This window comes from Balaenoptera acutorostrata, chromosome 1 (assembly GCF_949987535.1).
Source record: "Balaenoptera acutorostrata chromosome 1, mBalAcu1.1, whole genome shotgun sequence".
Taxonomy (NCBI): Eukaryota; Metazoa; Chordata; class Mammalia; order Artiodactyla; family Balaenopteridae; genus Balaenoptera; species Balaenoptera acutorostrata.
Genome location: NC_080064.1, coordinates 18,377,866 through 18,436,168, shown reverse-complemented (window position 1 = coordinate 18,436,168; position 58,303 = coordinate 18,377,866). Strand labels below are relative to the sequence as shown.

Genomic DNA, 58,303 nt, shown 5'->3' with positions numbered 1-58,303 from the left:
TGAAAATGCCGCAGTCGCTGCTGGGTGATGTAGTGCGTGGGTGGAGCTCAAAGTTCCAGCGCGGCCGCTGAGTCTCCCCTGGGGAGTGGGCGGCTGCTGCTTTCCTCTCAGGCCCAGGATGTCAAATGAGAGCTAATCCCAGCTGAACTCAACACAGGCCAGCGCCTAAATTAGGCTCGACGTCGCAGTTAAGGTCCGACTCAAGATAAGCTTCTAGGGACGTGAGGAGAAGCAAGGCAACCTCCCTGGCTTAATCCGGCTGTGGTCTCCAAGAGAGGAGAGCGGAAGATACTCCGCCCTGGCTAGGAGGACGCGCTTTTTTCTTCACCCTTTTGTCCTTTTCCCTCCGTGGCTTTTGGCCTCTGACTGGCCTTTGTACGCCCGAATGGAACTCCAACTCCCGACAGGCCACGGGGGCGGGCGCAGGCGTGATAAAGGTGCTCGGCCGTGCTACAAGAGGCGGGCCTCGTATTCGCTTCGCTCGCTGATTGGCTGAGGCAGCTGCCGGAAAGGGCCCAGCCTCGACATGGAAGAGCAGAGGCGTTCTGTGGGCTGGGCTGAGAGCCTCCTCCCTGAGACAGCCTCGGCTTGACCCCCGGCCCGGGAGGGACCGAGCCAGGGGGCTGTCTTAGTAATTCCGGGAGCCTCCACCCCTTGGTGGCGGAGACACGGAGGGCGGGTCGCGCTCGAGGGTCAGGGAGGAGAGTGACCCGGCCCGGATTCAGGGCCCTCCCCAGTCGCCTGGCGGCCAGAACTCCAGCCCCGGGGAGTGGGCAGGGCCTGTTTCTGTGCCTCACGCCCTGCTTTTCGCCTCCTTTAGCGCTGTCTGCTAGCTGCTTTTCCTGCTCTCTCTCTCTCCTGGGAGGCGAATCCTTGAGCCCGAGATGGCAGCCACCCTGCTCATGGCTGGGTCCCAGGTAAGCCGGGGGTGGCTTCTCGGACCCTGCCTGTGCTTACCCACCTCGTCCCTGCGTTTCTTTGCTCCGCGAATCTCTGTGGGAAATTCCCTGACATTAGTAATTCGCTTGCTTCGGTATTCTGCCTCCAGAGACCCAGTATCAGGACAGTATAGACACAAACAAGCATTTATTGAACACCTGCTGTTTGCCTTTAAATACTGGGGAGACAAAAGATGCATGAGGCATGCCCTCCCTGCCTGCTCACAATCAGTAGGAAGACAGATGCATCCGGTTAACCATGAAACTACATGATAAGAGCACTATTTTCTGTAGGAGCAACATGCTGTGGGAACCAAGAAGTGGGAGTATTAATTCTCTCTGAGGTGTGGGAGGGAGGGAGGGAGGAGTGGAGCAGAGCAGCGAGATGGGGCGCATTGAAGAACAGTCGGTGCTGGAACAGGGCCTTAAGGAACAGTAGGATTTCACTACCCTGAGAAAGATATTCCAAGAAAATAGGAACATTGTGGGTAAAGGTATGGAATGATGTAGGTGCTAGTTGTATTTTGAGAAAACTACTACTAGAGGGTAAGGTTCGGAGTAGGGCAGGGATATCTGGCCATGGGACCAAAGCAATCAGCTCATAAATTGCTGTCTCCTTTACCACATCTCTTTGTTGCTTGTTTATTTCTCGCTTGGACTCTGCATATCAGACCTAATACCTTTTGCCTCCTCAACAATTCTAGCCATGTCTCTAATTTCGAGAAGAAAAACTGGTACTAACCTCCTAGATACCAAGTATTGAGGAAGCAATGTGTGATTTCAGGCACCTGTGACATTTGAAGATATGGCCATGTATCTCACCCGGGAAGAATGGAGACCTCTGGACCCTACACAAAGGGACCTTTACAGGGATGTTATGCAGGAGAATTATGGCAATGTTGTCTCATTAGGTAAGGATTCTCTGTCTTTCTCCACCCCACGTTTTTGAGACTGTCAAAAATGCCTTAGCTCTTTCAACACAACCTAGTTAGTTGATTCTTAAAGCACTTAATTGGATTTTGGCTTGAGTTGAGTCCTCAGGCAGATCTTTGAATGCGGGAATATCAAGGTCATATGGTCTAAAATGAAAGATCATTCCTGCACATTTTAGAAACACTCAGATTTCTTGCGCCCTGAGTCATTTGCCATTCTCCAGCCTGTCTGTACAGCTCACTGACCAAACAGGTCTGACATAATGGTGCTTGCCAGGATATAAATGCCCCTGTAAATGGTGCTTTTACTAGAAGATAAAGGGGTTCTGACCCAGGTTCATGGGAAGGCAAAAGCCACCTTTTTGTGTTTGCTTTGGCTTCAGAGCTGTAGCTTTGCCTCAGGTCCTTTATTTATCCAGAGCAGGTACTTGTCTAGAGACGTTTCAGAGTTGATCATAGATTTTGAGTGTGTCAGATGATGTTGTTGCAGAAGAATCCTGAACTAAATGAGATCACAGATTCTATTAGAGAGGGAAGCTAATTTTTTTGGTGGTCTGCAAACCTGTCTTTTCTCTTAGATATCCTTTGGTCTGGGTGTAACTAGAATAAACAGTGTATTCTTGAGCTGAAAGTCTTTTGACTCACTTTGTCACCTGTTAGGACTTGACAGAAGTTAGCAATCATGTATGGTTGACTAGGTCATCTGCCATTCATTAGGATTATTCCTTTTTATGAAATCTTTATTCCTATAGCTTTTAACAAACAAAAGGCAAACTGTGAAGGGTTTCCTTTTTAAATTGGGCTCTCTCTGATGTCCCAACTTTCTTGGATCCTTCCTTTCAAAATGCAACCAGAAGTGAAGTTATCTACCCAGATCTATTGTAGTCAGTAACCCAAATATTCCACTCAATCCAACAAAAGCAAGAAATGAGAATCTTAAAGAAATGTGAATTTATATGTCAGTGGTCCAGCCCAAGGAGCACATTTTAGAAGGATGGAAGCATGGAAACACACACACAAAAATGTTTCTTGCCCATATAAGTTTGGGAGTGGGTTAAATAATGTTTACAAGACTTCTTTACCTCAAGACTCTTCAGAACCTTTAATGTGAGTGATATCAGGCATTTTGAATTTCTAAGAAGATGATGTTGTACGCACCACTTACCAAACTGATTTATCCCTGGACCCTTTTCTCCCAGCATACCTAGTAATCTCTTTCTGAAGAGTGTACCAAGAAGCACAACTTGGAAAAAGCAGTGTCTGGTAGAAGGTTTCTTGTAGACAGTGACTTTGCATATTTTGATTTTCATTTAAAGTCTTTACCTAGTCAATGCCAAGAATATTCTGAGCCAGGCATCTTTTTTGCCTTCTCCAACCTTCCCACCTCTATTTTCATTAAAAGGCCACTGAGGGAATTCCTTGGCGGTCCCGTGGTTAGGACTCCTTAATTTCACTGCGCTGGGCCTGGGTTTGATCCCTGGTGGAGCTCCCCACAAGCCACATAGCGCGGCCAAAAAAAAAAAAGCCACTGAAAAGTAGCAAGTAACATTTGGCAGTCATTTTTCCTGTCAACCGAGACTTGATACAGATTGATAAAAATGTGTTTTTCTCCATGCTAACCCAGTAGGTTCTTAGTAAATATTATATAACGGTAATGAAGAAGGCTTGACAAGTTAAGAACATACACCTACACACACATTCATTCACATATAAAATATCTAGGCTCTTGGCTTTTAGAAATTCTAATTTAGAGTCTTTTATGTTTTCTGTTTATGGTTTTCTTCTTTTGAAACACCAGGAACACATACAATATTCATAAGGAACCATTAACTGTAGTGATACAGAGCATGAACTTTTATCAGACAGAACTGGATTTGAATCTTAGCTTTCCCATTTACTACTGTATGACCTTTTGCGAGTCACTTCTGTGGGCCTTGAATCTCTCATTCATAAAGTAGAAATCATCATAATGCCTGGCTCTCAGGGTGGCTGAGGTAATTCACATAAAGAACTTAGCACGGGCTTCCCTGGTGGTGCAGTGGTTGAGAATCTGCCTGCCAATGCAGGGGACACGGGTTCGAGCCCTGGTCTGGGAAGATCCCACATGCCGTGGAGCAACTAGGCCCGTGAGCCACAACTACTGAGCCTGCGCGTCTGGAGCCTGTGCTCCGCAACAAGAGAGGCCACAATAGTGAGAGGCCCGCGCACCGCGATGAAGAGTGGCCCCCGCTTGCCGCAACTAGAGAAAGCCCTCGCACAGAAAGAAAGACCCAACACAGCCAAAAATAAATATAAAATATATATATATATATAAGTCCTTTAAAAAAAAAAAAAAAAAGAACTTAGCACAGTGCCCAGCACACAGTAGATAATTTTTGTGTGTGTTTACCAGTATTATTCTTCACCTTTTATTACAGATTTTGAAATCAGGAGTGAAAACGAGGTGAATCCAAAACAAGAGATTAGTGAAGATGTGGAATTTGGGACTGCATCTGAAAGACCTGTTGGGAATACTGAAGACAGTCCTGAAAGCGAAGAGGCCTTTGAAAACAGGGATAGATCAGAAAGACAATGGGGAGATCTAACAGCAGAAGAGTGGGTAAGCTATCCTCTCCAACAAGTCACCGATCTGCTTGTCCACAAAGAAGTCCATACAAGCATCCGATATCATATATGTTCTCATTGTGGAAAGGCCTTTAGTCAGATCTCAGACCTTAATCGACATCAGAAAACCCACACCGGTGACAGACCCTATAAGTGTTATGAATGTGGAAAGGGCTTCAGTCGGAGTTCCCACCTTATTCAGCATCAAAGAACACACACTGGAGAGAGGCCCTATGACTGTAATGAGTGTGGGAAAAGTTTTGGAAGAAGCTCTCACCTCATTCAGCATCAGACAATCCACACTGGAGAAAAGCCCCACAAATGTAACGAGTGTGGAAAAAGTTTCTGCCGGCTCTCTCACCTAATCCAGCACCAAAGGACCCACAGTGGGGAAAAACCCTATGAGTGTGAGGAGTGTGGGAAAAGCTTCAGCCGGAGCTCTCACCTAGCTCAGCACCAGAGGACCCACACAGGTGAGAAGCCTTACGAATGTAATGAATGTGGGCGAGGCTTCAGTGAGAGATCTGATCTGATCAAACACTATCGTGTCCACACTGGGGAAAGGCCCTACAAGTGTGATGAGTGTGGGAAGAATTTCAGTCAGAACTCCGACCTTGTGCGCCATCGCAGAGCCCACACGGGGGAAAAGCCGTACCACTGTAATGAATGTGGGGAGAATTTCAGCCGCATCTCACACTTGGTTCAGCACCAGAGAACCCATACTGGGGAAAAGCCATATGAATGTAACGCCTGTGGGAAAAGCTTCAGCCGGAGCTCTCATCTTATCACACACCAGAAAATTCACACTGGAGAAAAGCCCTATGAGTGCAACGAATGTTGGCGAAGCTTTGGTGAAAGGTCAGACCTAATTAAACACCAGAGAACCCACACAGGAGAGAAACCCTATGAGTGTGTGCAGTGTGGAAAAGGTTTCACCCAGAGCTCCAACCTCATCACACATCAAAGAGTTCATACGGGAGAGAAGCCTTATGAATGTACCGAATGTGAGAAGAGTTTCAGCCGGAGCTCAGCTCTCATTAAACATAAGAGAGTTCACACTGACTAAGTCCTGAAATTATGACTGAGAAATGAGTCATTTGAAGGTACAATTTTATTTGATATCAAAGAGCTCTCTCAAGACTGAGCTGCTTTTACTGTACTGAATTTCCTTGTTGTGGGCCACAGTTTAAAACATCGAAGAAGACAAGCCACTTGAAATTCTGATCCATGGCTTTGGGAATGGTATTCCTTCCTCCAAAATAGTGATTTTTATTCACCCAGTATTACTGAATTATTTCATCAAAATCAGCCCCACAAGTAACTGAAAATCTGAAGACCAGGTGCTAAATGCTGGTAAATGCTCAGGCCTGGAAATGGAGTAAATCTTTAAACGTAATTTCTCCCGTCCTTGGCCCAAAGAACTATGCTAGGGGAAATATTGACCTGTGATAGGGTTGTCACAGCTGCTTTGGTAAAAGACAACCAGAGACTTTGCCTGAATTGCCACACCTATTCACTCACCATAGTAGCTGGGCACACACATCTTCCCTTCAAAGGGCTTTCTCCTTGAGTTGCTCATGCATTTGTATCTTTCTGTCTTCCTAAGAGCAGGATTCTGCATGATGAAGGCAATGATCATAACTTTTTGCCTCATTGTTTATAATTAACTTTTTTAAAGCTTTCATGATTGTGAAAGCTAACTGAAGATACAGATTGAAAGGAAAAATCAGACACGAGTTTGGGGACCAAGGACTCATCAACAGTGGTGACTTTAGCAAGAGATGCCCACTGTTATTGCCATTAATCAGAATTTATTAATTTTCTTTGGGGATCACTGTAGGGAATATTGTAGGGAAAATATCTTCAAGGAAAGATAGGACCATAAGTGATGGTGGAGTGTAAGGAACAAGTGGAATTGACCATTTCAGGGAACGAAACAGAGTCCCTTCCCAAGGAACACAGGTCATTTCTCTGTTCTTTCCCCTCTACCCTTTAAGATCAATTCTCCCTATACTGCTAACTCTAGGATTTGATAAGGGCCACATCCCAGTGTTTATCTTAGCTTGCATAAGGGCATGTGTATGTACATGTAAAACGTGTATTCCTGTTGTTTTTCCAATAGCAGAAACTGAATTCACACTGAATTAGCATGTTCTTGGGTGATATTGATCATGTGACAGAACTACAGACATAACTCCAATGTGAGAAATGTCCTTTTTTTCATTCTTTATGAAAAAAAATTGAAACACTAGTGCTCTAATGTGTACTCTCCTGTAAGATCTGTCTTTGTACAGAACCAAGCACTTGTTTATATGTATCAGTCAGTTGGAGATTATTACCAGACAAATAGGTTGATTGTCCTGTTCTCAGACTGAATTATCTTCTCTTTGGCCTAGTCACAGGGAATTAATAAAACTAGATAGGAATGTATTTCCATTCTCCCAGCCTACAGATTTAAGTGGTTAATATAAGAGTTGACCCAATTTAAGCCCAGTAGTGTCAGTTCTCCTTATCTCAGCCCAAATAGGAATTAAGAAATATCCCAAATGTTGATGCTTATCCAAGCATTTGGGGGTGGGTGTGGGAGGGAACTGATGCCCAGGAGATGGGACTAGAGTGAGGAATATATATTTTTTGAGCCTGCCCCATGTTTTTTCTACTGTATTGTGAGTGTTGTAACATTTGAAAAACTTTTGCCATAGCTCTTTGGGACTTGGCGTTAAAGGAGCCAGTGGTCTCCCTTGGGTAGTGTACTATAGTGATTTATTATGATCCACAACCATGTGGGTCTGCATCCCTTGCAAATGACACAACCTCAGAAGTAACAATGAAAAAACACTCCACCAAGTAGGTGTCTTTATGTTGTCACTCTTATTTAAATACAAACTCGGGCAGGGAGCATGTTTTTTGTTCTATACAATATCTAGCTGACTTTGGGTATTCATATTTTAATTGTTGAATGACTTACATGTTCTTGATGACTAAACTCAAATGTCTTTTTCCCGTATCAGTGTTGCTGGTGGTTTTAATGAATATCAAAGTTCTCCTGTTGTTTCTGTGAGCCACTAGGGGCATCAGCTTCAGAGTGGCTGTAGAAGAAGACAGCATCTCCATGACCTAACTATTTCACCCCCTTTTCCTTCCCTACTCCCCTGCCCCACCCCCAAGCTGTTCCTTCTGCTGCTTTTGGTTTCTGAGTGCCCCAGCCATCTCTCCAGACATGTACACTTCAGTTGGGAAGTTAAAAGGGCAAGGGCCGGACCAGCTCTGTCTCCTCTCTTCCTGCCAATTGTTGCCCATTTGCTGTGTTGAACTCTGTGTAAAGTTATGCCTCGGTCTCTCTTTGCTAAAGCTTTCTGCATGCCTTCTGCTTCCAAGTCTCTGGCTGCTTCTGCACACACCCTGAACACATTGTGCCTGTTTTCTATGGTTGTGGAGAGTGAGTGAACACGTAAGTATGTACAGCAGTTTTCCTTATGGTATTGGTCACAGTTTTCTTGTGTCTATCTATATCTGTATTATTCTAACAATATCCTGTAATTAAAAGTATAATTTTTAAAATCAAAAAGCTGAGAATTATTTTAGTAATCCAGCACCAATTCATAAAACGGCTTTTCATCAGGTTTATTAAAATTGGGCACAATTGTTTTTATATTGATGCATTTGTACAGATGTTCTTGTGGGAATTTGGGAATACTGTGTCTTCACATATTGGTGAGCCCTCTGGATATTACCATATTTTGACAAGTGCAAAAACCTGGACAGTTCCCTATGAAGATTAGGCTGGTGGCAAAGCAACATGGAAATATTTGATATGGGTAACTCATTAGCTTTGGCGAAGGGAAACAGAAGCAAAAAAAAAAAAAAAAATCCTAACGGAAAAATGAGAGGAAGCCATATTGCTTTAAGGAGATATTTTTGAGTATCTGTTAAGGACACTAAAACAATTTCTATTAAATTAGTATTAGGATCCTAGAACAGAGATACATCTTAGAAGCAAAGGCTCTATATTCATGACATGATTGTGCAGTCTGCCTAAGGCAGTGATTATGTTCTACTAGGGTGTGGCCATTATTTTCAAATTACTTACACGTAATTTTATCTTAACGAAACATTTTTTTTTAAATGGAAGGCCAGTCTAGGCAGAGGTAGGAAGTGGAAGTGCTTTAAATCGGGGAAAAATACAAATACAAAAGAAAAGTTTTAATTAGCCCTATGGCCAAGACTGGAAAAAGAAAGATTTTATCAAACCTTTTTTTTTTTTTTGGCTGCACCTCATGGCTTGCGGGATCTTAGTTCCCCGACCAGGGATCGAACCCGTGTCCTTGGCAGTGAAAGCGTGGAGTCCTAACCACTGGACCTCCAGGGAGTTCCTGTAAACATTTTTTAAAACTCCTTTTCTCCTTTCTACATGTTCAGCATTTTTTATTACTGGGTAGGAAAATTTAAGGAAAATGCTGGAGAAATTCACCTGGAACCTTTCCTTCAGGGCATTTAACATGTTAATGTTTCGCCATTATTATAGTAGAGGCAGATTTCCTTCTTTGAATTTTCTGTAGGAGGCTAGCCCTTTGTTATGGCTGTGCTTCCAGCCCATTAGGACCCCACTGAGTCTACTGAAATGATAATTTGTTAAATGGTTCCCTAGCGTTTCAAAGGTTAGTGTTCCTGCTGAAAAAGGATTTCCTATGCCTTGGGAGAAATGCACCTCTTTGAAGCATTGGTTAGATACCTAACTCTGTAATGGAGTAGCCGACTGGGACCTGCTTATCTATAGGAGACTTCAAGATGAAAAGTTGTTAGTGTGGGACTTCCCTGGTGGTCCGGTGGTTAAGACTTTGCCTTCCAATGCAGGGGGTGTGGGCCCGAGCCCTGGTCGGGGAACTAAGATCCCACATGCCTCGCGGCCAAAACACCAAAACATAAAACAGGAGCAATATTGTAACAAATTCAATAAAGATTTTAAAAAACGGTCCACATCAGAAAAAAAAATCTTAAAAAAAAATTGTAAAGCAGTTATACTCCAATAAAGATGTAAAAAAAAAAAAAAAAGAATAGATGGAAGATAAGGAATCAGAAGCAGCCGGTTGAAATTACTTCAGACTTTTTGTGAAGATGAGAGAGAAGTCTGTATGCAAAGAAGTAAGGAATAAGTCCTGGAAATAAAGCAATGGAAAAGGTTTTCGTTTAAGGACAGAGAACACTGTGATACGTGAATAGGCAAAGGGGAGAAAATTAGTGGAGAGAAAAGGACTGGAGAAAATAAAAAGTTGTTAGTGAAAAACAATTGAGTAAAATGAATAGAAGAAAATTACCCTGTAATGACCTAAAACAGTTTCATGGTGAATCCCATTGTATTATCTGTTTTCCTAAATGCTTCATATTCCAAGTTTGTATCATTTTCAGCTTCTTCAAAGGTGCTTTTTTCCCCTCTGGCAGAGACTGAGGCTGATAACATCAAAATCTCACTTTGAATTTCACACCAGCCCCTGCGGCTGCCCTGTAGATGTCTCCACTTGGAAATTACCCAGGCAGACCCCAAACTGAATTTACCACTTTGTTCTATCACCATCCCCCCTCACCTGCTTCTCATGTATTTCCTAACTCAGTCATGGCCTAGTCATCCAAGCTAGAAACTTGCATATCATACTTGAAAGCTTCTCCTTTAGCCACCTTCCCAAAATCAATGATGAAAATTAGTTGAATAATTAGTCTTATGACATACCACCTCCTAAATAGTTCTCAAATCTGTCTACCTGCTCTCTGTACTGCCACCACTTATCATGTGACCTTGGGCAAGTTACTTAGCTTCTCTGTTCCTTGGATTGCCCATCTGTAAAATGGGGGTAATTATATCCATCTCACAGAGTTGCAAAGATTAAATTAAATAATGGGGCTCAAAATATTAGCTGCAGTTATTCAGACCATCAGCAAGCCACATCCTGCTTACTGAAACAACCTCTTAATGAGTCTCATCTATTTTCAACCCCCTTCCATCTGTTCTCCCTTGCTGCAGCTAGAATGATCTTTCTGAAGGGCAAATCCCTTCAGGCCACTCTTGTGTGCAAAACTTTCTCATGCTTTCCATTGCCAGCAGCATACAGTGTGATGTAGGTCATCAAGATCTGGCCTCTGCTGCCCTCATCAGCTTCAGTTCTCTGCACTTTCCCTGTACTTGAAACGCTCTTCAAGCTGCACCTCTTTCTCTCCACTCTTCTGGTCAACTCCTCCTCATCCTTCAGGTCTCATACCTAACTTGTTCTAGGGAACCTTTCCCGATCCCATGAGACTGGATCAGGTGTTCCTGTTCAGTGTTGCCTGGGATTATCCCACTGAAAGCACTTTATTCATTTTGTAATTGCCTGTTCACTTTTTCATCTCCTCCATTAGACTTTGATATCCTTGAAGAAATCACTGTGTCTTGCTCATCATTGTATCTTCAGCCCCTAGCAAAATATTTGACTTAGAGTAGGCAGGCAACAAATATTTCTTGGATAAATGAGAGGAGAATATGTATAAACTTCATTCCCTTCATCAGGACTGGTGACTTCATTTCTGATTTGTCACTGCACAAGCTATTCGTAAAAGAAATTCTGTAGAGGGCTTCCCTGGTGGCGCAGTGGTTGAGAATCTGCCTGCTAATGCAGGGGACACGGGTTCGAGCCCTGGTCTGGGAAGATCCCACATGCCGCGGAGCGGCTGGGCCCGTGAGCCACAATTGCTGAGCCTGCGCGTCTGGAGCCTGTGCCCCGCGACGGGAGGGGCCGCGATAGAGAAAGGCCCGCGCACCGCGATGAAGAGCGGTCCCCGCACCGCGATGAGGAGTGGCCCCCGCTTGCCGCAACTGGAGAAAGCCCTCGCACGAACCGAAGACCCAACACAGCCAAAAATAAATAAATAAATAAATAAAATCAAGTAAAAACTTTAAAAAAAAAAAAAAAAAAAAAAAAAAAGAAATTCTGTAGAAACGGTAGATATTCTCTCATTGCATATCTGGTGAGGCCTAATGCAAGAGGAAAAAGGCACCTAAAGGCAATGTGGCCCAACTAAGACACCTCCTCCCAAGGTAAAGCTGGGATAAAGTCACCGGCCCCTCATGCTCCAGTACTTGAATCATTGTCATCTTTGGAGGGTTATCTAGGATTAGACATCATGGCAACTTTGGTGACATGTTACAAGGCAAGCTCTCAATACAGGAAGCTTGGGCAGGATTCTAAGCTCCCAGCTGCAGTTTTGGCTGTTGGTCAACCTCTGAATTCTCCAAGCTGAGCACATAAGCCAATAGTTGTTAATATTTTCAGGAGGATTCAGATTCCTTTGAGAATCTAATGAAAGTTTTGGATCTTTTGTTTGAGAGTTCTTTATTTTGCTTACAAGTCCTTTATCAGATATGATTTGCAAATATTTTTCGTAGTCTTTGGCTTTCCATTCCCTTAACAGTGCCTTTCAAAGAACCAAAGTTTTGGGACTTCCCTGGTGGCACAGTGGTTAAGAATACGCCTGCCAATGCAGGGGACATGGGTTCGAGCCCTGGTCCAGGAAGATCCCACATGCTGTGGAGCAACTAAGCCCGTGCACCACAACTACGGAGCCTGCGCTCTAGAGCCCGTGAGCCACAACTACTGAGCCCACGTGCCACAACTACTGAAGCCCGTGCACCTAGAGCCTATGCTCTGCAACAAGAGAAGCCACCGCGATGAGAAGCCTGCGCACCACAACGAAGAGTAGCCCCCACTCCCCACAACTAGAGGAAGCCCATGTGCAGCAACGAAGACCCAACACAGCCAAAGATAAATAAATAAATATATTTATATTAAAAAAAACCCCAAAGAACCAAAGTTTTAAATTTTGATGAAGTCCTGTTTTCTTTTCTTTTTTTTTTTTTAAAAGGAATTCCTTTATTTTTATTTTTTATTTATTTACTTATTTATTTTTGGCTGCGTTGGGTCTTCGTTTCTGTGCGAGGGCTTTCTCTAGTTGCGGCGAGTGGGGGCCACTCTTCATTGCGGTGCGCGGGCCTCTCACTACCGCGGCCTCTCTTGTTGCGGAGCACAGGCTGCAGACGCGCAGGCTCAGTAGCTGTGGCTCACGGGCTTAGTTGCTCCGCCGCATGTGGGATTTTCCCAGAGCAGGACTCGAACCCGTGTCCCCTGCATTGGCAGGCAGATTCTCAACCACTGCGCCACCAGGGAAGCCCGAAGTCCTGTTTTCTAATAGGATTTTTACCCAAGATTTCCTTTTCTAAATCTCCATATTGATAGTTCTTGAGTTACAAGACTTCAATCTTTGGTTTTTAGGCAAGGGAGGGAAGAAGAATGCTTTCTAGACTTCACCCTCATTTGGTTATGTCCACTCTATTGGAGTTCGGATTTTAGCCCAGGTAGTACTGCCATTATACCAGAGCAACAGGGCCATCTCCCTGAGCCTTGCACTTTAAAGTTGCACCTTTACCCACTAGGCCAAGGGGATGTGCCCATCTAGAGCTCATACACCTCCCTCCCCTTCTAGATCACAAACCTCAACTATCTAGGACCTTGGAATCCTTTGCCCAGACAGTCCACTTCAAGCCTCTTCCCCAAGTTTGTTCTCTTGAGGGCAAACCAATCTCCATGTGTGTACCCATAGCCCTTGGTTTGGGAGGATGGACAGAGATTGGACCTGCAGCCACACGTGGACCTGAGGGCCCTCCTGGAATAGGACGAAGCCAGAACAGGAAAAGAAGGGGGCAAGCTTTCATCTGTATTTTTTTTTTTTGGCCGTGCTGCATGTGGGATGTTAGTTTCCAGACCAGGGATCAAACCTGCACCCCTGCATTGGAAGCGTGGAGTCTTAAACACTGTACCACCAGGGAAGTCCCTTATTTGTACTCTTGCTCAATTCCTAGTCCTAGCCTCCAGGCATACTATCAACTGTTTTTACCAGTGACTTATAAGGAGTCAGAACCTATGATATCCAGATTCCTGAAGTGAGTAATTTGTTGGATGGATGAGTATGCTATGGATGGAACCAAAACACACAAAGAGGAGGAATCTGGGGTGGGTATAAAGGATAGAAGTTAATTAAGTCATTTAACAAAAATTTGTTGAGCACCAACAATGTACCTGGCATAGAAATGAATGAGGCAAAGACTCTGCCCTTGTTGAACTTGTATTCTGTGGGGGAGGTGGACAATCAACAAAGGTATACATAACATCAGGTGGTAACAAGTACAATAAAGAAAAATAGAGTAAGGGAAGGGGAGTGAAGGGGGACTGCTATTTTAGACAGGATGGTCAAGACTCTCTAAAGGGGTGACATTAGAGCAGAGTTCTGAAGGAGCTGTCAGGATATCTAGAGGAAAGTGTTCTAAGTACTTAATTTACCAAAGAGCAAATGTAAGGTGCTAGGCAGCGGTTGGCATACTGGAGGAACCAGACTGGGGTGGGTGGAGGTCAGGGAGGAAGGGGGCAAATGGTGGGAGATAAAAACTGTCTTTAGAGACTTGTTGAGGAGTTTGAAGCACCTGTTACATCCAAACACATGTTCATATGCCCAGCAGGTAGTTGAAAATATGAGTCCAGAGCTCAGGACCCCAAATGGGCTTGTGGATAAAGAAATAGGAATAGTGAGTATGGAAATGAGCAGTGAAAACCATGCAAGTGAATGGGGTGGCCCTGATTGAGTGTGAGAACAACATCAAGGATGGAATCCTGGGAGCACCAATAGGTAATGATGGGCAGAGGAGAGGAGTATTACAGAACCCAGAGAAAAATCAGGAGAGGAGGGTCAGAGGGCAAAGGACGTGTGATATATTTCAAGATGTCCAAATGTAGCAGATGTCTAGTGAGATACTGTATTTGAAACTCTTTGTAAATGGAAAAACTCCATGCAAGCATAGGTATTATATTATTGTTAGTATTAATGATAATCAGAGAGCACTTTCCCCCTTCCTCTAATGGTTATTTTAACTTAAAAGTAATGAAAATTTAGTTATACACACGTAGTCTATAATCAATTCTTACTATTTTATTGCACTTTCAAAACAAAACAAACATAAGTAAGTTATACTGAGGGAGCAGGACTCACAATCCCTGTTAAATCTGATTTGTGTAACAGTATAACATGTATATTGGTATATGGGTAATAATCGTAGAATTCTACTGGATTTTGGTTAAAAGCTTACAGTAACACTTCCTAAGGTTTGTCACACATAACTCTTCTGTCTGCCTATAGGGAAGCCTTAAAATAATTAAAACTCAATGGACCAAATATTATGTTCAACAGTCTCCTAGAATTTGATTTCTGGAATTTAGGTGGCAGCTGCTGCCACCGCCTGTGCCAGTCTCTTTAACGGCTGCAGAGTTCAGTGTTAGTGGGTAGATGCACCAAGGTGCTGATGGTGAGTCTCCAGGGAATCCTGCTGTTGCTAAGCGGGAAAATGTGATGTTAAATTCTTCCAAAGACCAAGTGTTCATCACTGTTAAATTGGACTTAACAAACCTAATTGAACTTGAAAGTTGATTCTTTTTTGTTGTTGTTGCCACACCACGTGTTATGCGGGATCTTAGTTCCCCAACCAGGGGTCAAAGCCCTGCCCTCTGCAGTGGAAGCGCGGAGTCCTAATCACTGGACCATCAGGGAATTCCTGATTCTTGTTTTCTTTCTTTCTATTTTTTTAAAATTAAATTTATTTATTTATTTTTGGCTGCGTTGGGTCTCCGTTGCTGCGCGTGGGCTTTCTCTAGTTGCCGTGAGCGGGGGCTACTCTTCGTTCTGGTGGGCGGGCTTCTTATTTCGGTGGCTTCTCATTGTGGAGCATGGGCTCTAGGCTTGCAGGCTTCAGTAGTTGTGGCACATGGGCTCTAGAGCACAGGCTCAGTAGTTGTGGCTCACGGGCTTAGTTGCTCCGCAGCATGTGGGATCTTCCTGTACTAGGGCTCGAACCCCTGTCCCCTGCATTGGCAGGTGGATTCTTAACCACTGCACCACCAGGGAAGTCCAATTCTTGTTTTCCTGAGTTTGATTGAGGAAATGGAAGGTTGGAAAGGAGAGCTCATTTTGCTAACTTTCTTTTCACTTCCCCCCCCCCACTTTTTCTATATTCCCTCAACAGAACCCAAGGAGAGCAGAGAACTCATTTTTAAAAAAAGGACAAAAATAATTTCAAATTCAGAGACTACCAACTTCAGGTTTGAAAATATGAAGGCTTAAAAAGACAAAGGTTTAACTTTATTGGGTTTCATTCATCTCTTCTGGCTGTGTACCATAATGATTATGAGACTGGAATTTGGAGTTACATCAGAGTCTGAGTCTCAACTCTGACCTGGGAATTAGTTTCTTCATCTGCAAAAGGGAGATGATACCTTTTGGTACTTGCCTCATATATTGTGAGCATTAAATGAGATAGCATGGCAAATGCTTTAAAACGTTAACTAGTATTATGAAGTCTATGTAGGTATAATCTCCATGGGATGTTTTCTTTTCTAACAAAGCTACCCAAACGGTTGTTGCTCAATGTTGAGACCTTGTGAGGCCACAGTTTTGTTCTTAGATACTGTCATTTCTCAGAACATGTTCAAACTGCATTGCAAAGCCAATTTGCAAAGCACATAAGGAAAATGTTCTCATTATCTTATATCACAGTTTGCTTTGGGCTCTAAATAGTATTTTCTAACTTATTCATCAGATTGACAATGATGGCTTTTTGACTGGTAAAAATGTCTACCTCTACAAATGAAGAATCTGCCAATACTAAGACTTTAATTGAAAAGGAGTTTGATGAAGTAGCTCAAAACTCGGTTTGAGTCTTTGTTCACCTGTGTGGCTTTGAGCAAATGTTTTAACCTCCCTGAGCCTTGTTTCTTCAATAAAATGGGATAATATTACTAGCCTTTAAGATTTCATGAGAGGATCAGCAACAGCATCTGTAAAACACTGGAACATAGTAAGAGCTCCATAAATGGCAGTGATTATTGTTTAAAACGTTGTGTCACTAAGATGAAGAAACACTCTTTCCATTTTAAAACAGCTTGATGAATTTGAGAATTAGAAGGGAACTCATTGGGCCAGCTAGGATAATCTTCAAAAGAAAAAATGCAAAAATGATGATAAAGCAGGCACGCAAAAATGATGATAAAGCGGGCCTTGGGGTAAGTTGACTACAAGCTATTGCAAGCCACCCATATGGCAATTTATTTTTTAAAAGAAGCATAATCCTAGGAGGTAAAAATGAGAGACAGTGTTCAGCTCTGGCCAGTCTTGATTGGAGCACTACCATTTTGGAAAATGGTAAATAAAGACATTTATTATTTATTTATTTATTTTATTTTTGGCTGCGTTGGGTCTTAGTTGCAGCACGCGGGATCTTCGCTGAGGCATGCAGGATCTTTCCTTGCAGTGCGGGCTTCTCTCTAGTTGTGGCGTGTGGGTTTTCTCTTCTCTAGTTGTGGCGCGTGGGTTCCAGAGCACGTGGACTCTGTAGTTTACCGCATGCAGGCTCTAGTTGAGGCGTGTGAGCTCAGTAGTTGTGGCGTGTGGGCTTAATTGGCCCGCAGCATGTGGAATCTTAGTTCCCTGACCAGGGATCGAACCCGCGTCCCCTGCATTGTAAGGCAGATCCTTTACCACTGGACCACCAGGGAAGTCCCTCTATATTATTTCTTTTTTCCTTTCCCTTGTGTGTGACTTCGAACTGTGTCTGGGATGGCTTAACCTTGTTAGTAGCAAGTGAAGGCATTTTGAAGAGGCTGAATTGATGTAATCTTGTTTGGAGTCTGAGGAATAGACTGTTTCTTTTAGAATCATGAAAGGGACAAGCAAGATGAAGATTAATCTAAGGATCCAATAAAAAGGTTTGGTAATTTTAAACATTCTTTGTTAGTTCAGGTTGTAAGTGGTAAAAGTCAAAGCTTCAGTTTGAATATTCTGGTGCCCTGTAATTGTTTTAAGAAGCAAAAGCATATTGTTCATTGACATACCAGTCAGACCACAGATTTGGTCTGTCACAGGGCAAGGCTGTGGACTCTCGCTGTGCTGTGTTACCTCATCTTAAAAGGTTAGAGATAGCTACCCACCACCAGTCCCTCCCATCAGGAAACCTGCACAAGCCTCTTAGATAGCCTCATCCACCAGAGGGCAGACAGCAGAAGCAAGAAGAACTACAATCCTGCAGCCTGTGGAACAAAAACCACATTCACAGAAAGATAGACAAGATGAAAAGGCAGAGGGCTATATACCAGATGAAGGAACAAGATAAAACCCCAGAAAAACAACTAAATGAAGTGGAGATAGGCAACCTTCCAGAAAAAGAATTCAGAATAATGATAGTGAAAATAATCCAGGACCTCGGAAAAACAATGGAGGCAAAGACCGAGAAGATGCAAGAAATGTTTAACAGAGACCTAGAAGAATTAAAGAACAAACAAACAGAGATGAACAATACAATAACTGAAATGAAAACTACACTAGAAGGAATCAATAGCAGAATAACTGAGGCAGAAGAACGGATAAGTGACCTGGAAGACAGAATGGTGGAATTCACTGCTGCAGAACAGAATAAAGAAAAAAAAAAAGAAAAGAAATGAAGACAGCCTAAGAGACCTCTGGGACAACATTAAACGCAACAACATTCACATTATACAGGTCCCAGAAGGAGAAGAGAGAGAGAAAGGACCCGAGAAAATATCTGAAGAGATTATAGTCAAAAACTTCCCTAACATGGGGAAGGAAATAGCCACCCACGTCCAGGAAGCGCAGCGAGTCCCATACAGGATAAACCCAAGGAGAAACACACCGAGACACACAGTAATCAAATTGGCAAAAACTAAAGACAAAGAAAAATTATTGAAAGCAGCAAGGGAAAAACGATAAATAACATACAAGGGAACTCCCATAAGGTTAACAGCTGATTTCTCAGCAGAAACTCTACAAGCCAGAAGGGAGTGGCATGACATATTTAAAGTGATGAAAGGGAAGAACCTACAACCAAGATTACTCTACCTGGCAAGGATCTCATTCAGATTCGATGGAGAAATCAAAAGCTTTACAGACAAGCAAACGCTAAGAGAATTCAGCACCACCAAACCAGGTCTACAACAAATGCTAAAGGAACTTCTCTAAGTGGGAAACACAAGAGAAGAAAAGGACCTTCAAAAACAAACCCAAAACAATTAAGAAAATGGTCATAGGGACATACATATCGATAATTACCTTAAACGTGAATGGATTAAATGCTCCAACCAAAGGACACAGGCTTGCTGAATGGATACAAAAACAAGACCCATATATATGCTGTCTACAAGAGACCCGCTTCAGACCTAGGGACACATACAGACTGAAAGTGAGGGGATGGAAAGAGATATTCCATGCGAATGGAAATCAAAAGAAAGCTGGAGTAGCAATACTCATATCAGATAAAATAGACTTTAAAATAAAGAATGTTACAAGAGACAAGGAAGGACACTACATAATGATCAAGGGATTAATCCAAGAAGAAGATATAACAATTATAAATATATATGCACCCAACATAGGAGCACCTCAATACATAAGGCAACTGCTAACAGCTGTAAAAGAGGAAATCGACAGTAACACAATAATAGTGGGGGACTTTAACACCTCACTTACACCAATGGACAGATCATCCAAAATGAAAATAAATAAGGAAACAGAAGCTTTAAATGACACAATAGACCAGATAGATTTAATTGATATTTATAGGACATTCCATCCAAAATCAGCAGATTACACTTTCTTCTCAAGTGCGCATGGAACATTCTCCAGGATAGATCACATCTTGGGTCACAAATCAAGCCTCAGTAAATTTAAGAAAATTGAAATCATATCAAGCATCTTTTCTGACCACAACGCTATGAGATTAGAAATGAATTACACGGGGAAAAAACGTAAAAAACACAAACACATGGAGGCTAAACACTACGCTACCAAATAACCAAGAGATCACTGAAGAAATCAAAGAGGAAATCAAAAAATACCTAGCGACAAATGACAATGAAAACTATAAGACACTGATGAAAGAAATTAAAGATGATAAAAGCAGATGGAGAGATATACCATGTTCTTGGATTGGAAGAATCAATATTGTGAAAATGACTATACTACCCAAAGCAATCTACAGATTTAATGCAATCCCTATCAAATTACCAATGGCATTTTTTACGGAACTAGAACAAAAAATCTTAAAATTTGTATGGAGACACAAAAGACCCCGAATAGCCAAAGCAGTCTTGAGGGAAAAAAACGCAGCTGGAGGAATCAGACTCCCTGACTTCAGACTATACTACAAAGCTATAGTAATCAAGACAGTATGGTACTGGCACAAAAAACAGAAATATAGGTCAACGGAACAGGATAGAAAGCCCAGGGATAAACCCACGCACCTATGGTCAACTAGTCTATGACAAAGGAGGCAAAGATATACAATGGAGAAAAGACAGTCTCTTCAATAAGTGGTGCTGGGAAAACTGGACAGCTACATGTAAAAGAATGAAATTAGAACACTCCCTAACACCATACACAAAAATAAACTCAAAATGGATTCTAGACCTAAATGTAAGACCGGACACTATAAAACTCTTAGAGGAAAACATAGGAAGAACACTCTTTGACATAAATCACAGCAAGATCTTTTTTGATCCACCTCCTAGAGTAGTGGAAATAAAAACAAAAATAAACAAATGGGACCTAATGAAACTTAAAAGCTTTTGCACAGCAAAGGAAACCATAAACAAGACCAAAAGACAACCCTCAGGATGGGAGAAAATATTTGCAAACGAATCAACGGACAAAGGATTAATCTCCAAAATATATAAACAGCTCATGCAGCTTGATATTAAAAAAACAAACAACCCAATCCAAAAATGGGCAGAAGACCTAAATAGACATTTCTCCAAAGAAGACATACAGATGGCCAAGAAGCACATGAAAAGCTACTCAACATCACTAATTATTAGAGAAATGCAAATCAAAACTACAATCAGGTATCACCTCACACCAGTTAGAATGGGCTTCATCAGAAAATCTACAAACAACAAATGCTGGAGAGGGTGTGGAGAAAAGGGAACCCTCTTGCACTGTTGGTGCGAATGTAAACTGATACAGCCACCATGGAGAACAGTATGGAGGTTCCTTAAAAAACTAAGAATAAAATTACCAGATGATCCAGCAATCCCACTACTGGGCATATACCCAGAGAAAACCACAATTCAAAAAGACACATGCACCCCAATGTTCATTGCAGCGCTATTTACAATAGCCAGGTCATGGAAGCAACCTAAATGCCCATCAACAGACGAATGGATAAAGAAGTTGTGGTACATATATACAATGGAATATTACTCAGCCATAAAAAGGAATGAAATTGGGTCATTTGTTGAGATGTGGATGGATCTAGAGACTGTCATACAGAGTGAAGTAAGTCAGAAAGAGAAAAACAAATATCGTATATTAATGCATATATGTGGAACCTAGAAAAATGGTACAGATGAACCGGTTTGCAGGGCAGAAATAGAGACACAGATGTAGAGAACGAACGTATGGACACCAAGGGGGGAAAGCCGGGGGGGGGGTGGGTGGGGGTGTGCTGAATTGGGCGATTGGGATTGACATGTATACAGTGATGTGTATAAAATTGATGACTAATAAGAACCTGCTGTATAAAAATTAAAAAAAGAAGAAAAAATAATAATGGCCCCCCAAAAAATCCCCAAATTAATAGAAAACACTAATCTACACATCTAAGAAGCTCAAAAACAAATTGGATACAAGATTTGTTTAAAATCCAAAATCATTTACTGTACTAACAAAGGACAAAAACCACATGATCAATAGACAAAAAACATTTGGGAAAATCCAACATCCATTCTAAAAAACTCTCAACAAAATTAGGAATAAAAGGGAAGTTCTTCAAAGTAATAAAGAACATCTACTAAAAAAGTACAGCTAGTAAAAAAAAAAAAAAAAAGGTTAAGAGATATAGCTGGGGCTTCCCTGGTGGCGCAGTGGTTGAGAATCTGCCTGCTAATGCAGGGGACGCAGGGCACGCGGGTTCGAGCCCTGGTCTGGGAAGATCCCACATGCCGTGGAGCAACTAGGCCCGTGAGCCACAACTACTGAGCCCTCGTGTCTGGAGCCTGTGCTCCGCAACAAGAGAGGCCACGATAGTGAGAGGCCCGCGCACCGCGATGAAGAGTGGCCCCCGCTTGCCGCAACTAGAGAAAGCCCTCACACAGAAACGAAGACCCAACACAGCCAAAAATAAATAAATTAATTAATTAATTAAAAAAAAAAAAAAGAGATATAGCTGGAGCTCTTCCTAGCAACTCATTTTTATTATATCTATTTGTATACTTGTCCTGACTTGTCAGCTAGAATGTAAGCTCTCAGAGGACAGAGATTGTTTTATTCATTTTATATTTCCTGCTTTCAACACAGTGATTTATATGTAGAGGGTGTACAACAAATAACTGTATAATATTGCATTCACGAATGCACACACACACAATTGTTTTTGAAATGCAAAGCTCAGATGACCATATTTTCCAAATCAAAAAAATCAAGATATATGGTCTGAAAAGGTGGAGTATACTTAGGAGGACCATATGGGTGAATATTTGAAATATTATCTCAGAAAATATTGGGTGATAGAATCACTTTAATTACAGTATCCAGTCCAGGGGTTCTTATCCTGTGTTAAATGGACTTAAAAGAATCTCTGAATGGAATTCACTGGCCCTTCAACTTGGAAGGGAAAAAAATAACTTTATTTTCACTAATATACTGCCAAAATTAAGCATTTTCCCCATTGTGAATGTAGGCAACAGGTAGCAGTACTTTTCACTCTGTCACCAATAGGAATCACAGATATTTTCATACACATTATAGTTGTGGGATTTCTTGAAATATCTCCTCATTGCTTACATTTCAATAGTTCTTTGACCTGCTTCACAATCTTGATATTTAATATTTAAAGAAAAAGATTACTATGTCACAAGAGTTTTAAAAATGTATTTCCTGACTGTATTTCAACATTTGTAATGCTACGTATTTTACGCATTTAAAAACCTAAAAGATCCATAGCTTTTACCAGACTGTCGAATGGCACAAAATAGGTTAAGAACCCTCGAGCTAGAAGCAGATTTACGTGAAGCAAATAAAGGTTAAGCTTCAAAGTCCCTTTACCATGCCCTTCCAAGACTCTGTTCCTAAATTTGTATTCATCATTTTATATTATTTTTCTAAAGGATCCCAGCATTTGTATAAGTTGCACACCCCATAATACAAAAGTTGGATTCACCGTGACGTTTAGCCCAGTACCGGGCACATAGGTTTTCCATAATTAAGTTTTGGTTGATAGCTTCTGGGAAATTTAAACGATCCTCGAAGTTATCTGGAAATCTTGCAGACCACCGCTTGGCTTCCTCCACTTCCCGAGAGGGATGGGGCAGTGGAGATGGGGTCGGGAAGGAAGGGCCGTGGGATGAGATAGGTTTGGACTAAGGCAAGACAGGGAACAAGCCAGTAAGGGGTGGAAGGTGAGAAATGCTTAGGAATAACGGGAATTAGTCTCCTTTGGGAATGAGCCCTTTTCCTTGCACGGCTCCTTTGGTTTCGTAGATGCATACATCTGCCCTATCTACCTTGTGAATATTCATTAGCTCCAAACCCCGTGAAGAAAGGTCTCTGCTCTGTCATTTGTAGGTAACATTGCTCTTGAGAAACGCCCACTTCAGCGATTTCCCTCACATTCTGAGCTGCTCCCAACGATGTGTGGAAGGGAGCCCGGGAGTCAGCTTTCCGAGCGTTCCAAGGGACGACTTTCTACACGAAGAAATTCTCCAACAAAACAGACGAGCCAAATCCTTAAACCGCGTTCTAACTAGAGCCCAAAAGACGACCTAGAGGGAGGCCGGACCGCGTGGCGGTGGGCGTGTCTGGGGCGAACGCCGGCGGCGGCGGCTCCCGGGGGGATTACCGGCGCTGTGGCGCCAGCCAAGGGGCGGGAGGGCCTCGGCCGAACAAGCCGGTGCGGACGGTAGGGGGCGGGGCTCCGGAGGCGGCCTACTTTTTCGGCCTCGCGCCGGCGGCAGACGAAGAGGGAGGAGCCTCGGCACCCTGGGACTGGAACACCGTAGCCTCGCCTCCACCCGAGGCTTCGCCACAGACCCCTTTGTGTTCCTGCCCCCGCCCCGGAGGCGCCCCAGCCGGCGGCGCTGAGTTCCCTCATTGGCTCAGCCGACGGCTTCATCGATTGGCTCCCAAGTCGTTCGGCGTGGTGCGCCTCTTCTCGCTACTATTGGTCGTCTGAGCTGCTCCTCAGGCCGCCGCGCGCGGTGATTGCCCGGCCGCTCGGAGTCCCTGGAAGCAGTTCCGGGAAACCCCGCGTGCTGCCGGGATCGCGTCTCTATCCATGAGGGGGGGAGGGGGTGGCGCGCGCGCCATTTCTAGTCGTTTTCAAAGCGCCTCGCGCTGATTCTCACGGGCCCGGCCTCCGGCCCCAGCTCTGCCCCGGTGAGTCTCGCGCCGGCCCGCGGGGGGAGGGGCCGGGAGCCCCGATCCGACCCTACTGGGCCCGGCCGGGGCACGGCGCCTTGTCCCCAGTTTCGTTTTCGCTCCGAGGCCCCGGGGTGGGGGTGGGGATGGGCTGGTGGTGGCTTCAGCCTCGTCCGGCCGCTCAGTTGAGGGCCTGGCCCAGCCGAGGCGCCTCCTCGCCTTCGCTCATCCTCCCCCCGCCCCTCCAACCCCCGGCCCGCGGTCCGGCCGGCCCGGCGCCCTCCGCGCAGGCTGCCGGTCCGGGCGCGCTTTTCCCGCCTCCGCCCGCTGCTCCACGCGGCCAGGCCGGGCCGGCGGCCTGGGGCGCCCGCGGCCCCCTTGCCTCTCCCCGCCGGAGCCGTCTCGCTCCCGTCTCATCCGGCCTAGCCACGAGTGGGATGTGTTGATGATCCGGACCGGCACGGGGAGGGGGTGGGCAGAGGGCGGGATGCAAACCCCGGGTGACCTGAGCCGGGAGAAAACTTTTGTGTGAAGCAGAGGCCAAAAGGCTGGTTTGTGTAGGAAGCCTCCCTCCCCTCCCCCATTCTGCATGCTGCGAGTCGAGATTTGAAGGAAAAAATGACTACTAGAGGCCATGAAACTTAGCCTTCGAGCGGCGCCTGAGATACCTAATTCTAAGACTGTCATAGGCGCACGAAGTTGGAAAGGCGATTCTTTTTTTTCTGCGGTAGAAACCGTAATTGCCAAAATTTAAAACTTGAAGCCACGGGGCTCTTGAAGGGTTCAGTCCTTTCACACTACCTGTTTCAGATTTTTGCTGTCCTCCGGAGGCTGAATTTATGTCTCATGAGTCAGTTGTAGGTTAAGGGCTTGACACTCCTAAGCCATGAGATAACCATTAGTCTTCATTGCGTTGGTTCTTTTAAAGCCGGTCTCTTAAATGTGAAGAATTTTCACGAGATGTTCAGAAAAAATCAGAGAGGGGCTAGTGTCAGACTTCCCAAATCTCCCAGCAGCCCTTATTTAAATTTCTACTTTTCGCAAAAAAGTTTAGATCAAATGACTTAAGTCACATTAGTGTATTTGCTGCATCCAGAAATATGGTTTGGCTGTGTGGCATCATATTGAATACACACAAGAGTTTTAAATGGTCTCATATGACATGAAAGTCTTTTTTTAAATGAGCACATTGTATTTGGCTTGAAGAGAGCTTGTTCCTTGATCCGAAAGGTTTTATTTTCTGGACTCTAATAGTTGTACTTTTTTGTTGTTGTTAAAGTTTACAGACTTTTTTTGGTAAATTTCAAACAATTTCAGAATCAACTTGTAGAGAGCCTTTGCAATGAATGGTAGTCATAAATATTTCTGTCTTGTGCTTAATATGCAACTTGTCTTTTTGCTTTACACATACTTAAAAAAAATACCACCTTAACAGATCTTCGTTGAACTTTTCTGTTAAAAATTTGCTTTCTTTCCGTGACTAATAGTATTCCAAGGTGCAATACTGCAAGGGTCTTGTGATACGGAGAACTTTTGAGTTCTGATGATCTTATGGTCGTATTTGGGGGTGGGGGAGCATGGAAAACTCTATGTTCACAAAGATGTTTTGGACTTTAGGATGCATCTTTATAGAAGTAGGTTGTATTAATCAGTAAACTGTTCATCTTACACTATAAGTAGTTTCTTGATGAAAAGTGCCAGTTTTGAATGTTTTTGTTTTTGCAAGTTCATCAGAATTTGAGGCTTGCCTTGAGAAACGTTTATCCACCCAGCGATTAACCACGGAGTCTGCGTCTGTATAGACATTAGAGGGTTACTAAGTCTTAATAATGTTTTGTAATCATAAGAAGTCATGATATTGTTTATCCCATTTTCAAAGTAACCCTTTCTGCATTTTCCTCTCTTCCTACGCTGTATTACCTCCTTCTCGGTCTTCTTCCCTTTTTCATTAACTTCAGCTAAATATCGGTGGACTTTGAAATGAAGTTGTTTTAAGTCGGAAAACTGTACCTGGTGCATTTGCACAGTGTTTTGATAAGCAGTCTGGAGGTGTGGTTATCTTACGTATGGGTTTTAGTGCTTTTTAGGAAACTTGTATTTTCTTTATAGCTGACTAGGTATCTTGAGTTTCATCAAGAAAAGTAGGCTTTTCCTTGAAATCCACCTTCATGTCCTTTATTTCAGTATTCGTTGCAATGTCTTTATTCTGGTGCTTATTATCTTCATCACATTATAATTTCACCACAGACAAATGCACTTTAACTTTAATTCCGTCTTTTGAAGAGGTAGTATAGAGACTGGCCTTGTATGGTTTTATTATTTAATCTCTCTCTTCGGGGAGTTGATCCATTTCAGCATTACATACAGGTTGAACACCCAAAATGATTTGGGTAGGTTAATCTGAGACATCTGACCTAAGTTTATCCTAATTAGGTAATGTTTGTTGAAACTATTTGGAAGGAATTAGTTATCCGTTCTAAAATATGTTTTTTAGGTTTATTTTACTGATATGAAAAATTCAGTATACACTCATGATTTTTTTTTTTAAGAAGCAACCTTAACTATAGCCCACTTTTTATTTTATGTGGACTTAAAACAATCATTTAGCTTTTAAACCTGGTCATTTTTTCTTTTAAATCTGTGAATGGGAATAGCAAATTAATTTTAGAACAAAAATTAATGTCAAGTTGTGTTTTTTGTTTTGTTTTAAGTGAGGTGGAGAAAACCCAAATCACCAGAATGTTGAACTAGAGACAGCAGGGCATTTATTTCACACCTATCTTGGATTTGAAGCAGAGCTAGGAAAATTTGAAAGTCCTTGAACCTTAAGTTGTCTGTGGGTGTTCATTCTGTTTTTAAACCAAACTTTTTAAAACTGTGTAAGAATTGAGAGCTTGAGGGGCTTTTTAGGATTTTGTGGTGATTTGTTGATAAGCTCGTCAGGACACAACAGCTGCTTTTGTTAATCAGTGATTCTACCTTAAGTAAATTCAAGGCTTTATTTAACCTAGTGTACATGAAGTTCCTTAAATAACACTTCCATGTACATTTTCCATGGTTTTACAGAATTATTATGCAAATTTAGGTCAGATACATCAGAAAAGGCATCATAAAATAATATTTTGATAGAAGTTATTAGCAGCATGTATACAAATTAGTTTAGATAAATCATGCATTGTCCTACAAACTAGTTATTTCTGGCTTAATGTAATATAGCTCCTGAATTTTTTCCAGCAGCATAATAAAATGGCTAATCAGGTGAATGGTAATGCGGTACAGTTAAAAGAAGAGGAAGAACCAATGGATACTTCCAGTGTAACTCACACAGAACACTACAAGACACTGATAGAGGCAGGCCTCCCACAGAAGGTGGCAGAAAGACTTGATGAAATATTTCAGACAGGTATAATATACATTTCTTGTTTCTGACTGGTTATGAAAGTGAGGGCAAACCACTTTGAATTTTATAGACTTTTTTTAAGGTTAAATATTATTGTTTCTGATCTATATAGAGCTGAATGTTACTTTCCCTTCATTGAGGGCATATTGGGTTTGACTTTGATATTCTTATTTCATTATTTCCAAGCCTTCTTAGTGTTGAATATGCAGTCTTAGTTGTTTCAGAACAGTACATCAATTTGTCTTAGATTTACCATCAATTAATATATATGTTTCAGCATATCAAATTTTACATTTTTTCTTAATCTAAATCAGTCATCATTTTGCTTTTACTTTTCTACTTTAGCTTCTTAAAGTGATTGTTAAAACAGCTTAGGTCTGATTAGGTGGCATAATAAGAGGACTAGTTAGAGTGTATTGTCTGAAATGATAATAAATGTCAGACTCCTTGAGAGTTTGTGGCCTGTCTAGTTTCTAACAGACAGAAATCCCCAACTCTCAGTAATTTGGAAGTGTTTGGTTTGTAACAGCTGCTTTTTTTTTTTCTTTCTTTCTTTTTTTTTTTTAAATCTAGGAGTCCCATGCTTAAGTGCTTAAGGAAATTTGAACATTTTAATATGGTGGTTGTAAGTGGTTTGAAGTTCTAAAGAGGGAGAGAAATATATCCCCTTAGGAAGTGTTGTTCATAAATAAATGTGTCCTCCCCCTTTGGGACCATAGATGGAAACTTTCTTCCTCTGTGTTTTGTGTGCCTATCCAGATTCTGGGAGAGAGAATTGAACTGTCTCACAAATGTGTCTTAAGTACCGTAGTAACAAATTTCTGGGGTTTTTTTGTCCTTAAAACATTTTTTTTTTTTAATCTGAGAAGCTCAAGATAATTTTAGACATTAAAATGACTTCTCAAAATGACTCCTGGGTGATGGTCCCATTTGAAAATCAGTCCTCAGGAACTTTCTGTGACATTCTGCCATAGAGAATTGGCAGTGATTTGCTTCGAGATACTCTCTTGTAGAGTGTTCTGTTACTAGTAAGAGGCCGATGGTTTGGGTGTAGGGTTGGATTGACAGAACGGACTGATGGGTATCCTGAGTTGTGGCTTTAGGTGGTGATATGGAATATTCAAGTAAGGAAACTCCAATTATTTAGGCATGCTCATTTTGAGCTCTTAAATCATGGCAACATTTTTTTAAAAGTAACTTCGCAAGTGACAGTATATATTATGGAGTAAAGTTCTTTTTGGCTTTACCAAAATGGAGTCACTTTTGATGTTAGTTCATATGGATTTGGGGGTTTTAATCTGCCAAATATTTCCATTTTACTTTGGATCAATTCTGAAATATATTGAGAAATATAAAATTTAACAAACTTAAGAAATTATACTTAAACTTAGTAAATGTTCTGTGTGCAGTTAAATATACTGTATATATATAGAATGCAGTGCATATATTTTCTGTATAGTTTGCTCGTTAAGTCCACAGTAAAGTCCTTTTAATGCCATTTGCAAAAATTGTCATTGTTGACAGTGTTGTGAATGCCACAGCATCTTTTAAAATCTCATTGTGACACTTCTGAAGAACAAAAAAATGCCTTAAAATATGACTTTCAGAATTGATTAATCAAGCTGCACTGGCATTTATAGAAAAGTTTAAAATTATGCCTTTCCACATTCTGACTGCAGCAAAATAGATGTTCAGATAAACAGATGAATTTCATTTTATCTTAGGTGTTAAGGAGGGAAAACCTGTGACACTTTTTGGAGAGTGGAAAGAATTATTTAGTAAAAGAGGTTCTCTCTTATTTTTTCCCCCACTTCTTGTGTGGTTAGCAATAACTCCAACAGTGCATGTAATTTGAAGGTTGCTCCTTGGGAAATACAGTGTGTTCTTATCACCCTAACATAACTTGTTATATTAATGCTTAATCTGTAGTACAGTGTGTACATCAGATTTAAGTTCCGGAACTTAAACGTTTTGGGGAGTGGGAAATGGGGTTAGGATTTTTTTGGTTTTTTGGGGGATATGGGGATTGAAATTTATGTTTACAAGTGTTGACATTTTATCTTTTGTTTTCATACTTGTACTCTTGACCTTTCTGTATAGTATTTGTATAGCTGCCTATATGCATATAGTTAAATGAAAATTTAGTTAGTGATAGTATTGAATATAACAATTCTTGATTAAACACTGATAACACAGTTTAGATTTTCCCCTTTGTTGCAATAATGTTACCCCTTTTCAATTTAATTTTTAGGATTGGTAGCTTATGTCGATCTTGATGAAAGAGCCATTGATGCTCTCAGGGAATTTAATGAAGAAGGAGCTCTGTCTGTACTACAGCAGTTCAAGGAAAGTGACTTATCACATGTTCAGGTAAGGTCATTATTCAGAAATGTCTTTGAACAACTAATGATCTGAAATTATTTTACTGTTACTTTTTTTCCTGTGGAGGAGTGGTATTTTTGTTTCTGACTACCTCTGCTTCTTTTAAAAAATTAGCTTAAAGAAAAAAAGATCCACATGGTAGAGAGTTTTCAGAAACACAAGCATAAAGTAAAAGTCCCTCACTCCTTTGTAATATTTTTGAATTATGTGATCCTGTTTTATTATCTTGGAGGGAAATAATGTTGGTGGGAGGAATAGATTCAGGATACCTGGCAAAATAGCCCAGATACATTTAAATATCAACCAATGGAAGACTGTTTTGCCAGTGTAGCAGGTAAGCTCCCTAGAGGTCTTGTGTGTCTTAACTGCTGTCTGCTCCAGTTTGGCATGTAACAACCACTCTGCAAATATTTGTTGAGTGAATAAATGAGTAAATATTTTGTTAAAATTCTGGTCTTCTGAAATTTAAAGTTAATTATGTATTTGACCCTTCCTCAATTCCTGGTGATTCTTTTTCATTGAATTACTTGGCTGTTCTAGAACAAAAGTGCATTTTTATGTGGAGTTATGAAGACCTACAGGCAAAGGGAGAAACAGGGGAGCAAGGTGCAAGAGTCTACAAAGGGACCCGATGAAGCAAAGATCAAGGTAAAACTTGACTTGGATAGTTGTAATGAAATTAAATTTAATTATGAGATCAAATGCTTCTTTTCATGTTTCCTAGAAACAGCTTTTATTGCACGTAAAAAAAAAAAGAAAAAGAAAAACTAATGTTTGGAAATGAGATAATTTAGGGAAAATTAAGTAAGAAGAATTTTGGGGGCAGACATTTAATTATATGTTTGGTGAAAATTCCTAAACATACTCTCCCTTATTCCTTGTTCTTTTGGCTATGAGTGACATATTTATTGATACTTCCAATAATAGTTTTTTAGATTGATTCAATCATGTCTCTTCAGTTTCTTTCCAAGTATTTTGTGTCTTTTCTCTTGCTGAAGAGGTGTTTTAATAACTGCTTTCCTCCTTCTCAGTTTTTATTTACTTCAGTTTCTTTGTTTGTAAACTGGGAACAGTAATAGTACCTACCTCATGAAGTGTGAAGGTTAAAGGAATTAAGATAGGTAAAGTGCTTAGAGTAATGCCTGGAATGTAGCGAGAACAGTGTAACTATGAGCCATTATTATTATTACTATTATTATTTAGATAAACTAAAAGGTGAATATAGGGCTTTTAGTAAAAGAATTAAATGGATATTGATGTTTTGCTGCAGTGATGGACTTTTGGGTTTGAAATAGTTAATTTATTTAATGTTGAAGTTTGTACAATTCTATGTTTTAGACAAGAAATATAACATAGTTTTTATCATGTAACTAGCTTATATAAAGCTCCTTTGTACCTTTTTTCCCTCATCTGTAAAATGGCACAATCCCATTCTTATATCTTTTAACTAATAGATGAAAACTCTATTTGCTGTAATGGTTGTTTTTTAAAAAACTTATTGCTGTTCATTGGATAGATCTGTATTATTTCCCTAAAGCTGGCTATTTGCTCTTGAGAAGGTGCATATTATATATGTAATATGTGTATATTACATATTATACAAGTAATGTATAATATGTAATATGTTTCGTGTGTATTCTATATTACGTGTATTTCTGTGGTTAAAATAGTCAAAGGTAGAAGAATGGAGAATCTAAGGTAACTGGAATCCCGGGGTTCCTCCAGAGATATTTTTGAAAACTATTGAACTTGGTGATGTCTGAAGTCTCTTGCTGCTCTGACATGCTGTGATTTTAAAAACCTGAAGTGTAAAATTCTCCTTTCTAGGTAGATTCCATTTCTTTTTTTCCATGTGTCTTTGTTCTGTAGGCCTTTCATATGAACACAAACCCTTAAGGGCAAGGACATTATCTTCTTTTCTATGATTCCTCTTAATACCTAATATAATGTTGTGAGGAAGGTTGGAAATCAGGAAACATAGTTTGTTTTTTGAAACCTGAGAGTATATTCATTTGGTAATTGCCAGATGTTTTGAGTCTGTGCTGTATGAGAAATGGTCTGGTTTTTATGGAGCTTATGGTATAGTAGGAGTACAAAACAACAGGATTAAACAAAATAAAGGTTAAATTATTTGAGTACAGTAGAAAGAGTAGGACGATGTGAGAAATAGTAAATTAGAGAAGCTGCATAAAAGAGCTAGGACTTGATTTTTTTAAGGATAGAGAACTTTTTTTTTGTTAGTTGTATTATGAATTTATTATTGTCAGTATGATATGGACACTCAAATCACTTTGATATCCTTTAATGCCAGCATCCTCACTGGAATTAATACAGCCTTTCCATAATGTTCTTTAAAGGGGATAGAGAACATTTCATTTGAAAAGAGTCACTGGATGTAAGTATGCTACGTAAAGGGAGCAAATAAGGAAAAAATCTAATTGACATAGAGGGGGTGCAAAATGAGGAATACTGTGGTACATAAGTATGAATAGGTAGCCTGGGGTCAGCTTATGTCAAAGTTTTAGTAATCCTTTCCCCTTTTTTCTGTTCTCATAACAAAAAAGTGATGTGTGCTTGGAGACTTAACTTGCCTGCAACTCCTTCCATTAAGTGTATGGAAAGGAGAAGTAAAAGTCAACACGTGTGAGAGGAACCAGTGTGAACTTTGTGATTTTTTTCCCCTAACTAAAATACATAACCTAAGATGTTAGGGAACCTTTTGGAAAAGATTTATATTTTGATTTGTGTGTGTATGATATTTAATATTCAACTATAAATAATTATGTATAATTATCTTTAGGCCTTGCTTGAGAGGACTGGTTATACCCTGGATGTAACCACAGGACAGAGGAAGTATGGTGGTCCTCCACCAGACAGTGTGTACTCTGGCATGCAACCTGGAATTGGAACAGAAGTAAGTGTTCTTCAGCTGTTCGCTAAAATCTTTCCAGTTTGTAAATAATTCTGCCTATTGTATGATGGAAAAAATTGATTTTTTTCAAAGAGTAGCTATTATTATTTTTTTGGATATCCATCTGTATTTTGCTGCCATCATAAGTAGGGATAATCATGTGACTGGTAGATACCCAGACACTTTGTAAAGGAATGTAGAGTTTTTGGAACTGGCTACTAAAACTATGCAACTAACAACAAACCATTTCAGGTCCTTGGGGTGAGGTTATTAAGGAGAAACAATTGCTTTATTCTGTTTTTGTTTTATGTCAGTAATTTTGAATGGTGCTTGTCCTCCCTCCTTGACCCTCCCCTTCATCACATAGAAGATACTCAGTGTTTACAGAAAGATTTATTGAAGGGAGTGGGTTGCACAAGGGAAGGATGTAGAATCAGATAAAAGGTTGAGCACATTGGTCTATACTTGAACAAAGAAGGAATACGTCCTCCATCTGTGTTTTCATGAAGGTCTCTTCATATACCTTTGTGCTAGCCTATTCTCATCCTTTAAATGGAAAAAACTGTGTGCCAAAAGGTAAGCCCTGTTATTGCACGGACCTTTTCTGTTTGGTGTCTATTTAGTACCTAGCATAATGCCGGGAGTATAGTAGGCACATAGTATTTGACAAATAATTGGTTATGGTTTTTTTCTTTGAGTACTGTAATCCTGACTTCGTAACTTAAAATTTAAACTAGGTTAAATGATAATCTTACAGGATTTTCTTTAAAACAAAGTGATGGCGGTAGCTTCCTTAGGTGATGATGTCAGTTAAAATATTTAGGTGGTATTGTTATGTATCTCCTACTTATATTAGAATTCTAAGAAATCTTAAAACTTTACTCAAACGTTGTCAATGGCACCCTTCTAAAAGCTGAAACTTAACTTTTCAGGTAGCCAAAAGCAAAGATTATTATTTCTGGTTTGTGAATAGATAAATAAAGACATCACCATTTAACATAACACTTTAGATGTATATCAGAGCTAATTCTAATTATGTTCTCTGTATGTAGAATGTTCTCTGTATGTAAATGTTTACAGTTACTGGTCTTTGTTCCCTGAACTTCTGTTATATGTTATTACAGTTAATGTTCTGTTTCTTGATATTTAACATTATTAAAAGGGCTCTAAGCATTTTTGGTTTTTTTGATACCTGTATCAGCTACATATGTTTGTTTTGAGTCTCAAAAAACTGCTGTAAATTACTTAATGCTATATAATTATTGATAGAGTTGGGATTGGGACTCTAAACCATCTACATTCCTTACAGGAGCAAGTGTCATTGAAACAATATACAAGTGAATGATATCTTTAGCCTTTCACTCACTTTTGTCCTCTCATTAATCCCCCTCCACCATCCTTTATCTTTAATGTTCTATTTATGTTGTGAACCCTTTAAAATCTACATTTATATTTTATTTTCAAACAATATGGAAATATAGTTCAGCTTTCTTACAGGGACTGCTACACCATATGTATTTTTTTCTAATGGTTTTAAATTTTGTTCCTGGCATCAGGATTTTTTTTTCCCTTACCTTAAGCCCTCATATAAAATGAATAAAAATGGAATTGATGCTTTGCCTTTTTTCTTGTTCTTGAGGCAGCTTGAAACACCTCCAAGAGGAGAATACATTTTGAAAAAGTTATCTGTAGTATACCATGTGATATCCTTATCAATTATTGCTACATTTTCTTAGTTTTGTTTCTTTGACTAATTATAAAATCCTTAGGAGTAAAAATTGCTTGTATCATATGGTTCTGTTCTTCACAATGTCGAATATAGCCTGGTGTAAAATTAGTTGGTTGTATCTATCTCATAATTATAGAAATAAACTTTTTTTATTAGATTGGTTTCATTAATGAGCTCTTTAATGGAAACTTGTTTTATCTTTGCTTTATGTAGATAAGGAAGGAGTTTGCTAGTACTTTAAGATTTCACTGGAAGTATTTGAACAATTTAATAGAGTAAACTTTTGAGTATCCAGTTAGAAACAAATAGTATGCTAATTGTAAAATATGTATACATTCTCTTATATTGTACTCCCTCTTTAGCAGAAAGATGCGTTTTTCTGTATGTTAGATATCATTACATACAGCAGATATGGTTGCAGCAAAAATCCCTATATGAGATCACCAGCCTAAGCCACTCTTGTCAAGCAGTTTGTTGCAATAAGAGTGCAGTGTAAAAGTTTGGATTTCTCCCTTAAATTTAGATTTCATGAGATTTGGCCTATATGTTTTGAAAATTAAAGTTTTTAACATACTGGGTTGATGATAGGTTTAGTACATAATTGGTTTTAATTGGTGTCATATTGATGCTCTAAGGTTTGGGTTTTTGTTCTTCTATGGTTCATTACAGTTACTAAAAATTATTATTAGCTCTTTCTTTTAATGTTTTATTTTATTTATTTATTTATTTTTATTTTTGGCTGCGTCGGGTCTTCGTTGCGGCACTCGGGCTCTTCGTTGCAGTGTGCGGGCTTCTCTCTAGGTGTGGCATGTGGGTTTTCTGTTCCTAGTTGTGGTGCGCGGGCTCCAGAACATGTGGACTCTGTAGTTTGCGGCACTTGGGCTGTCTAGTTGAGGCGCGCGGGCTTAGTTGCTCCACAGCATGTGAGATCTTAGTTTCCCGACCAGGTATCGAACCCACATCCCCTGCATCGGAAGGCGGATTCTTTTTTTTTTTTTTTAATTTATTTATTTATTTTTGGCTGTGTTGGGTCTTCGTTTCTGTGTGAGGGCTTTCTCTAGTTGCGGCAAGCGGGGTCCACTCTTCATCGCGGTGCGCGGGCCTCTCACTGTCGTGGCCTCTCCTGTTGCGGAGCACAGGCTCCAGACGCGCAGGCTCAGTAGTTGTGGCTCACGGGCCTAGTTGCTCCACGGCATGTGGGATCTTCCCAGACCAGGGCTTGAACCCGTGTCCCCTGCATTGGCAGGCAGATTCTTAACCACTGCTGAAGGCGGATTCTTAACCACTGGACCACCAGGGAAGTCCCCCAAAATTATTATTAGCTCTTGACTGAGGAAGTTGAAATTAGGGTCAGTGCATGAGACAGACATTATTAAAATTAAGCTATGAGAAGACTACGAGGTTTTATCTTTGGATAAAAGCTACTGTAAAGAGCTTCCCTGGTGGTGCATTGGTTAAGAATCTGCCTGCCAGTGCAGGGGACACGGGTTCAAGCCCTGGTCCGGGAAGATTCCACATGCCGTGGAGCAACTCCAGAGCCCAAGAGCCACAACTACTGAAGCCCGCGTGCCTAGAGCCCGTGTTCCGCAACAAGAGAAGCCACCACAGTAAGCCCGCGCACTGCAACGAAGAATAGCCCCTGCTCACCACAACTAAAGAAAGCCCAAGCACAGCAACGAAGACCCAATGCAGCCATAAATAAATAAATAAATGAAAATCTACTGTAAATTAACCCTATAAGTGAGTACTCATTAATGGACATAGTTGCTAAGCACTGACCTTGAGATGAGAAATACACAAGAATGATAAGTATCAATTTTGAAATGCGTTTTTTTTTTTAGTGTGCCTTGGCTCTCAGACTTAGTCTGGTTAGTGTCTTTGTATCCTTTTTTTTTCCTTTTTCTTCCAGTTTTATTGAGAAACACTTCACATACAGCACTATATAAATTAAGGTGTACAGCATAATGGTTTCACTTACATACGTCATGAAATGATGACCACACTAAGTTTAGTGGGCGTCCATCATCTCATAAAATTAAAGAAATAGAAAAAAATGATTTTTCCTTGTGATGAGAACTCTTAGGATTTACCCTTTTAGCAACTTTCTTATATAACATACAGCCGTGCTAATTATATTATGTTGTACATTACATCCCTAGTACTTATAACTGGAAGTTTGTACCTTTTGACTACCTTCATCTAGTTCATCCTCTCCTCAACCCTGCCTCTGGTAACCACAGATTAATCTCTTTTTCTATGAGTTTGTTTGTTTGTTTTTGAAGTACAGTTGACTTTCAACACTATGTTAGTTCCAGGTGCACAACACAGTAATATTGATAAATATATTGATATTTCTGTAGTTTCAAAATGATTACCATGGTAAGTCTAGTTACCATGTGTCACAGTATCTTTGTATTCTTCAGCTGGTATTGTAAAACTGTTTTAATTTGTTTCCATTGACAAATGTAATCTCTGTGGATATCACGTCTATGTAATAAACTCTTGTTTAAAGAGCATAGCACTGATGATCTGTGGAGGAATTCAAAGGAAATGGTAGATTGGGATCTAACTCTTTGGTGTATTAGCTAGTTGAAGTGTTAAAGAACCAGTGTATTTAACAGACCTGTGAGTATATGACTTTGTAGCATCTGACTTGAATTACATATAAAGAAAAGCTGCTTTGTTTGCAAAATAGCGAATAGGAGCTGGATAATGGAACAACCCTAGTAGATAATCAAAAGACACTGTTGAGGGACTTCTCTGGTGGTCCAGTGATAAAGAATCCACCTTCCAATGCAGGGGACGCGGGTTCGATCCCTTTTGGGGGAACTAAGATCCCACATGCAGTGGGGCAACTAAGCCCGCACGCCTCAGCTAGAGAGCCCGAGTTGCCGCAAACTACAGAGTCCACGCACCCTGGAGCCCGCGTGCCACAGCAAAGAGCCCGTGCCGCAACGAAAGATCCCGTACCCCTCAACGAAGACCCCCCCCCGCGTGCTACAACTAGGACCCTATGCAGCCCCCCGCCCCCCAAAAAAAGACACTGTTGAGCTGTCTGGTTACTTCTGTTGATTCCTTCCAGAGTCTCAGAGGGCTTCCTCTATTACTGTTGAAGTAATGAGTGGATAGATAATAGACAGCCAAAACTTTCAAAGCCTTAATGCCTAGTGAGTAAAGGAAGAACTGTTGTGAGGGTATTCACTAGATTCTGTTGGTCCTGGAGGGGGAGGATTAACCTGCACATGATTGAGTGGTTACTCTGAACAGCTCATATGGAGCCAGAATGGCTCAACAAGTTAATAAAAGGAAAACATTTATGTTACATTTTAGTTAATTAAAAATTGAGCTTAAAAACTTTAAAAAGAGTGATCTTAGTTTTTGAATACTATTTATTTTCAGCCTTTTTAAGTTCTTTTAATGTCCTAAGTTAAATTGATCTTGAAATGAGACCATCTCCTATTTCTCAAACGAATCAGTATTTTTGGCATGTTTCTTCGTGGACCCCAGTGATTATAATATTGGGCACTTTGTTAACCATAGGTTTGTGGATGTTTCTTTTATTTATTTATATTTTTAATTTTAATTTTTTGTTTTGTTTTGGCTGTGCCACGGGGCATGTGGGATCTTAGTTCCCCGACGAGGGATCAAACCCATGCCCCCTGCAGTAAACGCATGGAGTCCTAACCACTGAACCACCAGGGGATTCCCTGATGTTTCTTTTAAAATAGAACAGTATTCTTATGGAAAAGCTATAAGTTGGACTTCTAACATTCAAATGATAATTTAGAGTATGAGGAGCTTGCTGTTATGAATTCTTTCTGTAAGGTAATCATTAAATTGCTTTTCCTGAAAATACAGATTTTTTTCATTTTAGGTATGCTTAATGAAGCAAACCTGAATGGTTCTAAAAATATAGACATGTGTTACGAAAGAAGTATAATAATCTGACACTTAGCTTCCTCACTTAGGTGTGTTCAACTATTTTTTTTTTTTAATTTATTTATTTTTGGCTGCGTTGGGTCTTTGTTGCTGCCCGCGGGCTTTCCCTAGTTGCGGTGAGCGGGGGCTACTCTTTGTTGCGGTGTGTGGGCTTCTCATGCGGTGGCTTCTCTTGTTGCGGAGCATGGGCTCTAGGCATGCGGGCTTCAGTAGTTGTGGCTCACGGGCTCTAGAGCGCAGGCTCAGTAGTTGTGGCGCACGGGCTTAGTTGCTCCGCGGCATGTGGGATCTTCCTGGACCAGGGCTCGAACCCGTGTCTCCTGCATTGGGAGGCGGATTCTTAACCACTGCGCCACCAGGGAAGCCCCTCAACTGTATTTTCACAGTGCCACTGCATGTGCTTTCTTTGCTTTTGCCTGTATTTGTAATGGGTAGGGAGAAAATATGGATGGTGAATGATGTAATTATGAAGCACAACTGCATTATGTTAATAGAAACAATATAAAGCAGAATTTACTTCCCAGAACAGTTTTAAAATACTCAAATACAGATTTTCTTAAATTTAAAAATATTCAAACCAGGCTAGGCCTAGTGTGGCCAGAGAACCTAGCCACACCAAAAAATACATTTCAAAATTAATACCAATTACTCTTGTGTATTTTTTGTTTCAGGATACCTTTTATCAGTAGCTTTTTTTTTTTTTTTTTTTTTTTTTTTAAGTGTCGTGCCCTGTTAATGAATGCTGATTTATAGAGTTGATAATGTTGTAGGGTGATATGGCTGAAGCTAGCGAGAAGTGGTCAGATTCTGGATAATTTGAAAGCATATCTAACAGGATTTATTGATGAGTTGGATATGGAGATATGAGAGAAAGGAGCCAAAGATGACTTTAAGACTTATGACCTGAGCGGCTGGAAGGATGGAATTGCCATTTGTTGAAATGAGGAAGGCTATAGAGAAGAGCAAATTAGCAGGACTGAAAGATAGTAGTTCAGTTCTGGACATTTTATGAGTTAGATGTCTCTTAGACATCCAGATGGAGCTGTTGAGTGAGCAGTTGCTTATATCATGGAGTTCATAGGAGAATTCTGGCTGGAGATTATAAATGTGGGAGGCATAAGCATCTAGATGGGTTATTTATTTATTTGTTTGTTTATTTATTTATTTCTGCCTTGGGTCTTAGTTGTGACGTGCAGACTTCTCTCTAGTTGTGGTGTGCAGGCTCCAGAGTGTGTGGGCTCTGTAATTCTGGCACGCAGGCTCTCTAGTTGTGGCACACAGGCTCTAGAGCATGTGGGCTCAGTAGTTGCAGCACGGGCTTAGTTGCCCTGCGGCATGTGGGATCTTAGTTCCCCGACCAGGGATCGAGCCTGCATCCCCTGCATTGGAAGGCGGATTCTTAACCACTGGACTACCAGGAAAGTCTCTAGATGGTATTTTAAAACCATGAGTTTGGATGTGTCACCAAGGAAGTGTGTGTAGCTAGAGAAAAGGTCTAAGACCTGATTCCTGCAGCCCTTCAACATTTAGAGTTTGGGGAGACAAGGAGGAACTAGCAAAGGGGACTGAGAAGAAAGAGCCAGTGAGGTAAGAAAAACCAGTAGTAGGGTGTCCCCGAAGTCAAGTGAAGAAAGTTTTCATAAAAGGAAGAATGGTTAATTATATCAAACTTCCCAAGTAAGATGAGGACTAAGAATTGACATTTGATTGTGACAGCATTGATGGCATTAATGACTTTGACTGGAATGGTGGTAAAAGCCAGATTTGGAGAAGATTCAAGAGACTAAGGAGATGAGAAATTTGAGGCAGCAAGTATATATGGCTCTTTTGAGCAATTTTGCTACAAAGGGTAGCAGAGAAACGGGGCAATAGCTAGAAGGTGTTATAATCAAGATATATTTTTTATTTTAATTTAAATTTTAAGGGAGAAATTATAACATACTATGTGCTGATAGGAATGATCCACGTATAAAGGGGGAAATTGATGATAAAATTGTTGCCGGACCAAGTGTCCTTGAGTAAGAAAGAAAGGATGAGATCTAGCACATAAGTTACAGTGTGAGGTAGATGTTCATTCGTATATTCATTCAAAGATGAGCAGCTGTTGTGTCCCTGGCACTGTGTTCAGTGCTGGGAATAAAGTGAGGATCAAGATGTGGGCTCTCTGCTCACATGGAAATTGAACCCTCTTGCTGATGTTATTCCCAGATAAGGATCTTGAGACTCACTAATTGAGAAACTTGCTCAAGGTAACTAAAATGTAGATTTGAATCCTACATAACTAAAAACTCACTGTTTCTCAAATTCTCCCTACCTTTAAGCTATCATCCTACTACACCAAGCCACCATCATCCCTTGCCCTATTAAGCTGACTGGTCAGCCTGTTTTTCCATACAGTCCACTTTCTATCCAGCTGCCAGAATATTCCTTTTTTTTTTCTTTTAATTAATTAATTTTATTTTTGGCTGCGTTGGGTCTTGGTTGCTGTGCGTGGGCTTTTCTCTAGTTGCGGCGAGCGGGGGCTACTCTTAATTGCGGTGAGTGGGCTTCTCACTGCAGTGGCTTCTCTTGCTGTGGAGCATGGGCTCTAGGTGCGCGGGCTTCAGTAGTTGTGGCTCGCGGGCTCTAGAGTGCAGGCTCAGTAGTTGTGGTGCACAGGCTTCGTTGCTCCGCGGCATGTGGGATCTTCCCCGACCAGGGCTCGAACCCGTGTCCCCTGCATTAGCAGGCGGATTCTTAACCACTGCGCCACCAGGGAAGCCCCAGAATATTCCTTTTAGAACATAGGTAATACTCAGTTGTTTGTCTGCTCAAATCCTCTGTCTTCCTAAGAAATAAAACTCAAACTTCTAACCATGGTTTAACTTAATCTGGCCCCTGTTCTCCCTTTCCCATCACTGTCTCCTGTGTGGACATTTTATTTTATTTTAATTTTTTAAAATAAATAAGTATTTATTTATTTGGTTGCACCAGATCTTAGTTGCAGCTGGTGAGCTCCTTAGGTGTGGCATGCAAACTCTTAGTTGCGGCATGCATGTGGGATCTAGTTCGCTGACCAGGGATCAAACCTGGACCCCCTGCATTGGGAGCGTGGAGTCTTACCCAGTGCACCACCAGGGAAGTCCCAGATCTTTTATTTTAATCACTGGCCTATTTGCTGTTCTTCAGATATGTCAGTTGTACTCCCCATCTTTTTGTACTTGTTCTATCACCTTGGAATGCTCTTTCCTCAGATTTTTACTTAATTTTCTCTCTTAGGTCTCAGTTCAAATTCACCTTCTCAGGGAGGCCCTTCTATTAAAATACAACCTCTTCTTTCTTTATCCCTTTTCTTTGCTTTTTTTAAAAAAATATTTATTTATTTATTTGGCTGCGCCAGGTCTTAGTTGGGGCTCGCAGGACCTTTTTTTTTTTTGTAGTTGCAGCATGTGGGATCTTTTAGTTGTGGCATGTGAACTCTTAGTTGCGACATGCATGTGAGATCTAGTTCCCTGACCAGGGATCGAACCCGGGCCCCTTGCATTGGGAATATGGAGTCTTAGCCACTGGACCACCAGGGAAGTCCCCTTTTCTTTTAAAAATTTTTTAAAAATAAATTTATTTATTTTATTTATTTTTGGCTGCGTTGGGTCTTCATTGCTGTGTGTGGGCTTTCTCTAGTTTTGGCGGGCGGGGGCTACTCTTCATTGTGGTGTGCAGGCTTCTCATTGCGGTGGCTTCTCTTGTTGTGGAGCATGGGCTCGAGGCGCACAGGCTTCAGTAGTTGTGGCATGCGGGCTCAGTAGTTGTGGCGCACGGGCTTAGTTGCTCTGTGGCATGTGGGATCTTCCCGGACCAGGGCTCGAACCCATGTCCCCTGCATTGGCAGGCGGATTCTTAACCACTGCACCACCAGGGAAGTCCCTTTGCTTTTATTTTACTTAGCCTTTAACACCTCCTGAAATCATATTGTTTATCTTTTAAATTTTTTTTGTCTATCAGTAGAATATAAGCCTCATTAATGCCTAGACCTGTCTGTGGTGTTCACTCTTATCTCTAGAATGTAGAAAAATACATGGCTTATGAGTCCACGTCTCGTGAGAGGTCTGGACAAGTTCTCTGAATAGGAAGGGAGCCAGTTATCTGTATAGGGTAGCATTATACATTGGAGCGACTTCAGCTTATATTTAAAAAATAAATTGTATATGGATGGGAATGGGAGGGATTAAAAATATCTGAGGTTTTTATTTTTGAGAGTATTATTTCCTCAGTCATCTTGGGGTGGAGGGGGGAGCAGAAATTAGGTTCTCCCAAGAGAAATGTGGGGAAAATCAGAGGAGCCGACTGACAAGGGTAGGTTTTAGTCATTTTGATTTTTGGATAAAGGAAACGTTTGTTACAAATATATTATACCTTTATTATAAAATATTTAGAAAATATAATAAGGAAAATAAAATTAGAGTAGTTTTTTTCATGCATTGATAACAACTTTTAATATTCTGATACATAGTCATTCTTATCTATACATACATTTATAATAAAAAAACAGAAATTGGCATTGCTAAACTTACTGATGATTTGGGGTAAAATCAGGACTACCAGAGGAAATGTTTAATAGGTAGTTGGACATCTAGAATTAGGTCTTGGGATGTATGGGATGTATTGAGAGATGACTGTAGAGTTGTAGCCTTTGGGAATGGATATAATCCTTACGAGTGAAGAAAATACAGTGAATTATGGGAAATAGGGCCGTAACTTTGGGAAACATGCAGATTATTATTAGATGGATAGACGAATCACCATGGAAAGGATAGAGGAGTAGTTAAAGATAAGACCAGGTTAGTGGAGGATTCTGAAAGCTTAAGGGAAGAGAATTTTCAGAAGATAAGATCACCAGTGTTAATGCTTGTTGAGAAGGCAAGGATGATGAGACTGAGGAAAGAAAGACTTCTGAATTTGGTCCTTAGAAGTCCATTAGTGACGTTAGGGCATACAGTTCAGTGATAGAAGAAGAAGCCAATTTTTAGAGAGTTAAAGAGAGTGTAGATGCAAGTGCTTTTCAGAGTGAGCTTTTATTAGAAAGATGGTTCTGTAGGGATGTCACTCAGATGATGCCTGATGTCTTATTTATACTTCTCGTAGCTGCACAGTACTAACCATACAGTAGATGTGTTGAAAGGAATAACTGCATGAGTGAAATAAAACAGATATAGGCCATGTGTTCAAAGCATTTAAAAGTGAAAGGAAAGATATAGGCTAAAGAAGGGTTTTTTTGTTTGTATTTTGTTTTGTTATGGGAGATTTGGCATGTTTGAAGATGGAGGAACCACTGGGAAGGAAAGAATGCACTGAGCAAAATAGGACAGTTGAAGAGATGAAGATTTGCGATTATTTCCAGAAGAAGGTAGTGAGAAGAAATGGGCTTATTTATTAGGGTTAAGGAGCTAACCTTTTTTTGGAAAGGAGGTAAATTTCTGAGGTATAAAGGAAAGAAGTGAAAATAGATGTTGAGAAAAGTTTTTATCACTGAGAGGAAAGAATGTTAGGAAACCAATGGCTTTTCAGGTGATCTCCTTAGAATGAGGTTTAGTGAACGAGGATTGGAGACTTTAAGGAGGTAGACAAATGAGAATAGCTGTCGTGTGAGAACTGTGCTAGAGATTTAGAAGAAGACCTCAAGTTTTACCAGGTAGCAGTGAAGGTGAATCTGATTATTTTGAAAAGGATTGTCTTAAGATAGCACAACTGTAGTAGAGCTTAACACCAGAAACTTAATCTCTAGTAATAATATTGGCATCTTTTGGATTGCTATTATTATTACTTCATTAATCAGGTCATTTCAGAATATGAAATGTTGATGTAGATGAGTTTCACTAGAAAATTCATCTCATGCAAACACTGATTTACTCTTTAAGACTTTGTGTGTGGATTGCAAATGTTCTAACATAAAAGATTATTTTCAATGTTGCTGACATGGTGGAAATTTGAAGAAAATTGTAGTCTGATATTAAATACTGAGAGGGTTTTTGATTGTTCTAATTTATCATTTAATTTATCATTCTTATATAACTTAATCCTACTTACTATATAATTTTAACTAAGCACACAAAATCTTCAAATGTTGAAAAATTTTTTTCATACTTACTTAAAATGTAATATCCTGATAGAGAAAGGGATAGATTGAAGCACTGGAGTTTTTTTTTTTTTAAGCCGCGCAGTATGTGGGGATCTTAGTTCCCTGACCAGGGATTGAACCCGCGCCCCCTGCATTGGAAGGGCCGAGTCTTAACCACTGGACTGCCAGGGAAGTCCCAGCACTGGAGTTCTAAGTAGTAAAGAATTTGGAGTTGAGGAGAAAATATGAGGAAGACCTCATCAATCTTTCTTTTCAATTATTGTTTTTATAAAAATGCAGAGGTGTTTCCATGAAGATTCATACATGCCTTTTATTCTGGTTTTTTTGTGAGAAAAAGACAAATTATAAAAATTCAAAATTTAGAGTTGTTACTACAAATTTTGCACACTTTTATTAATCATTTTCCATTTTTCAATATAGAATATTGTTCTGTGTTGATGCCCTGAAAGTCTTTATAATAAAAACTAAGGTTAGCTTTGCAAGATTCAAACTGTCCCCATTTTTCCTTAACCATCTTTCTGTCCCCACCCCCTAAAAAAAAGGCAGCTAGGCTTTGTGGCTCTAAAATCAAATGCTTACATTGGTATTCTAACACAGAGGTTTTATTTCAGGTCTTTGTAGGTAAAATACCAAGAGATTTATATGAGGATGAGTTGGTGCCCCTTTTTGAAAAGGCTGGTCCCATTTGGGATCTACGTCTTATGATGGATCCACTGTCTGGTCAGAACAGAGGGTATGCATTTATCACCTTCTGTGGAAAGGAAGCTGCACAGGAAGCTGTTAAACTGGTATGTGATAAGCAAATGCCCACTGTCTAGCAAGTCATTATTTGAGAGAAATACCTCAATTAAAAACATTTGCAATTAACATTGTTTCACTTTCTTTAGTTTTTGCTTTGAAAGTTTTTATATTGACTGAGTTGGTATGTGACCGTTGGCTATTTTTTTCTGATTATAAAAGTAAAAAAGAAATGAAAATACCCAAGAAATAAGGTGTTAGAGAAAGTCTCCCATAATTCTAAGAAGTTATTTATTAGAGTGATTAGTATCTAAAGTTTCATTGAATATTTGGCTTCTGCAGGTCTCTCTTTTGATCTTAGACAGAAATGTCAATTCTTGCTGTTAAACTTTAGGGTAAGATTCTTAAAGTGTGATGAAGTCTGGGATGGGTTCTGGGGAACATAACTGGGCAACAGTGACTTTTAGGACACAATTCAGGAAATGGCTGTGAATCTCTCTTGTTTTTGTCATAGCCTAATCATACAGTTTATTTTCTAAGTATATTCTTGTTCTTTTCTATCTTTTTGTTTCCAAGCCCTCCAGTTCTCTCTGTCTTTAATCTTTCTCTCTTTTTCTACTGTTTTATAACCAATCTAGTAATTTCCTTTCTGTAGGGCCTTTTACCCTTTGTACTTATTTCAGAGTAGTAGTAGTAGTATTAGCAGTTATGCCAATTAACTATATCTTTGCTCCTGTTCTGTTAAGATACAACCCTCTCAGTAACCCAAAATAGCAATATCATTGTTCCTTGGCATACTCTTTTGCCAGACAGCTAAAGGCCTCACTTAGTCTAATTCTAGTTCTTCTAGAATGGTAACCTCTTTCACCAAGGCTTTTGGTTTTATTAGTTGCCTCAAAATTAGTTCTACTTCTAGCTTGACCCAGATTTTAGTTTTTATTATGGACTTTTCCTTCCAGTTTGTTTATTCAGTACCGAGAAGTTTTCAAAGCTTTATTTCCTTGTTTCTGACAACATATGGATGATTTTTTTGAAAAAATTACATATCTTTTAGTAAACTAATAGGTAAGTAATGTTAAGCCATTAAAAAACTAAAGTTTATCAAGGAAATCATCACCATAGCCATTTAAATGAAACATTTTTTATTCCTATCATTTCATATAATTTTATAAGTATTGTGTTTGATATGTAGTTTCAGATGTTGGAATTCTGTGTTTTATGTAAAATGTGAAATTCTTCTAAATTTCTTTACATTGATTAAACATAGCTGGTGTTCTTTATATATTGTTATTTTGCCTGTGGCTTATCTATGTCTGATTTCATCTCCAAGGGCAGATGAATGATCAGTCTCAGGTATTTTTTCTGAAATTCTCTGGGAGAAAATCTTCAGATAGATAATACTGAAATATGAAATCAGATCTTTTTAAAGATAAAGTGAATAGCAGTGAAGGTTAAAACTAAAACGAGAGGCTGTAACAAGTTTAAAAATACACATTTTATGTTACGGCAAGCATGAGGGAGCTCAGTGAGTTCATTAAGCAGGGAGTGTTTGACCTTAAATTGTTCAATTTTTTAGATTGAGATCAGTTGTTCTGAGTTTGGGGTGGTTGTGGGGTGTCTGGTTCTTTTCTTCCTTTCAGTGTGACAGCTATGAAATTCGCCCTGGTAAACACCTTGGAGTGTGCATTTCTGTGGCAAACAACAGGCTTTTTGTTGGATCAATTCCGAAGAATAAGACTAAAGAAAACATTCTGGAAGAATTCAGTAAAGTCACAGGTAAAACAAAAATGTATTTAGAAATTAGTTTTGGGAAATCTGTGGTACTATTTATAAGTGCAAAAAAATGAGGTGTATCTTAATCTAAGAATTCACATGTCTATTCAGTGTCTAAATTGCCTCCTTTCTTCTTTTTAGTGGTTTGGACTAAGCAGCTTCCCTCATAGCCTCAATTTCTTGGAATGTCCTCTTTACTTTGCCTTAATTGAACCCTAGCTTTTGACACAGTCTTTGCCCTGGTAGCCCTCAAGTGAAGGAAGGCTTTTCCCCCTTGACATTCAGTGTGCTTTAGGGCTAAGGGGGTGAGAGTTCTTAATCCGCCTTCTTCCTCTTACCTTGTCTAGATCAGATTTTTCCAGATTTCCAATTCTAAATCCATGGAAGTGATTGAAAAGAACATTTTATATCACAGATTTATATACATTAATATATAACTGAAACAAAATTTAACAAAATTATATTTTCGCTTACTGCATATGATTTAGTCTGACATTTCCTATTCCATTTCATTGTTTTAAATGCTAATGGAGATCCACTAATGCTAGCTGCATTTAAAAAAACACTTTTAGACCATTACTTCTCCATCCCATATAAAAACCATTATTTCTTTACATTTTTGTCATCCAGACATATGCTACAGATAAACAATCCTTTCCCCCTCCTTCAAGCTGTCACCTATTGCTCTTCTGGTTTCAGTCTTGCATTAATTGAAGATTTTTTCTGGTTCACAGTCTTTCTCTTCTGCCCAAAATTGACTTATTGTTAGGACTTTTAACATCTATGTGGATGAACCATCCAATGCTGTAACCTCCTAGTTTTATGACTGCCTCATCTCTGGTCCTTCACTTCAGCTCTCCCACATCCAAATCACATTCTGGATCTTGCTGCTAGGAGTAAAATCTAAGCACTCTTAAGGATATGGATGGTATTTAAAATAGGGACCACCTAGAAAGAACATATATGGAAAGATGAGGGTACAGGACTAAGACCAGAGGTACACCAGTTTTAAGCAATTACTTTTATTCTTGGTAAAAATAGTAACTTTTAAAAAGTTAGATTCAAGGATGATTTTTGGTCATGATGAGTTGTTGAGTGTTCTCTTGGATTTATATTATAATTTGGTTTTTAAGTTCCTTGGTAGTATTTTCATAAATTTTAAGCTCACGTTATGTCAAACACTCTAAAACGTTGTATGTCAGAATACAGTAGTTGGATTTGTTCATGGCTGTACCTTCAGGATCCCTAAAATTTAAAAGGGAACATAAAATACTGTCCCTAGCTCCATATCTAATAACGCTGATTTAATTGTCTACTAGGTAATTAGCAAATCATTTTGAGGCTTCTTCAGTTATTTTTTACTCTTCGGCAAGTGGATTTAGGTCTGCCTAATCGCTAAATGTGTGGTGGATGCTTTTGGCTTATATATCTGGCTGTTGGTTTAACAGAGGGTTTGGTGGACGTTATTCTCTATCATCAACCCGATGACAAAAAGAAGAATCGGGGGTTCTGCTTCCTTGAGTATGAGGATCACAAGTCAGCAGCACAAGCCAGACGCCGGCTGATGAGTGGAAAAGTAAAAGTATGGGGAAATGTAGTTACAGTTGAATGGGCTGACCCTGTGGAAGAACCAGATCCAGAAGTCATGGCTAAGGTAAATGCAATTGCTTGGGTTGGGGGTGCGGTTGTCATTTAAATTTTGTACTCAGAATAATGCTCGAATATTTCAAATTTTACAGTAGATACAAATTGTAGCCCTTGATCTTAACCATTTAGACACCAAATTTAACAGTCTATCTTGGTATCCAGCAATTTCCATTAACCATTCCTTTTTCTGCAGATTAAATGTGTAAAAGGAACTGAAATAAAATCCCTTCAATTAAGTGTTTGTTTAGTGCTAGGCACTATGAGAGATACAAGGTAAAAAAGTTAAGAAGAAAAGAAAAAAGACAAGGTCTTACTGAATAAAGAGAGAAGTAATGTTCTGGTGATTATGAGTTATAATCTTCATTGACCATACTATGACTTTTATTACATGGCCGTGAACTATATTTCATTGAGATTTATAGTTTACTTTCCTTTTTCTTTTTTTAAAGCTTTTCTTTTTTAATGATCAAGCTCCCTTAGAGTATTGTCTCCATGAAGACAGGCAAAGGGTTATCACGTTTGCTGTTATACAGTAGTGGCAAAATATGCATGGCAAGTCCTGTAGCGGGCCCTCACTTTCCTCCTAAGTCCTGTACTTGCATTGCCAGGATCTTTGCCTGGTAAAGGATGGTTCCAAGGGTTCTGGTTCTTAGGCTTTCCTCTGGGAGACTCCTGGGGTTGAAGGGACACATCTGAAGTTGCATCTCTGCTGCTTTTAGTGAGTTTTCGAGTATTTTGGTGTATGTCTCTTTCCTTTTTGGAGGCAGCAACTCTATGGATGGTGATAAATGAGTGGTTGGATTATTCTGGACTGAGAAGTCTTTTCCTCAAGCTTTTTATTCCAGAGTCTGAGGAGACAGTCCTCACTCTTGATTAGTTTGGAGGAGAGCCCTGGTTTATACTAGCATGGTAAAAGTTTTTGTAAGCAAAAGCATTTTTGGATTAAGCAAAGAAGATTCATTGAGAATGAACTGGAGAGACTCAGATGTGTCGCTCACTCTTTTTCTCATATTCTTTGAGTAGATAGGTGTCAAGGAAAGGGACTGGGAATCTAAAGAGCCCTGATTTTTTATTTTTATTTATTACTAGCTTGATTTTAATTCCACTTGTTTCTTCTCCTAATACAATTGTGACTTTGAGCAAACTTACTGAATTTGGATGTTATCTATTTTATTGGAGTTGGATAAATCTCTTTACAAGATCTCTTACAACTTTGAATCTACCTTGTAGAAACTGACTGTAGCCTGTATTGCATTTCCTATAAAAACATTTTAAAAATAGCTTATAGATTGAGAGGGGAATGACATCCCCAGAATATCTAAAGTATAGCCAGTAACTTGCTTATTCGACCACTTTTCACATACCTCTGGTAACCTTTCAGATTGAAATTCATCCTAAATCTTTTTATAAGATTAGAAAAACCTCATGATTTTATTCTAGTAACTATTCTTCCTGGATCAAAAACAAGTTTCAGAATGAAAAGAAAGCCTCTATAAACTTGAACAATGCCGATTTGAATAAACTTGATTGAATAATGCTCCTTTATTGTTTTCTATTCCGGGGTTGGGCAAGGGGGAGTATACCCAATAGTATAAAGCTTCTGCTGTTGATTCACTGTATCAGTGTTATCATTCATTGAAGATTTTTTTGCCAAGTTGGGTCATTTCTATAATCAGCCAGAACCAAAGAGCCTAAATGTATCTTTCTTTCTTTTTTTTTAATTTTTATTTTTATATTGGATTATAGTTTGATTTACAGTGTTATGTTAGTTTCAGGTGTACATAAATATATCTTTCTTAAAGGGACCTTTTTCCTATTGAATGTTTTAAACAGTTTCAACTAGTAATTTTTATATAGGATGCTTTGGTTTCATCTCAGAAAAGAATAAAAGATCCATGTTGAGTTTAAAAAAAAAGGTAAATAAACCAATTGGAGGCCTGTCTAATGTAGAATTAGACTTCAGTATGACAACATTGAGAAAGATAAAGGGTGTAATGATAGAGGTGGAAAACTTTCCTCCCTTGAATTAATGTCTTCTCCCCAAATCCTTTTTACTCAGATAGCCCTTTATCTGAGGCGACAATTTGTTCGGTAGGTGTGTTAATTTTTTTTTTTTGAATGAGTAATGTATTTCCTTAGTTCACAAATCAAAATTATACATAGAAATTCATCCTAAATCCTAAGTAGGAAGTCCTACCTCCACCTCTAGCCCCATCTACCATGTCCTCCTTGTCCCTTGTAGACATCCAGTGTTAATGGTCTCTGGTTTGTCCTTTTAGTGCTTCCTTGGACAAACACAGGCAAATATTAGTATATATTCTTTCCTTCCCTACTTCTTGCACAAATGGCTACTGGTAGCTGTATTAATGATCTATGTTTGCTTTATTCACTGTCATATTTCATCTCTAAGGAAGTATACCGTTATTTTATGTACCACTAAGAAATTATAAAATGCTGCCAATTAAACTATGACAAGTGCTTATCTGTCACATTGACTGTAAATTGGATCCCTATTTGGAGGTATAAAAATGGGGAAAAAAATCTTAGCAACAGTGTATCCTCGCATTTTTTTCAAAGTAGCTCTTAGAGTTCTTCTTAATTTTTTGACTACGTAATTTTCCGTTTTGTAGATGTACCATAGTATATTCAACCAGCTGGGCATTGGATGTTTCTAATCATTTGTTATTATAGTACTCCAATGAGTAAGCTTATATCGTTTCAGTTAATTCAAGAGCAAATATATCTGTAGGATAGATTCTTGAGGATAGAATTGTGGGCCAAAGGGTAAATGCATCTGTAATTATTAAGATATTGACCATATTCTCTGTAGGAGGTGTACTTGTATTCTGCTCCCCACCAGCAGAATACAACAGGCTGATGTTCCTCATCCTTGTCAAAAGAGGATAGGATCAAACTTCTGGGTTTTGCCAAATCTCATAACAAATGGTACCTCAAAGCTGTTATGATTTGCTTCTCTTTACTAAGCATGCGTGAGTTTACGTTTTTTATACATTTAAGGACCATTTTGTGTTTCTTTGTATGAACCATGTATTCATGAATTTTGCCTGTCTTTCCATTCATTTTGTTTTTCTGTTGATCTTTTTCTTATTTTCTGGAGCTCTGATATGAAAGAGATTAACTCTTTGTGATATAAGTTGTTTTCTGACTTTGCTTATCGTATTTTTCTACTGTGTAGAAGTCATTTCTTTTCAGTAGTTGAATTTTTCAGTCCTTCGTAGTTTATAGATTTTAAGTCACAAAGCCTTCTCCAAGTGCAGTGTTACATAAAGGAATTGCCTTTATTTTCTTCTAATGCTTTCAACATCTCCCCCTTTTAAATTTTTTATCTATTTGGACTTTATCCCGGTGTATAATGTGAGGTATGGATCCAATTTTCATCTTTATTCAGATTAACACTACACTGATTAAATGATTTAAGCATTGAATTGATAGAGTTTGTTATGTCTAGTAGGGCTAGTCTCTAAATTTTGTTCTTATTTTTTTCCTGGCTCTTCCTGCTTGTTTAGTTTTTCATATGAACTTTAGAATCAGCACATCCAGTTCTGGGGGGTAAAAACAAAAACTTGTTGTTTTAGGGGGACTTAGGGACCATATTAAATTTGTAAATTAACTTAGTAATAAATATATTTTGGTTCCTTGAAGGTCCTGTTCACAGTATTAGTTACTTTTAACGACATGGCAGGAGAAGGAACTGATAATTTATATAAATTGGTAACTAATAGAATCATTTTCTTGGTACTTTTCATACTTTCTATCATAGCACTTTTTTTTTTATTGAAGTATAGTTGATTTACAATGTTTTGCCAGTCTCTGCTGTACAGCAGAGTGACTCGGTTATACACATATATACAATTTTTTAAATATTCTTTTGTATTATGGTTTATCACAGGATATTGAATATAGTTCCCTGTGCTATACAGTAGGACCTTGTTTATCCATTCTACATGTGATAGTTTGCACCTACCAACCCCAAACTCCCAGTCCATCCCTTCCCCCCACCCCCCGACCCCAGCTCTTGGCAACCACAAGTCTGTTCTTCACGTCTATATCATAGCACTTTTTTTTTTTTTTAACACTTCCATAAATTGCCATTTATTTTCTTTATAATCTTAACATTTTAGTAGATTTACAATACCGTATTTTTGAACAGTTTTGTATACTTTTTTTTTAAGCATTAATCTATATACCATTTACCTTACTAAAAATAGTGTACAGAAATACAGTAGCACAGTATCATTAGCCTCCAAGTTACAATATACTTCTTTTTTTTTCACACACACACACTGTATTTTATTTTTACAAGAGATAAACTGACACGAAGCATTGTAAATGGATGACCACAACAAAAGCAACAATGATTGCAATTACCAAACATGAAACACACTCATACTATGTCATAATATTGACATTCAGTCCCCAGTAATCCTCCACTGTAACAGCTCCTTTACTTTGCAGTGAAAATTGATTTGTATACTTTTTGCCTCTCAGTCCTTGTGGGATTTTTTTTTCTTTTTTTTTTATTTAAACAGAAAGTCACAAAAATTATAATCATCCTCATCAGTTCGCTCAGTCCCATGTAATTAATTTTTCATCTTGATCTTTTGTTAGCACTTTTATGAATTCATCAGTTTTCCATTAGAGTTCTGAAAATGCTTATTTATTCAGTTCAGCAGTATAGTCAGTTACCAGATCACAGCACTTTTAACACTTAATGTTTTAGAGAAGAAAAGCCTATGCCATGAAGATAAGAAGAAATACTTTAATATAGGACTTCAGCTAAAATTAAGTAGCCAATGCCAATTTGTATATTTGTTATATTAGGTGAAAGTTTTATTTGTGAGAAACTTGGCTACTACAGTGACAGAAGAAATATTGGAAAAGTCGTTTTCTGAATTTGGAAAACTTGAAAGAGTGAAGAAGTTGAAAGATTATGCATTTGTTCATTTCGAAGACAGAGGAGCAGCTGTTAAGGTAGAAAATTTAAAATTTTGTTTTTTGATACTTGAATTTTGTTGAAACTTGCTAAACACATAAAGTGACTTTAAAAACAAATAAAATTGTTTTCAGCTTTTACCGAACTCTGGAACTTTCTTTTAATAATCTCTGTGAAGTGGTAGTAGTATAACAGGTAAGACTCCATATTTCAAAGCCTGATTATTACTAACTGGGTTTGTGATCTCAGGCAAGTTATTTTTAATCTCTGTATTATTTTTGTAAGCCTAAGGTTTGATAGCATGATACCTTGGAAATGTTACAAGAAATAGTAATTAGCTGGTGTAAATACTAAAATGGTAATGAGTGTACTGTAACTACTTTGTTTACCTTGGTTTGTGGACCTATGAATGGAACTGAGCAGTGTACATGGCTTCATACCTAGTACAACACATTTAATTCAGTAGCTGTGCTCTGAGGGAATGGTTAGTTCTTCATAGTTTTGCCTTTCTTTAGTCATTTTAGAATTCTCATAGTATTTGACTGTGTTTTGCCAGTTTCAGTAGTTTTTAGAAATATTTCTTGCATGGAATAGTTAATTTATTTGTTGATGATAGTATTGAAAAGTGTGAAAAAAAGTCTTTTCATACGGTGTCTAGAACATATAACCCGAATACTCTGCTGCTTTCTGATGATAATGGATCAGCACCATCCTTAGTGGGTGAAATTTCAGGTTTCTTCTTCCTCTTGTTCCTCTCTCCTTTCTGGGGGAAGGCGGGGGAGGGGTGGAGGGGAGGGGGATGACAAAACAAAAGACAAGACAAAATAAAAGCTTTTTTATGTAATTGGGGAGATAGATCTGAAATCCTTGGTGACTCAGGCCTGGTTCTTTTTCTACGTGTTCTGTCGGTTAAAGTGATGCCACCTCTAATTTGAGCAGTTTTTGTTTCCTGCTCAGGGTACTGCTTTAAAATGTGCCTTACAGAATCTTTGACTAGTTAGAATTTATTGGTTTGCTTTTTCATGGAAGCTAATTAGTGAGACAATATTGCTTATAAAATTCACAGCTTAATACAGAATTTAATGTGTGGCTTCTGAATTGCCAATGGTATGAAGGACAGATAACTAATACATTTATACCTTCTAAATACTCCTTTTGAATCAGTTGGTATTAAATAACTAATTAATTTAAAATAATTTTCAAGGGTGGTTTGCCAAAGAAGTCTCTGAAATTATAAGATTTCTAGCTCAGTAACTGGAAATCAGAGGATGGCCAGAGGGGAGAGTAGACAGATGCTCCATTCTTTTGTTTATACCAGGAAGCTTTTATAGACTCATTTAGTTGCTTCAGTTGAAGCAGCCAAAAGCTAAGGTGGTAAAGGGGAAAAACTAGTTAGAGGAAGATACTGATTTAATCTTTGTCTAGATACTTGTAAAGCACTAAATGTTCTTTATGGATAGAGCATTTTATTATGTATATCCAGAGAGGAAAAGGTTGTATAGGGAACAGAAAAGCTGTGGTGAGGAGGTGAGACTTTGTTACTGAGTTACCTGAAGCCTGAACCCTATGGCAGAGGCTATTAGGTGGAACTACATAAATAGAAAACTAGAGCCTAGAATACTTTTGATTACTGCTTTCCAGGTGAGTACTTGAATCTTCATTAGTTCAGGCCTTTGCTAGGCTTTGTGCTTTTAACTATTCAGGCAAAGTATGTTCCAGGTTAAGCATTGTGGGGCTTTTTTTGGTCAGTATCTTACTGAATTTCACTGATAACCTCATTTATGTTTCAAATCCTTAAAATTTTTATAGAACAACAGTTTAAGACCTACATGTTGAATGCCACATGTTTGTTTAAAAATTTGAATCCTGAAAAGTTTGTTACTACTGGCACTTTTTCCAGATGTGAATTTGCTGCTTTGGTTTGGCTAAGCTTGGAAGTTATTTGGAATTAAGTTTTTGGATTTAAGTAGCAGCAACAGGCAGCTCTCTGGCAATCTTTTATCTTATTTTTATTTTTATTTAGTTTAATTTTAAATTATTTATTTATTTATTCATTTATTTAATTTTTGGCTGCATTGGGTCTTCGCTGCTGCACGCGGGTTTTCTCTGGTTGCTGAGAGTGGGGGCTACTCTTCGTTGTGGTGTGCGGGCTTCTCATTGCGGTGGCTTCTCTTGTTGCAGAGCACAGGCTCTAGGCGCCTGGGCTTCAGTAGTTGTGGCACACAGGCTTCAGTAGTTGTGGCTCGCGGGCTCTAGAGCGCAGGCTCAGTAGTTGTGGCGCACAGGCTTAGTTGCTCCGCGGCATGTGGGATCTTCTCCGACCAGGGCTCGAACCTGTGTCCCCTGCATTGGCAGGCGGATTCTTACCCACTGCGCCACCAGGGAAGCCCCAATCTTTTATCTTTTTAAATATAATGGTGGGACATCAGTTTTGTTCTCAACATAATTTACACATAAGAACGTAAGATTGAGGGGAACAAGTACTTTCTTTGTGTATTTTTTTTTAACTTGGTGGGTATATTCATCTTGCAAATTAAAATAGTTGTGAAGTAAATTGCTTATCAAGTGTATTAATGGCACAGATATGTTTGTTATGTTTAAAGTACTGTTATGTGTAAAGTAAATTTATTTCCTAATTTTGTATAGGCCATGGATGAAATGAATGGCAAAGAAATAGAAGGGGAAGAAATTGAAATAGTCTTAGCCAAGCCACCAGACAAGAAAAGGAAAGAGCGCCAAGCTGCTAGACAGGCCTCCAGAAGCACTGCGTGAGTCTACATTTTAGTAAATACATCTTTGAACAGAGAATAACTTGATAACAGGGATCAGGTAATTTAAAAAGTCAGGAAGAGTCTTGAAGCACACTAACTTATTTTTTCTTTTCTCCCTTCCCTCCATTGCTAGGTATGAAGATTATTACTATCACCCTCCTCCTCGTATGCCACCTCCAATTAGAGGTCGGGGTCGTGGTGGGGGGAGAGGTGGATATGGCTACCCTCCAGATTACTATGGCTATGAAGATTACTATGATGATTACTATGGTTATGATTATCACGACTATCGTGGAGGCTATGAAGATCCCTACTACGGCTATGATGATGGCTATGCAGTAAGAGGAAGAGGAGGAGGAAGGGGAGGGCGAGGTGCTCCACCACCACCAAGGGGGCGGGGAGCACCACCTCCAAGAGGTAGAGCTGGCTATTCACAAAGGGGGGCACCTTTGGGACCACCAAGAGGCTCTAGGGGTGGCAGAGGGGGTCCTGCACAACAGCAGAGAGGCCGTGGTTCCCGTGGATCTCGGGGCAACCGTGGGGGCAATGTAGGAGGCAAGAGAAAGGCAGATGGGTACAACCAACCTGATTCCAAGCGCCGTCAGACCAACAACCAACAGAACTGGGGTTCTCAGCCCATCGCTCAACAGCCGCTTCAGCAAGGTGGTGACTATTCTGGTAACTATGGTTACAATAATGACAACCAGGAATTTTATCAGGATACTTATGGGCAACAGTGGAAATAGACAAGTGAGGGCTTGAAAATGATACTGGCAAGATACGATTGGCTCTAGATCTACATCCTTCAAAAAAAAAATTGGCTTATCTGTTTCATCTTTAAGTAGCAATTTGCTGCCATTTGTATTGGGCTGAAGAAATCACTATTGTGTATATACTCAAGTCTTTTTATTTTTTCCTCTTTTCATAAATGCTCTTGGACATTATTGGGCTTGCAGAGTTCCCTTATTCTGGGAGTTACAATGCTTTTATCCTTTCAGGCTTCATTTTAGCTTCAAAACAAGCTGAGCACACTGTTAAATCATGATTTTGCAGAACCTTTGGTTTTGGACAGCTTCATTTTTTGGATTTGGGATAGATTACCTAGCAGTATGGAGTATGCTGTAAATAAAAATACAAGCTAGTGCTTTGTCTTAGTAGTTTTAAGAAATTAAAGCAAACAAATTTAAGTTTTCTTGTATTGAAAATAACCTATGATTGTATGTTTTGCATTCCTAGAAGTAGGTCAACTGTGTTTTTAAATTGTTATAACTTCACACCTTTTTGAAATCTGCCCTACAAAATTTGTTTGGCTTAAACGTCAAAGCCGTGACAATTTGTTCTTTGATGTGATTGTATTTCCAATTTCTTGTTCATGTAAGATTTCAATAAAACTCAAAAATCTATTCAAAACATTACCTATTTCAAATTCAATTGTGTCCTAAAACATTATTTTATTCGTAATCCTTGCAAGGAATATTGTTTTCAAACTATAACTGCCTATGTGAGTGATCAAATTCATGCAAAATTTCTTGTCTATTCCAGTATGTATCGTGGATATCAGACTGAGAATTAGACTAAATTCTAGTATTTATTCCAAATAGCACTGCACTGATTGATGTTCTCTCATAGTCTTTTCTAATTTGGCAATTTTATCCTTTATTTTTATTAAAAACAGGTTCAAAGGCTTTTGAACATTCTTGCAGGCATTGGATAATTTGCGTTAAATAAAATGGGGTTGGGGAAGCAGACTGCAATTTATTTTGACCCACATTCTTTCTATAAAGGATAATTTGTTGTCTGAAGACCTTATTTGCTGGAGTGAATGTACATAACAGGAAAAAATGTTAGTACTGTGGCGTCAATTGCTCTGCGGACTAAACTTCATGTAAACTTTTAGTATACATGATTGTGACTACCACTTCAGTTACTGGTTTAGGAATATAATTTCCTATTGCTATGTAAATTTACTCTGAGAAACACTC

General features: G+C 39.4%; 2 protein-coding genes across 7 annotated transcripts in view; both read left to right on the top strand.

Annotated features, from left to right (window-relative positions):
- Positions 1 to 8,042, top strand: part of ZNF436 (zinc finger protein 436) — an 8,987-nt gene extending 945 nt beyond the window's left edge. Inside the window, exons 1-4 of one of the 3 annotated variants that reach the window (XM_057531309.1) lie at positions 15 to 193; positions 821 to 917; positions 1,723 to 1,849; positions 4,288 to 8,042. In XM_057531309.1, the coding sequence (XP_057387292.1) occupies positions 885 to 917; positions 1,723 to 1,849; positions 4,288 to 5,540 (1,413 nt within the window). In that variant the 5' untranslated portion in view covers positions 15 to 193; positions 821 to 884 and the 3' untranslated portion in view covers positions 5,541 to 8,042. Of the gene's footprint in view, positions 1 to 14; positions 194 to 820; positions 918 to 1,722; positions 1,850 to 4,287 lie in introns of those variants that run through there. The other 2 variants (XM_007175098.2, XM_028164734.2) reach the window with 2 other exon arrangements.
- Positions 8,043 to 23,824: 15,782 nt separating this feature from the next.
- Positions 23,825 to 57,736, top strand: HNRNPR (heterogeneous nuclear ribonucleoprotein R). Of its 4 annotated transcripts, none has more exons than XM_057548603.1 (11): positions 23,827 to 23,980; positions 27,197 to 27,365; positions 29,614 to 29,732; positions 30,285 to 30,392; positions 32,545 to 32,658; positions 45,050 to 45,226; positions 46,817 to 46,954; positions 48,391 to 48,603; positions 53,439 to 53,588; positions 56,197 to 56,318; positions 56,455 to 57,736. In XM_057548603.1, exons 2-11 carry the CDS (start codon positions 27,209 to 27,211, stop codon positions 57,065 to 57,067), a joined length of 1,911 nt encoding a protein of 636 aa, XP_057404586.1. In that variant the 5' UTR covers positions 23,827 to 23,980; positions 27,197 to 27,208; the 3' UTR covers positions 57,068 to 57,736. The 4 variants fall into 4 exon arrangements, with proteins under 4 accessions (XP_057404596.1, XP_057404586.1, XP_057404593.1 ...); XM_057548610.1 differs by having other exon boundaries at positions 23,829 to 23,980; positions 27,200 to 27,365; positions 46,817 to 46,952; positions 48,398 to 48,603; XM_057548595.1 differs by having other exon boundaries at positions 23,829 to 23,980; positions 27,200 to 27,365.
- The last annotated feature ends 567 nt before the right edge of the window (positions 57,737 to 58,303 follow it).

Bases quoted from the DNA above. Each gene is read 5' to 3' on its own strand.
- HNRNPR (XM_057548603.1), top strand. From the start codon at position 27,209: ATGGCTAATCAGGTGAATGGTAATGCGGTACAGTTAAAAGAAGAGGAA. The intron at 45,227-46,816 runs GTATGTGATAAG...TCTTCCTTTCAG, and splicing joins CACAGGAAGCTGTTAAACTG to TGTGACAGCTATGAAATTCG. The intron at 48,604-53,438 runs GTAAATGCAATT...TTGTTATATTAG, and splicing joins ATCCAGAAGTCATGGCTAAG to GTGAAAGTTTTATTTGTGAG.